Raw genomic sequence first — 72089 nt, 5'->3', positions numbered from 1 at the left:
CTATCTTAAGAGTTTGATATGGAATACATTTAGGCCCCAGGATCCAGATCCTCTACTACCGAGCTGCCAGGCAGGACCATGCTGCCTAGACACGCTGTTGCGCGCAGAGACCGCCTTACCCCCACTCGGGCAAGGCATTTGGGCAGGGGTAAGGCGGACATTGCATGCAGCACCGTGTCTGGGCAGCACGATCCTGCCAGCAGCTCGGCAGTAGAGGATCCAAATTGTTAGGCCCCATTTAGTTAAAGTAAAGTGATGTTTATATCATAAGCAAAATTTCTAAACCTACATCTATCAGTTAAAATTATTGAAATATGACCCTGCCACTAGGCTAAGTATCCAATAGTCTTGACTCTTAACCTGGTAACAGACTCTTAACCTGGTAACAGCATGCTATACAGATCTGGATTATGTCACTAGGAACCAAGAAAAGAACAAGACCAGAAAGTCAAGTATTTTCCTAATACTACCTTTCTTCATTGTTCTTGTCCTACAACAACTTCTTGAGGATTTAACTTTTTAAGAAATTTCATACTCCATTATTTAAACAAAGGAAATAGGCCATGAATCTTCTATCAAAACCAAAATAAGAACATGTTCTTCTAGATTAAAAAAAAAGGAATTCGATGAAATTGAGGAATTCAATAAGAGCTGTAAAGACAATCAAACAAGAAAGTAAAACTTTTTCCATACAGTTAGGAACTCATGATTTGGAAATAAAAGCTTTGATCGATCAAATTCCATGGTTTCTCCCATTAAAAAAAGGAGTCCTTACAATGGCCACCAATTGAACAGAAGGCGTTCCAAGTTCCAACAAAGTCACATTCAGGAAAAGGCCAAATAAAATAAAATGGAATACCTCTCACAGTTTCTGCCTCTATAATAGTCTGTTAATACGGAAAAGAAGAAGGGACAGGGCTGAACTCAACCGCCTCTGTATTGTACCTTGAAGCCCTCGTCAGATGCCGCTGAAATCAACGGGGAACGTAGATGGATACCTTTCTAATCGTGTATCACAATCTTGAAGAGCTATGGGAGCATGATTGAGAGCATGCGAGAGAGAGGTACAGGCTTGGCAATCGATAGTTAGGGTTTCGATCGAAGTAAATAGAGAAAGAGAGAGAGTGGCCGAGGGTTTAGGAGTAAAGAGGGAGAAGGAAGCACAATGTGGGAAGGAATGAAAATATGCCCGCACGGGAGAAAAAAATTTGTGGGAGTTTGCGAGAGACCAAATACTTAATACTTACCACGGTTCAAAGCACCCGCGGCCCTCGAATTAGATTTGCTTCTGCTCTGCAGCCGCGGTTTACAAGAATCACGTTTATATATTGTAGCAATATTACATCAATATTAAAATATTTACATATTTTTCATTAAAAAATCTAAGAAGAATAACAAAATATTTATTAAAGATATATTTATGAATATTTATATATTTTAAAAATTTGCATAAAACGCATTAAGTCATTACATAAATTTGTGTATATATAAAAAAATTGTAAAAAAATCCAAAAACCTCATATAGTATTAAAATTAAATTTTGAACCAAAAATTTTCACATAATATATCCTTGCTCTTTTTAGGATGCAAGATGGAAGTAGGGATGTAAATGGATATCCGAAAATTTGAATTCGATCTGCATTTGTATCCGTTTAGGGACATCCGTATTCGTTTAGAGATATCCGGAAAAAAATCGAATACTCTGACAAAAATCCATCCGAAAAAAAAATCCGAATACTTAATAATAAAAAATTAAGTAAATAATGATCTTGAGAGTTTTTGAAGATTCAATAGGTTCTAGAATACGAGGAAAAGAGAATCATGATCTAAGAGATATGGATTGAGAGTGAATTGTATCCGCTTGGGGGAGGAAGGTTCGGGTTACACAAGGCAGAGATGTAAACGGATGGTCGAAAATCCGAATTCAATACGTATCCGAATCCATTTAGAGGTAGCCATATTCGGCCAAGGAATATCTGGATCTGATCACATCCGATCCGTTTACATCCCCAGATGGAAGGTACATAACATCTTAGGCCATCATGACTAGTTGGAATCGATTAGGTATACACCTAGTGCATGAGAACTAAGCATGGGTACTATAGAGGAAGTTTTTTTTTATTTTTTTTTATTAAAGTTATCTTTTTTTTAAGGAAGGGTGGCTCGCTAGTGGAATGTGATGGAATCCCTTAAAAATTGATAGAATTTGGTTTTTTCCAAATAACGGGTCATTTTCTCCCGTGTTAGTGCTTACGTTAGTAGGACACTTATATATTAGTTAGAAAACATTTCTATAAATACCTAGATCAAGTTCACGATAACCGACGATCTAAAGCACATAGGAAGTTGTGATGACCCTTCAAGGAATGTCTTCGCCAGTATTGGGGATCAAATTCCAATGATCTTACTCATTATAGCTCTATTGTGTCTCGTATGACCCAGAGGTTAGGATTAGTGAAAATTTTCGAGGATCTTCATAATTGGCCAACAATGATGGGCCAAGTAAATTTGAGAGGACCATGAAAAACTAAAAATATTGGATCTAAACTACCCAATTTTAAAAGGGCATCTTATATCATTGAAATCAAGTTTTCAAATGAAAAGATTTTGTTTTGATGGCCCTCATTAATTGGTAACTATATAATTATATATATATATATTGTAAAGTATAGATATATCTGAGTTCCAAGGAAACACAAAATATATAAATAATATTTATTCATATATAAAATGTATATATAAATACATAAATATATAATATAAAAGTACATATATAGTTATACTATGTATATTTATATAAAATAACATTTCATATATATGTAAAAATATTTCATATAACTACTATAAAGATATATAGTTATAATATAAATACTATATTTATGATATAACTACTTTATTTATGATCACAGTTTTTAGCAAAGTGTGGTTACAAGAATGGTGCATAACCACGGTTTAAGAAAACCGTGGCTAAATGACTGTACATTACCACGGTTTATGTCAACCGCAGGTAAAGATGTAGTAAATAACTACGATTTACAACAATCGCGGCTAAATGACTAGTTAATGACCACGGTTTAGCAAAATCGCGTCTAACAACATTGTTATTGACTACGGTTCCAAATAACCGAATCTAAATATCTGTATTGTACCACGGTTTTGGAAAACCGCGGTAATAGAAAAGTATATGATCACGGTTAAGTAGAACCGCGAATGAAAAGGTATATTTTGCCAGGGTTTTCAAAAACCGCGGCTAAAATTATATCTGTTGCCGCGGTTCTTAAAAACCGCGGGTAAAATCATATCCTTTACCACGATTCTCGGCAACCGCAGCTAAAGACTTCCGCCCAAGTGTGATTTTTGGGCACTTTTTTTGTAGTGAGGCACGCTGCTGAACCACGTAAAATTACTGTGTACTATGGATATCTCTCTTGCAAAGAAGTTCTTGTGTGCAAAGTGGTTGAGTACATTCGGTAGACCCCTTTCCCTATTGTGTTTTGTTATTGGGAAGATGAGTGGATGTACTATTGATTATGCTTGTACTTGAAACTGTTGCCAAGGGAAAGTAATTGTCTGAGTAATTTAAAACAAAAGTATTTGGTACCATTGATTCACCCCTCCCCTCTCAGTGCCTGGGAACTTCAAGTGGTATCAGAGCTGAGTTACCTGAAAGAAGACATAACCATCTGGGGATCTGGCTGGGAGGTTTTGATAGTGACAGGAAAGGGCATGGTATGATTCATTATTTTGATGGCACAGATTATCTGGGATGGAATAACAGAATGGATCACTACCTGATGCCGCAAGGATATCAAGTCTGGTTGATGGCAAGAACTGAGTTCACTCCCTCTCCCACCATAATTACAGATGAGAGAGAGATAAAGAAGTATGAGTACAACTCCAAAGCATCCAACGCCTTACTGAGTGTTTTATCTTCAAATGAGTACACCAGAGTGATGAATTGCAAGACTGCAAAGGAAATCTAGGATAAACTTCAAAGTTTTCATGAAGGTGACAGCAAGATCAAGGAAGCTAAACTACAAGTTCACAGAAGTGAGTTTGAAGCTCTTAAAATGCTGAAGGGGAAAACATTGAAGTGTACATGAGCAAAGTGTTGAAGGTAATTAACTCTATCAGAGGGTTAGGTAAAGAAGTCGCAGACACAGTGGTTGTGAAGAAAATTTTGAGAACTTTATAATTTTATACAATTCTAAAGTATTTGTTATAAATGATAGGGACTTGAGCATGGTTAGTGTTGATGAGCTACAGAGTACCCTAGTTGCATATGAAATAAGGGTTGAATTGCCCACTCAACCAAGGTCTGGAAAGGAGATTACATTTAATGTAATGGAGGAATTCAAGATAACTGAGGAGAGTAGTAAATCTCATGATGGTGATAAAGACAAGATGATTACTTACCTTACAAATAAAGTTAGGAGAGGAACTGGCAAATACAAGGGGTAACTGCCTCTGAAGTATTTCAATTGTGATGGTATAGGGCACATTGCCTCCCAATGTTCAAAGAAAGGGACGCTAGCAAATTCTGATGATGATGATGAGCCTAAGTTAAAGAAGAAATATTTTAAAGGCAAGAGCAAAAGAAATTTCAATTCCAAGAGAAGAGGAAATTTCAAGAAAAAGAGTCTAATCATCAAGGAAAGCAGTGAGTCATCTGAGGATGAAGATTCTAGTGATGATGATGAGAAAAATTCTGATGAAGCCATGTTCATGGCATTTGAAACTGAAAAGAGCAATGACACTATCAAAGAAGTTCTAATAGAAAAACATGATAGTGATGATGAGGAAGAAGTGGAAGGTGTTGCAGACCTTGAACTTGAATTAAAATCAGTTTCTTCATGATCTTATGGTGGAAGAGAAGAAAATAAGAAAACTCACCAAGAAATTGAAGAAGTCTGAAGATCTTGTTCTAGAATTGAAGATAAATCATGAAGAATCTAGAAAAATCATTGAAGAAAAAGATCAAAGGCCTACTTGAGAAAGAAAAAGAGGTTGAAAAGCTTGAATGTGAAGTTGTTTTGTTGAGAACTAAAATCAAGAGGAAGATTGACTGATACTGAAAGTTCCCCCACTCCACAGGTTGTGGAAGAATGTGATCATTGTAATAAATTAATGGAAGCTCAAAAATTTTGAAAAAATATTCTAAAGTTCAAAAATCTTTTGGGGATAAAGAAGGAATTGGTTTCAAGCCTGACACTGAAAATAGAAGCGAAGGCAAAGGAACACTGAAAGACCCAATCAGATTTGTTAAACCAAATCAGAGCTCTCCTCAATCTGAGTTTGCTCAGAAGAAGTCTCAAAAATTTATTCCACAGAAGCAAAATGGCAAGTATGATTGGCAAGGACAAAACAGGTTCTATGGCTATTGTTTCTCTTACAACACTTTTGGGCACAAAGCTGAAAATGTAGAGTTATTGTAGGACCTGAGAAACTGCGCACAAGTAACAAGTTTGCAACCTTGGAGGTATATGATGTTGAGTGCTATAGATTTACTTACCTAGACATGTTGCACGGGATTACATGATAGTTTTACCTACACAATTTATAGAGATCTTCATAGAGGCAAGCACCAAGAAGAAAAGCTACAAACAGAAGGAAGCCACAGATTGAACAACAAGTTGAAAATGTAAAACAGGTTCAGCCTATAACAGTAGCTCAGAAAGCAGTTTGGAAGGTTAGAAACAAGGAGGACAACAATACTAAATCCTTTTTAGTCCAGGCAGCTTTGAACGAACAATCCAAGGAAGCTCCATAGATCTTTGGCAGTGAGAGTGCATCTCATATGATAGGAGACAAGACTAGACTTCACAACCTAAATACTATAAATGGTGGTTCTGTGGAATTTAGCAACAATGATGGAGCCAAAATAGTGGGAAAAGGTTCAGTGAGTCTGAATGAAGGAAAGCTAAATTTTGATAATGTCTTGTATGTTAATGGGTTGAATCATAATTTGTTGAGTGTCAGTCAGTTGTGTAAGGATGGAAACTGACTGATACTACAAAACGCGTAACCTAGAAACCCCCAATGGTGAATATTTTTGTTACAATTTCTTCACCATAACACTAACATCCACAATGGACTTAGTAACCATGGAATAAAATCACCGCCATATTATTAAGCCCATTGTAATTAATTATTTGAGTGTTATTAGATTACAAGTGACTTTACCCAAAACATTTGAAAACGCTTTTCAAATAAAATTTAATATAACAATAGAAATTTATTTTTACAAATTCTTTACAAAACAAAAATCTAACTAGGACTTTAACCAGTCATAGTTTGACAACTCTCTTACTTGGATGTTCTCCCTAAACGGGTAGTGAAAATCTTATTGAGTGTCACCTTCATTACCGTCTATACTGTGTACACCGAGTGATCAGTGTATAAAGGATAATTGGCCATCAATGAATACGAAAGTCATCAAATAGTTAGATCTTGAAATTGAACAATAGACTATGTAACAAAAGAAGGGGTGAAATCAACCCAAAAAAGAACAAAAAGGAAAGGCTAAAATCTACCCAAAACATCCTCACTGGAAGTCCCTTTCCTGAAGAACTTCATAACATTTTAACTAATATTTTTACCTGAAATGGTTTATTAAATTTTCCCAAATGGGGTTTATTGTGCCAAAAAAAGAAAGAATATAACTTTGATGTTAATTAGGTTACAAACAAGATAGCAAAGGGGCTATTATTTCTCATTTTGATAGGACTAGGTTCGTCTTGAAATTCAATAAGAGGTTTTCGGTCTTATTGTAGCAACAGGCTTCAATCCATAGCCTTGTGAGTGGAATGTCATTACCTCTATGCTACATGTGTTGATCAACACTGGCAGGCCTTCGCAAAGGAATAAAGCAGTTTTTACAATTCTCAAATATCTAGTTTTAACTCTCGTCTTGGGTAGGTAAGGGTGTGAATTGGTCCAGTTATGGGCTAGGTCAACGGTTTCATTGTCGACGACGATGGTAGTGCAACGATACAAAAATTAATGAAACAAGGATCTCAATGAACAATGTGATGACAAAACCAAACGTGATAACGTTACCTAGAACACACAAGTGGTACGTTCCTCGAAAGAAATGCTACACTAGATCATGAACTCCATCGACTACATCACCTCCAATGGCCAAAACCCTTGGTTGAAGAGAAAGAATATACCATTTTTCTTTCTCAAATTATTTTTTTTATTAAAAGAATAATATTCTACTAACTGCAATTAAAGCTTTAACAAAGCTTTTGTTAAATAGAAGAAACTAATTTAGGAGATTATTATATAATGGACAAGGTTGTGCTACGTTGTGTGATTCTAAAGGTTAGCTTTTAAGTTGTCCTTAATTGCATAAAAGAACGACACTACAAAAGGCGTAACCTGATAAACCCCAGTGGTAAATATTTTCATTATAATTTCTCCTCCGTAACACCAACATCCCCAATGGACCTAGTAACCACAATCCCCTGGAACATTTCACCCAGTTTTCTGGAATTAGCAGACTTAACCTCTAACTTCTCAAAACCTAATTTTAGTTTATGTCCTGATGAACTTATGTTTGAGATACTTCGAAAATTAGCTCTCAAAGCCATTGAAGACAAGTTAAACAATCTCTCAATGACAAATATTGTAAACAGTTTTTGATCTTCTAATATATTTCTTTTTTGTATAAAAAAAAAAGAAGGATAAGAAAGAGAAAGAGAACAAGGAGAATGGAGACAAATCATCTAATGCTACTATCTTGGAAGAGTCTTAAAGTAATGGAGATATCTTTCTCTGTTCTTCATTAGGTATGGAAATTTTATATTGGATTTTAGATTCCGATTGCTCTTTTTATGTGTTCAGTTAGGGATTAGTTTGCTACATATCATGCATAATATTAGTGGTACAGTCAAAATTGCAACACAATGTTGAAAGCAAGATTGTCATGATTGGGACTATACAGAATCACACATTTGATGGAATTGTGCGAACTTTAACAAGGGTGAGGCATGTGTCGGATCAAAGAAAAAATAAAATTTACTGAGAACACTGGATTCAAGAGGTTTCAGATGCCCATCTAAATGTGGAGTTCATAAGGTTTCTACAGGAACTATGATTGTGATGTACAGAAGGATGATTGGAAATCTATATAGACTTGTACGAAGTATTGAAATAAGTAGAACGATCGTTGGAACTCAAGCAAGAGGTACAGGTGGCCGATGAAGACTACAGACAATTGTGAACACATGCAAATCTGGAAAAGTCTTTATGCTTTGAATCTTGTGAGTGGTAATGATCTCTCCAATTAAGTTAGAGCGACAAGAGAGGTGGAGACACATCACATCATGCGACGATGAGTTGTGTGGGGACAAAGCCAATGGCAGAGTTTACAGGATCAACATCAACATCGATGATCTTTAGAGTGGCTTCAAGAATATGTCATGTGTTTTGTAGTGGTCCACACAATTATTATTCAACTTATTTATGTTTGGATGGTCTTTTAGGCCCACCACAAGTAAATTGGCAAAATTATAATTATGTTGGGATTTGGATTTTTTAAGGTTTTATATAATTTTTCTCTATGGGAAAAACCCTAGACACAAGCAAGGAAAATCAAATTGTTAGGTGGAGAGTGGTGTAGAGCCTTTTTTGGTTAATGAAAAATTCTGATGTTACGCACACGATAAGAGAAGAAAGAAAAAAAGTATAGAGAGAAAATAGGTGGGCAAGAGAAAAGAGATAAAATAGGGAAGAAGAGATAATGAAGGATAGTATGATAGGGTTCGCCTTACAGGTGAAGCCATGATGCCTTGGCTTTACTAAGGAAACTGGGCCTCCTTTCTCAAAGAGAACATAGGAACCAATTAGGCAATTACATTCAAAGTCTATCCATTATCCTTCTTCTTTTTTTTTTTTTTTTACTAAAGGTCAACAAAGAATATATTAAAATGAAAAGAGATACAAATGTTTAACGTCCAGGCATACCCAGACGAATACAAAAACACCAATATGGGGAGACCACCCTACTAAAACAAAAAAGAGGACCCCAACAAGAGGGACTACCTACTAACCAAACCTATACCAAGGGCGGCCTAAAGCATCATCAAGCAGAGACGAATTTACTGAAGAGGGAAAACCAGCAAACGAAGAGACTGAGACCCTAGATTTCGCAGTTGATTTAGTAAGAAAATCTGCCACAGGATTTGCCTCCCTAAAACAATGAGAAACCTTCCAACCGATAGACTGCAGATATGATTGGAGCCCAATCCAAACTTATCTAACGAACCAAGGAATGACACCTGAATTGCAAGCTCCAACCACTACCACTGAGTCACACTCAATCCATAAATTCCTCACACCCATCTCCTTAGCCTTAAGAAGTGCATAACCGCCCAAAACTCCACCACAAAATTGGTTATGGTACCAAGGAAAACACTGAAGGCCGAGAGGGGAACCGCCAACTCATCTCGAAGAATTCCACCTCCACCTGCTCGACCCTGATTGCCTAAGGAACAACCATCAACATTAAGTTTCACCCAGCCCCTAGGAGGTCTACACCACCAAACCTCCCTGATCACCTGAGCAGCCTTAGGAACCCAAGTGATATTAACTCTTCTAGCATAAACCAAGTCCTGAGTCAAAGCCATCAAAACAAAAGAAAAACTCGCAAGATCCTTAAGAGAAAGAAGGACATCCCCCAAGACCACTCCCACTATCCTAGCCTTCCCCTAGAATTTCCTAGAATTGTGCTCCTTCCAAAAACAGAAAGGAATCAGAACCACACCTAATGCCCACACACTCGGCAAAGGCACTACATTGGATTTTCTCTTCCACCAGAACACCAAAACATCTAGCGACTCCACAGCTGACCAAGTAAGTCCAAAGAAATTCAGAAATCTCGACCAAAAATCACAAGAGAAACCACATTTAAAGAATAAATGGGTTGTAGTCTCCACAGCACCAAGGCATAGATCACATCGGGACCCCATCTGCATCCCTCTACTCAACAGAGCGCCTTCCGTCGGTATTTTATTGTGCATCAGTCTCCAAGTAAAACAAGAATGCCTCGGCAAGAGCATTTTATTCCAAATAATTCCACACCAAGGAACCTTGGGGCTTTTCTTCATAATAGATCCAACCCAATCGAGAAGTAAACACCCCCGAAGGGGTAAGACCCCAAAGACAAGAATCCGAGCAAGGCTGGGTCGACAGCAAAATATTTTTAATAGAAGAAAAAATATCTACAAGAAAAACTGAGTTTACCTAAGGGGGAGCCTAAGAACTATCCACAATAAAATCTGCCACCTTCAAATTTTGTATTCAAAATGCTCCATCTCAACCCCCGAAGCCGTTGCAATTGACTCACTACCCAACCAACAATCCTTCTGAAAATTCACAGAAGACCCATCACCAATAACCCAACGCTTGAACTATTTCACCACGTGCCAAACCTTTTTAAGAACTGGCCAAATCGAAGAGGAAAGGTACTAATTATTCAAAGAGCCATCACCATTAATGAATCTCACCCTGAGAAAGTTACTAACCAATGAGTCTTCATGCATAATTGACCAAGCTAACTTCCCAAGAAGAGCCATATTAACATCGCGAAGGTGTCTCAAGCCCAAACTCCCTTCAGCTTTAGGACTGCACATCGGATCCCATTTAATGGTCATCAACTTCCTAGATTCAATATCCCCAGACCAAATAAAGTTGCGCATCCATCGCTCCATCAGTTTCACCAAGGAAGCAGGCTACTAGTAAACCAAAAAATCATGTACAGGGAGACTCAGCACAACTGACCTCACCAGCTCCACCCCTCCAGCAAAGGAGAGAAGTTTTTCTTTCCACCCTAAAAGCCGGTTCTTGAACTTATCAACCAACAGCAGCATCCTTTCCTTAGTAACCCTTCCCTTAAAAATCTCCACATCAAGGTACTTGGTAGGAAGATTACATAGAGGGATATTAAGCAAATCTGAAATTCTTCGTCTTCTAGAGGGGATAATGGAACCACAAAACAATTTTCTTTTTTCCAAATTGATTTTTTGGCTGGAAAAACACTGGTAGTTTTCCAAAAAGATCTTCAAAGCCCGAACATACCTGAAAGCACCATTAATGAAAATAAAAATATCATTAGCAAAAAGAAGGTGACTAGGAGTAGGAACACCCCTTGGACCCCTCAAAGGAAGAATCTGCTGCTCTGCCACCATCCTTTTTAGCCCTCTACATAAAACTTCCTCCTCAATAATAAAGAGCATCGGGTAGAGAGGGTCCCCTTGGCGTAGCCCCCTTTCCACCCCAAAGAATCCCACCGAACCCCCATTAACCAGAACTGATATTCGAGAAGCCACAAAATCCATTTCTTACTAAAGCCAAATCTGCCCAACACCAAAAATAAGAAATCCCAAGAAAGCAAATCATAAGCCTTGGAACATCAAGCTTAAGCCCGATACCTCCACCCCTCACCACCTTATGCATCAAGTTACTCAATTCTGAGGCTAGACTGATATTAGAAAAAATCACCTTCCCCTTCTAAAATGCCCCTTGTTCCTCAGAGATCAATCGGGGTAAGAAATCACAGAGCCTATTAGCCATGATTTTTTTAATGATTTTGCAAACAAAACTCCCCATACACAGTGGACATGATTTTGCAAACAAAACTCCCCATACACAGTGGACGAAATTTATCAAGCGAGATAGGCCCATCAACCTTGGGAATCAAAGCTGAAAGCAATTATTAGTTCCTTTAGAAATAATGCCTTCCATAAAAAAAATTAGATACTGCCCTACACACATCCACAACCACCACCTCCCAACACCGCCTAAAGAAAGCACCCTGGAACCCATCAGGGCTAGGGGAGCTGCTAGGGTCAAGATCCCAAACCGCCTTCTTAATCTCCTCCTTGCCTGGAATAGCATCCAACTTTGAATTATCATCATCACCAAGCACAGTCGGAATCACATCAAGAATATCCAAATGCTCCTCAAGAGGGACAGCCTTATGGAAATTTTGGAAATAATCACTGATATAATCTACCACACCCTTCTTATCTGAAATCAATAGCCCATCCCCATTTTTTATACACCAAGTCCAATTTTTTGCTCTTCGAATCATCACAGAGAGGTGGAAAATTTTTTAGTTACTGTCCCCTTCTTTCAACCATTTAATTCTTGATTTTTCACGTCAAAGTCTCTCACAATCCTTCAAAGCTGATAAATACTTTGTCTTAGCATCCGCCTCCACCTCAAACAAAGACTCATTAACCGCCACAGTCTCCATTTTCTCTTGAACATCAGCTAATTCCACTTTCGCCTCCTTCAGCTTCAAATCAAAATGAGGGAACTCCACCCGAGCCCAGTCCCTTAATACTTTCTTAAGGCGTTTGAGTTTTTGGCATAAAATAAAGAGAGGGGTCCCTACCAAAGGCTGAGACCAAGACTGCTTCACCCCTTCCACAAAACCAGGGCTATCCATCCAGAAGTTGTGAAAATGAAAGAGAACATTTTTTGGCTTACCAAAAGAATCAGAGGCAACCACCAAAGGAGAGTGATTCGAAGCAACTCTCGGCAAAACCTTTTGGGAACAAGACTGAAAAAATTCTAGCCACTTATCATTACAAAAGCTTCGATCCAAGTTCACATCCACCTGACCACGAGTCCGATTATTAGACCAAGTAAATTTGTTTCCAGTAGACGGAATAACTATGAGATTATAAGAATCCACCAATGCCCCAAACTCCATAGCCAACCCTAAAGAAAAAGCCCCCGATCCTTTCTTTTCATTTGCTAACAGAGTAGCATTAAAATCCCCAATCACAAGCCAAGGAGCCGAAGCCACATTCAGCATCACCAAATCAAGCCACAGATTCCTCCGAACAGCTCTAAAATTACTAGCATGGATAACAGAGATGACCACCACCTTTTCTTTCCACCGAAGTGAAAAGGAAATCTGCTGATCTGAAAAAGAAATCATAGCCAGCCGATCCATACCCAACCTCCAAATCACCCATAAATTTGGGACTGAACCCGGCCGAAAATTATGTATAAAATCAACTGCATACCCCTTTTTTATTAAAATATAAAGCAAGGAAATGACTCACCTCCACTTTAGGTTCCGTGATGCAAACCACATCAGGGCCATCTTCAGAAAGAATAGCCGACGATGCCATCTGAGCAACACTCTTCTTGATCCCGCGAATGTTCCAAAAGAGGACCTTCATTGGGCACTAGTAGATTTAGCAGCCAAGTGGTCAGACCGCTTGCAACTCGGTTGCTCACCCTTAATAACCTTCTTCCCTTTCCGCTGCCTAGGAACCATAGGAGGATCCTCCTTCTCCATGGCCGCAACAGCCCTATCAATATCTACAACCTCCGCAACATGCACTACCACCATACCATCACGCAAGGTAGTGGGAGCTATCACATCCACCACATGAGGCTCCCCCACCTGGAGCACCACCTCCAATTCACCATCATGCCTTGCCAGATCCCCATCCACAAGAGGAGAGAGGGGAAGATCCCCCCCCCCGGAATTCTGCCCCCTCACGTAGAGCCCACCCAGGAACCCACTGGAGCACCATTCCTTTGCAACATGACCAGCCCATGCCCCTGGACATTAGATCCCCCACGGCCCAACCCACGACCCATAGAAGGCAGCCCAAGAGCATTCAAATTTAAATTAGCCGAGCAAAAATTTTGAGGGATAAAAGAAGCATTATCCACCATGTCTTTCCCCACTAAACTAGCATCCAAAATGGAAAGGGAATTATCTCCTCCCAAATTCTCGCCTCCAGAATGGATTTGAATATCCAAATCCCCCCCTCTCCAAGAGACCTTTCCAAAAATGGCTCCCCCTCTCTATCGCCCCTCCTCTCATATGAGCGACGAGAATCCGGCACCCTTGAGCACTCCGGCATCCTCCCACAGCCTACACCACCTGCAGAACGAGAAGACTGTGGTCTTGAAGAAGAACCCTCACTACCAGCAACCGATTTCTCCACCCCACCCTTAATGGCAACCTTGTTCTTCAAAGCCTTCTTCGCCTCCACCTCAAGCTTCTCTTTACAGTTTCAAAAAACATGTCCCACCCTCCTACAAAAGCCACAATGATCCATATTATCTTCGTACAAGACCACGTGACGAACCAAAAACATTCCGCTAACCCATAGTGTTGATGCTCCACCATAATCTCATCAAGCCTCTCTGCAGAGATCTCCAAATCCACCAAAACATGGGCGAAGAGGCCAGCCGATCCCTCTCTAATTCTTCTATCCAGAGCCACCGGAGTGCCCAAAGCCTTTGCCAAAGAGAGCAAGATATCAGGATGCCAACACTCATATGGCAAATTAGGAAAATGAACCCAGACCAGTTTACGCCACTGGTGATTATCATTCACATTAAAATCAGGCTGCCATCTTTGAAAACAAATCAATTGATTCCCCACCCTTATTGGGCTACGCCTCCAAATCATACTCATGTCCGCCTCCGAGGAGAATCGAAAGATAATATGATAATAAACCCCTTGCCAAGCGGAATAGTATCAACAGATTCCTTAAGCTTCCAAGAAGATTTAATGGCCTCCCTCAATTGAGTTAATGTAACTTGCTGCAGATTCAGTCTGCCAATCAAGGCAAACCTGAATCTTTAAATCTGAGATTCATATGTCCCTTGAGGGATCTTAACTCTGGTAATACCTCCTTTATGAACAGGAGAGGGAAGATCTGCTACATCTGGAAAAACAGACTTACCCACCACATCTACAAAAGACTTGTTCCCCACCACCCCACCACGGACAGTTGGCCTTTAAGAGCCTGCTCTAGAAACCCATCCCCTTCCTTGCGAGTCCCACCACCCTCACCAGGAGGATCATCTTTATCATCTGCATCGTCGAAAAGAGTCTGCTCCACCTGAAAAACCCTTGCAATCCTTCCACTCGCCATCCCTCTCTCCTTCAATTTGTTTAATTAACCTCTAATTATGCTATATAAATAAGAATTACAAGTACTTGCTCAACCAACTACTAGAATAATTTTCCACTAAGACTCAATAACTACTTCTATTAAGACTCATCTCACCTACAATGCTCAATAAATAACTATAAAATAATAATAAATAACCATATAATATTCTACTCTACTACATTCTTTATGCACGTAATATTTGATACTCTCGGGTAGATGTATACATGCTTGTCGAAACATATTAAATTGAGAAAATTACTTGGACACCTCCTGTACTATGGCCTAATTACTTATTCTCCCCAACTTTTCAAACAATTACTTGAACACCCCCTACAATTTACCATTTCTTTCAAGTAGCCCTGTCCGTTAGTCAATCACCGTTACCATGGGTTAAACATTTTGTAAATACCTAAACTACCCTTAAGGTGTAGTGAATGACATATTTACCCCCCCCCTTCTTCTTCTTCCTTCTACAACCAAAAAAAAACCAACAGCCATGGCTACTGTTTCAAAAACCATTAGAGCATCCTCGAAGATTAAGCCCAAAAGGTCGAATCAGAATCAAAGAGAACAAGAGCATATTCCTACAACCAAAAAAAAAAACCAGCAGCCATGGCTACTGTTTCAAAAACCATTAGGGCATCCTCGAAGATTAAGCCCGAAAGGTCAAATCGGAATCAAAGAGAACAAGAGCATAATCATAAACGACAATAGATTTACCAGCAGCCGTGGCTGTGCGTGAAGACCTCCCAAAGCGCAAGGGAAACACGAATTCAGTCCCCGGCCCAATTTCAACCAAGTCTTCCGCATTCAAATAATCTCTCACGGGCTTAAAGATCACCTTCCTCTTATTGCAATTCTCTCTGTCAATTTCACCGCCATTGTTGTTTCTGGGTATCTCCATGATCTGTTTAAACATAACCACCTTATCAAAGTCAGGATCATATACATGATCACAGCATACACAATAAAAAAGCACTGCTCTTTCCATGTCCACAGCAATCTCATGACCAATCTCAGTTTGGGAATGTAAGAGGGTGTGATTTGAATCGGGTAACTGACAACATGAAACAGAGGAACAAATCAAACAGAAATACAGTCTCCCTTGATACCCAGAACAAAAACTGCATCTGGGCATCTTTGTTTGGCTTCTGTCCATGGTTCTTCCATTTGGGTTCGTATTGAGGCTCTTCTGGAGGGAATTGTAACCACTCAATCCATGTTTTAGCTTGTAATCTGCTAGATGTTTGCATGGTTTTGGGTTGGTATATGTGGAGTTTCAGCCTGACACATTCATACGGATCGAAAGACACCTTGATTTGGCCAGAAGATGATTACGTTTGAGAACAGGAGATTACAAAGAAACGATCTTAAAAACGGATTTATGGGTTTCGGTGCACAGAATTCTGGGTTCAGATTGAATCGACAATCAGGGAATCGCAGAGTTCAGGTCTCAATCTCTCGTAGTTTCTTCACGCACAGCCATGGCTGCTGGTTTTGTTTTTTTTTTATTGCAGGGAAGAAGGAAGGTAAGGGGGGTAAATCTATCAATTTCACCATTTTTCTATTGAATATGTGATAAGGGTAAAATGGACTTTTCCATTCAACCACTAACAGCAAACTAACACCATCAGGTTTCAGGGGATGTTACGTAATTGTTTGAAACATTGGTGATCGTAAGCAAAATGACCATAGCACATGGGGTGTCCAAATAATTTTCTCTATTAAATTCATCATGTTGTGTGTAATTATTTGCTTAATTTCTTATGTTTGCACATTCATCCCCAACAAAACACACCGAAAATAACCTCAATATTTACTAGGGAAGGGATTTGTGCACGGAAGATCCCATGCATCGATTCTTCAAACAGGGGGCGCTCGTACGTATAAACTTTTTCCATATTTACTTTGTCTTTACAAGTTTTTAAGTTATTTTGATACGACTCAGCATTAGCAAAGCCAACAGGCCATCAGGTAACCTATATGCATCATCGTTACCATCTATACTTGCTGGCAAGTTCTACTAGCATAGTAACTAATTCAGAGACCGCTAATTAAGTCCCAAACTTCAATGACGTTCGTGGTTTTTTTGGGAACACGTTCTCTGTCCAGAAACGTGGCCCCTGTACGAGCACGCATGAAGTGACGGGATTTCGGCCTTTAATTGGGAGGGGGGGGGGGTCGTTCATTTTGCCCCAGCTTGTGTCTGAGCGCAGGAGCAAAACTCTCAGCAGAGTTCTTTTTTCCCTATCTTTCATTCTACTTGGCAATGACTAGCACAATTAGTTGGTAGAACCCATCAAGGTCCACCAATGAAGCAGTTCAACACAAGAATACAGGTCCAAGGCTTTAAGAGGACAAATGCAACAACTATAGCAGTAGAGAATCCCAAGCAATTGAGACAAAAAACATATTTTGAATGACACCAACTCATCAAGGGTTTGGTTTGAAATTGACGCATAAATTTTATAGAGTATATACATTATAAAAACTAACTTAAAAAGTATTTCCAAAGACATGCATGTGTCAACAAGAGAAGACTTCATAAATTCTACTTTGTTGCATCCCCTCCCGTAATCATATAACAGGCTAATACTACGACAGGCCGACACTACTACAACTACAAGTGAAAAATCAAGATGGTTAGTACCTGGTGTGACACTCTTCTGATGTTAGCTAGGGTTTGTGGGACTAAAAACAAGATGCACGGATAAGGTCTAGCAACCCTTTTCCCTGCTAGACCCACTGAAAATCAAAAACAAACACTAAACATTAGACCTGCCAAGACCTACAAATTCACAAGCAGCAGCAGTTTACGCATTAAGTTACGGCATCGAGCAGAAATCACTTCCAGAGCTTGACAAACTTGTCATGACTAGCAGAAGCCACCAAACCAGTCATATTCGACACTGCAAGGGCAGCAATCAGACCTTCATGAGCAGACAGAGTCATTGTCTTGTTCTCGGCCATGTTCCAAAGTTCAAGAGACTGTAGAAAAGACCCAAAATTTCCCATAATGTCAGTCAATTAATGAATGGCCAGACTTAACTGTATTTTGCTTCTATTCAGAGTCCTGCTGAGCTATTGAAGCAAGGGATTCAAACAATTATTTTGTAATCAAGAAGATCAACGTAATTTACTTGTTTTTATATGTAGGGAGAGGGTTCTCTGAGCAAGCAGGGTATTCTACACCCTCTCACATGCATCTTTTTAATAGTTTTCACTTAAAAAAAATAATATAATAAGACATGTGAGGAGGTATGGTGTACGTGTTAGGCTCAAAGAGTCTTTTCCCTTATATTTATCAGAAAAGGTAATTTACCTGTTTTCTCCTTTTTTTCTCTCTGTTTTCTTTTTTCAAAAGGAATTGGTTAAGCATTGTAGTTAAAAGGAATAATGATCAGAGACAAGGATATAAGACTACAATTATACCCACAGTCAAAGTTTTCCTTCCATATAGTATCAAGGATTCAAGATAACCCTTTAAAAAAACAAATTTCCTTGGGTGTGAAGATCAGAATCAAGATTATAGGCTAAAAGCATTACCCAAACGCTACAATCTACAGATGGCATGTCAACTCTTGGTTGGACTGCAGCCCAAAATTCTGTGTGAATTTTGACTTCCAAATTTTAATGTGGACCTAAAACTTGGATTGAGTTTTTCTGAACCAAACCTGACAAGGGTCAATTATGGACAGTGGACAGACCATGTCTGTCCTTAATAATACAGGGGAGAGGAAAAAAAAAAGGAAGAGGAAGAAAAACACATTAATGGGACATTGGTATGTCCCAGCATGGGACAACTGGAATCTTGATCCTGCCATGTCTACACCATAAATATTCCAGCTCCACCATAGCAACCTTGATTCCAATCTCACAGGTTTCATGTCATACTAGTACACTATGAAATACTGCAGCATGAAAGTAGTACCATTTTTTTTGGCTAATGAGAGTGTCTAGACCTTTGGCCCGACTAATCCCCTGGGCATGCCCATATGCCCCTACACACGTGCACCACGTCTAGCACCGGATCCTATGAGAACTATAGAAGCCGTGAAGCTGGCCCCAAGGGGGTAAGGAGAGTCGAACTCAGGACACATGTCAATTTAGGCACGCTCCCTTGCCAACTGAGCTACACCACCCTTGGGGTTGCATGAAAGTAGTACCAAATGAATGCATAACTCAGTAACAACATTTTTCTTTTATTTATTTATTTATATATAGATATATATATATATATATATATATATATATATATATATATATATTCTTTTTTTTTAATCAGAGCCAGAAATTTAAAGTGGTAAATTTGCATGACTGATAATAAAACTGCTTAAAATAGGACAGTGGGAATAACTTGCCTGGTAACAGCCAATCACCAACAGAGAAGGATAAGTGGGATGGAAAACACAGGAATGGAATTTGTTGCCGTTACAGCTCAACTCGTGAACACACTCCCCTTCGTTCCAGACTCTGACCGAGTCCTCACTCACAGATGCCACAAACTCACCAGAAGGATTCCAGCACACAGAATGAACAGGTTTTGTATGTCCCTATAGTTAAAAAAATCAAAGCAAGGAAACAGAAAATGTCAGTTTATCAACGAAGCAACCAAAACCAGTAGCAAGGTGAGATCTACTTAATGTAACAAATCTTTTTATATAGTGACAATTTTCAGTCAAACCTTACAAGCAAATATGAAATAACGCTACATCTGGTAACACTCCATGGAAGCGTTTCCAGCATTGTTTTGCTCCACGGGAACACAAAATGAGCAGAAACTAGTTTGGTAAATCCATGTTTTTTTTTCCTTTTCTGTTCTTTCAGAGCAAACCAGGCATCTAGAATATAAAAGAACAGAAAAAGAGAAACAAAATGGAAGTGTCCTTTTGTTCTGGGAACACTTTGAAAAAAAAAAAAAAAAAACCAAAAAACAAAAAAGCAAGTTGATAGCCTAATCTCTGCTTCTCTCTCTCTCTGATCTCTCTGCAACTCCCACACCCTCATTCCCCACCCTCTGCAACTCCAACCCCACGCCCAATCCCAGCCCTCACAATCTCTCTATGAATCTCCATGACTTTATCTCAGGTGAGTTTCTGGGCTGAACCAGATGCAGAGGCATCTGCAGCAGGGAGGGACAACCTCTAGTGGCATTGACAACGGGAGCTGCAATGGGTTCATGTGGTCCATATAAGACCACTTAATCTCACATCAATGGCATTTTGGATGAAATCAAGATGCTGCAACCCATCCCAACAGAACATAGAGTGGAGCAAAGACCACACAGCTCATCCATGATCCACCTTTATGAGAAGAGGAAGCTCCCTTCTTTCGACAAGGAATCATGCAACTGTGGTTGCTATTGGATCTCCTTCCTGTTTTCCACATGCTGCTGAATCTGACAACATTGATGCCTTGGGGGCTTTCATTCATTCTCCACCTTAACGGATAAGGTGGCTAAAGCTTGCATTGGAATAGGCTCTCAGCTCTCTTTCCTCTTTAAGTGGAACAGAGAACGATGATGGGAGAGCAACAGAGGGAGGGTTTCCATGAGGGAGAGGGAGACAGAGATGGAGATAGAGGTCGGTAAGGCACCTGGTAAGAAATACTTCATGTTACCAAACAGGTTTCTACCCAGCAAAAGTGTTCCCTGAGATAAAGAATAGAGAAAAGAAATTTCCAACTTAGAAACACTCCCACGGAACAAAGTGTTTTCAAATAGCACTAAGTACCCCAAGATAGGGTTCATATTAGACATGGTCCATGGCCAGTGGATAATGGATCAGTGGATACATGACTAATTATTAGTCAACTAGGAAATCCACAGATACACCTTCCCACACAGAAAATTTAAGGAATAATACACCTTTTTCATATAAAAACATCATAGTCCTGTGTAACTTATATTTAAAATACCATCTCCGAAAAACCTACCATGGAAGCTCCTACATACTTTATTTTTCCGAGTCCATGACCTCCCAAACAAAATCCTAGTTAAAAAAATAATAAAATGGTGTGAACCAAAGACAACCTTACTTGCAAAATATGCAAAGCTGTAAGGACATCTAGAGAGTCATGAACGCTGACTCAGAGGACCATTGGTAGGCTGAACAGGGCTGCACAGGCCAGGACAATTACAAACTTCTGAATCTTAGGCTTCAGCATCCCAGTCAATTTTCACACAAGTGCTAGCTAACTTGCTTTCTCTTGGAATAAAAACCCTTGTCTCCTCTTCTTTTCACTCAATGGAAAGGGTTAGCCTCCTCAAGAATGAGGATGGACCTGAGATTAGCAATTAGGACCAAGGCAAGGAAACAACCTGAAATAATGGACAATTTCTATGGATGGGAGAATTACTTTGATTAAGTCCACATCTCTTCACCCATTACTTTCCAGTGTTCAGGAATCTCAAGAAGATAGCAAATACCATCAAACAAGTTTTTCATAATTTTCTTTGGGAACAAGGAGATAGGAAGATGGATTGTCTCATTAGAGACCGCGTCCATGCCATTTGAGGGAGGTTTGGAGATAGCCAATCTAAACCTCAAAAATCTATCCATAGGAAACCCAAGAGGGGGATGAACTAGTTCAATGCGGAATCTTAGCCCAAAGTGCTTTGTATTTCGTTATCTCAAAACTCCAACAATTCATTAGTTAAAACAAATATGAAATAACATAAATGGAAGAGATAGGGAAAGAAGAGAGTGCACACAAAGATTTATAATGGTTCAGCACGGCCTCAATACCGTCTGCATCCGCTCCTAAAGCCCTCCCCAACTTGGAAATCCACTAACACAATCTCCTTGTAGGGTAGGGGAAACACCTACACACAATGATCTCCCCGAGATCAACACTCTCCTTGTAAGGTAGGAGAAACTCCTCACACACAAGAATCAAGGCCTCAATACCCTTCGCCACACAATCACTAAAAAGCGATACACAATGGCTCAAAGTCCAAAACACAAGTTACCTCTTTTACAGGCATATACGCAAGTTGAAGCTCATATTAATCTCTTTTGCTCAGTGGCTCATGCTCAATGGCTGATTTGATTTGCAAGTTTTTGCTCTCAGCATCTTTGCTCGATAGCTCATTAGATTTGCAAGTTGAAGCACATAGGCAATGGATTTTTTATATTTTCACTGAGCAAAGTTTCGACACAATTTTCACAAAAATCTTTTTTGAAACTCAGGCTATTCCTCTATTTATAGACCAAATTCCAACAGTAAAAAAACTAGCCATTATGTTCTCCAACGGATCTAATTTTTTGAACTCCAGTCGACTGCTATACAAAGCCGGTCAGTCGCCGCCTTGTAGACTATGAAGAGCACCTCCTTGAATTCCATCGGTCGATCAGATCCTCGTCCGTCTGCTTAAAGATGCTTTCAATAATAAGCGGATCATGACCCGATTGACCGCTATGATGCTCACAGGTGGACCACTCCACTCAAAGCCGGTCGGCTGCTCAATCGACAACCAATGCTATAAATGGCCTTTATCACGTTTGAATCATATCACTTGGACATATTTTTCAGTTGGTGCATATACCATGCCAACTAAGCCAATATAAGGTCCATTAAAGTTGCCAAAAGGGCTAAAAGTCAATGTTCATGATGAATGTCAACCATCTAGGTCCAATTTGACTTGGTCAATCTACACTATAAACCACCTATCTTATGTACTCCATTTTAAGTCCATAGGTGATAAGCTAAGCCTGAGCACATGGGGATCATTACATCCTAAGATCATCTAGATAAATACAAGATGAAAACCATAGCATACAATTACATTCAACCAAACAACAATAATTCTCCCAATTTTGTCTCGAGTTGCTTGAATTAATTTAAGACTAGAACCAGAATAGGTCTAATCCCAAGCAGGATAAAATAGAAAACCTTCCGATAAATAAAAAATCATATGAAGAAACCAAGAGAACAATGGGAACTCAAATGAGGGAACAATCTCATTGGTTGAAGTAACAAATAAAACCCACAAATTTGTAACATGTTGAAGCAGTAATGATCTTGATGTGGTAATCTTCAAGAAATCGATGTGACAATCAGTTGAAAAAAATCCCAGCAGCTTATAGCACTCTTGACATCGATTTGAACAAAATTAGGTTCGGATCAAGAACCGGTGGAAGGGAATGGGGGAATGGGGGAATGGAATGGGCATCTCACTCTAGGCCTCTCACCTATCCTATCTCAGGATTTCAACATTGCATAAGCAACTTTTCTATTCATTCAAATATGTGTACAATGCTAGCCGCCCTTACAAACTTATATAGAAGACTCAGAAATAAGCTTAGACACTAAAAAGAAAAGGCCTAACCTAATCCTTAACTAATAAAGTAACCTAAATTGACTAGGAAAGTCAAATAATAAAGAAAGCATACTCAAAATAGGACTCTAACTAAACTAATGAAGCAAATCCCATTTTCCTACTTTCTAACCATAATTTAGGCTCATTAAATTGGCAAATTACAAAGTAAACGCATGAGATTAAAATCCCAACACCTACATAACCCAACCCAAAGCTTTTTTTCAATAAAATAAGCTCTCCAAGTGGTGACTTATCTACATCATGAATCCTCATGGATGGCTTGACTTGATCTTCAAGTTTGTGCTCTACCACTCCACGACAAAGTCTCTTGAGCAGCTTGATATCTTCCAATTTGATGCTTGGGCTCAAGGACATACTTAACACTACTTGGAACCTGTATACTCATTAAAGCACTTGAACAACTAGATTGTAATCACCAAAACATAAAAGCCATTAAAAATCACATATTGTACTCATGGCATTTTTTGCCTTAACACTATCTTTGGCTTTGGAGGTTCCCAGGGGAACAAGAGGTGCTTTGGCACATAATGATTTGATCTATTTGTGGTTTGACCAGGGAGAAGTGTGATTCTGTTTTCCCTCCAACAATGATCTTTAGAGTGACTTGATTCAGATTGAAGGAACTAAAAGAGCCAAGGGCATACCTAAAATGACCTTAGAAGTGGTGAGCAAAGACATGCATAGATTAGCCCTTGTATCACGTACGACCTCGAATAGAGCTGATTGGAGGGCAAGGATCCATGTACCCGACGCCATTTAGTTGGGATAAGTCTTCTTCTTCTTCTTCTTGTTGTTGTCTTTAGGGTGTTGAGGAAGAGTATTCATAATTTGCTCCCCTTGTTTCTTCCTTGGTTAATGGTGATAAGATTCAGTATTGTGGAGAAGTGTGGTGGGTAGAGACTAACCTCAAAGGCAGGTTTCCTAGACCTGATTTACTTCATGATCCAGGAATAAGTTTCTGGCCCAAGTTTGTGTACTGGTGCTTTACTGGCAGTGTGGTAGTGATGCAGTTCAGAATAATAGAAGAGGAAGAATAGCAGAGAAACAAACCAAGTCTGTCAACTGGGTCAGCCTGAACCAAGATTGAACCAGAACAGGACCAAAAAAACCTGGTCTGATCGAATGGACTACTTTGTGCCATGGTTCATTGAATCAGGTCAGTTTGTCCAGATCGTGGAGGCTTTCTTAGCAGCTCTATTTCTCCCCTTTTTGTTTCATTCACATTGCAATCATTAGTTAGGCTGGAACTAGGTTCTTAAATTTCAGTCAAGATGGGCCATCTTTTCTTAGTTATGTGATCAGATAAGGACGCTTTAAAACAGCCTGCAATTGGGGGAGGCTTTTAGAGTCAGATTTTGATTTGTTTTCCTGATGCATAGTTTAGGCCTTGTATTAAGTATGACCTCGAATAGAGCTGATTTGAGGGGAAGCATCCATGTAGCTGACCCCATGTAGTTGGGATAAGGCTGAGTTGTAGTTGTTGCAATAGTTACAAGTTTGGCAGCTCAGAATAACACCTTTATTTTTGTAAATCGGGACCACAATGCTTCTCCTCCATTCATCTAGCATTTTCTTTGTACTCAAAATCTTGTTAAACAGCATGGTTAGCCAGGCTAAACCACACATTCCTAGGATCTTCACACTTTGATTGGGACTACGTCTGGGCCTGGTGTCTTGCACTCTTGCCTACTTTCATCCTTCATAAAGCTTCTTTCAGACCATAGTTGTCTGGGCCTGGTGTCTTGCCTACTTTCATCCTTCTCATCCTTTCTCTTGCCTTTGCTATTCTATAGATAGCTTTCTCCCCTTCCGTTGTGTTCAAATTGTTATAAAGATCATCATATTTCCCCGCCCTTGTCTTCCCTACAATCTTCTTCGCTTCCTTTCTGGCTGATTTATAACTCTTTAGATTTTCTACCTCCTTAGTCCTTTGCCATGTCTTACAACTAGACTTATTAATCTTAATGGTTGCTTGGACCTCATCATCCCACCACCAAGACTCCCTAGGGGCAAGACATTTACCATTCGATTCCCCTAGTACCTCTTTAGCAACCTTCTTAATACAAGCCGCCATCTCATTCCACATTGAACTAGTGTCGCCTTCGGGGTTCCACTTTCCTTGTTTGACCATGTTGTAATATGGGTACAAGGGTATAATAGTTTAGTAGGGTTTAGTCTATGTTGCCCTAAGGATATTATCGTAACTTGTACTTTCATCATAATATTATAAATTGAGAGGACCTGTGTCTCATTGACACAAGTTCAATTCCCCAAATATTCCATCATGGTATCAAAGCTAAAGAGAAGAATCGTCCTTGGGAATTGCGCCTCTTCATGAAACCCTAAACATTCAGGCGTTGCCACCTCACTCACTCTCTCTCCTCTTTCTCGCCTAACACCACAACCGCCCTGCACTTCCGCCTCTCTCTCGCGGAAGCACCACAACACCTCCACCTCGCTTCCGCCTCTCTCCCACTCGCGGCAGTCCCTCCACCACTGCCACTTTCCTCCGCCTTCTCTTACAACTAAACTTATTAGTCTTAATGGTTGCTTAGACCTCATCATCCCATCACAAAGACTCCCTAGGGGCATGACATTTACCTTCGATTCCCCTAGTACCTCTTTAACAACCTTCTTAATACAAGCCACCATCTCATTCCACATTGAACTAGTGTCGCCTTCAGGGTTCCACTTTCCTAGTTTGACCATGTTGTAATATGGGTACAAGGGTATAATAGTCCAGTAGGGTTTAATCTGTGTTGCCCTAAGGATATTATCGTAACTTGTACTTTCATCATAATATTATAAATTGAGAGGACCTGGGTCTCATTGACACAAGTTCAATTCCCCAAATATTTCATCATGGAATCAAAGCTAAGGAGAAGAATTGTCCTTGGAATTGCACCTCTTCATGAAACCCTAAACATTCAGGCGTTGCCACCTCTCACTCTCTCTCCTCTTTCTCGATTAACACCACAATCGTCGTTGCACTTCCGCCTCTCTCTCTCGCAGAAGCACCACAACACCTCCACCTTACTTCCACCTCTCTCCCTCTTGCGGCAATCCTCCACCACCGCCACTTTCCTCAGCCTTCTCTTCTCGGCTCCCTTTACCGCCGACTTGCTCTACCTTCTTCTTCTTCCTTGGTGGTGAGGTGTTTCTCCCACCAAGGGTTCTTCTTTGCTCCATCAATGATCTAGGCGTTCCTTTAATATTTTGAAGACTACATGTGGTGATTTTTGTTCCCTATTTTTGAACAATCAACAATTATGTCGGACCAAGACAAGTCTACCATATCTACCGGACACGGAGGTGTAGTCCCGCAGCATGATCGCGACTATCCTTCGTTCCATTCCAATTCTATCAAACTTGATGGCAATAATTACCTGATGTGGTCACGGTCTTGCTCCTTGGTTGTAGGTTCTCGTGGTCTTAAGGGGCATCTCACCGGAACCACTGTGAAGCCATTTGCTGATGGTCCTGCTCTCACCAATGGGATATCGATGAGTGCTTGGTAATGTCTTATCTCCTTCAATCTATTGATCTCAACAATGCCCAAGCTTATCTTCTTCTTAATTCTATTGCAGCTATATGGAGAGTTGCCAAGGCTACTTATTCTCAGGTGGGCAATGATGCCCAATGTTATGATATCCGGTGCAAAATCCATAACCTGCAACAAAAAGATCTATCCCCTTCCAAAAATTACAACACCATGTGTGGTTATTGGCAAACCTTGGATTTTTATGGGAAATTTACTGCAACATGAGAGACGGATAATATTGCCTTTCGCCAGTGGGAAGATAAGCTACGAGTCTGTGATTTTTTGGCTGGGCTTAACATGGATTTTGATCATATTCGGGCTCATGTGCTCAATCATGATCCCTTTCCCTCTCTTGAGCAGGCATATGCTATTGTCGTTTCTGAAGATAGCCGTCGTAGTGCTATGGTTCGCACCATTCCCATGGAAATATATGCCCTTTACACCTCTGACAATTCTTCCCGTGGGATTGTTACTCCGGGATCCTTTGCCTGTGGGACCGATGGATCATCTTCTATGAAGCCCCCTTTGAAATGTGACTACTATGGGAAGGAGCGGCATACTCAAGATCGTTGCTGGAAATTACATGGTAAGCCTCCTCCTACTCGTGGTCGTGGTCATGGACAGACTACAATTGCAACCCATCATACGGCATCTGATGAGTCACCCGATGATGCCCCTCTTTCTTCTGATGAGCTTCTTCACTTCCGTCGCTTAATGACGAGGTTGGAGACGACTTCTTCTGGAGCTTCTCTCGGTGCCAGTGCTGCCTCTACTACTGTTCTCCCTGTGCCACTGTCCCATGACTCAGGGTTTTTTTTTCAAATGGCCAATGTTCCTCGGATGGTTTTCCTACCTCTTGAATAATTGATTCCGGAGCCACTGATCACATGACCGGCTCACCCTCACACTTTTTTCAGTACTCACCATTGTCAGGTACTAATCGGGTTCGTGTAGCTGATGGATCCTTATCCTCTGTTTCAGGAAAAGGGTCCATTAAATGTTCTCCTAGTATTTCTCTTTCTTCCATTCTCCATGTCCCTAAATTTGCTACTGATCTCTTATCTATTAGTGGTCTACTAAAGATTTAAACTGCAAAGTGACTTTCTATCCTTCTTATTGTGTATTTCAGGACCTGAACACTGGTAGTACAATTGGCAATGGTAGGATGATTGGTGGTCTTTATCTGTTGGATAGTCCATCTGCATTATCTACTGTGGCTTCTCTCTCTCTAAAGCTTCTTCCCGTGCTTTATCTAAGCTTCACATGTGGCATCGCCCATCCACCCTTCGAGTTTTATCTAAGCTTTTTCCTTCTTTATTGAAACAGAGTAATCCTGACAGTTTTATTTGTGATGCTTGCACTTTGGCAAAGCAAACTAGACATTCATTTCCTATTTCTGATAATAGAAGCTTAATTCCTTTTGGTGTTATTCATTCTGATGTTTCAGGCGGAGACATTTATTGATTGCTTTAGTCGTACTACTTGGGTGTATGTGCTTCATCAAAAGTGTGATGTCTCTCATTGCTTCAAGACCTTCCATAGGATGGTGCAAACCTAGTTTGATGTCAAGATTAAAATTCTGAGAACGGATAATGGACGGGAATACATGGTTGGTGATCTTCAATCCTATCTTTCTGATGAGGGGATTATACACCAGACCAGTTGTGTTGACACCCCAGTCTAGAATGGCCTTGCAGAAAGAAAAAATTGACAACTGTTGAAAATTGCTCGATCTTTGATGTTTGCTATGCATGTTCCCCCATATTTTTGGGCCGATGCGGTGTTAATGGGTGCTTATTTGATAAATCAGTTACCATCTTGTATGTTGGATGGTCGCTGTCCTCTTAATCTTATTATGGGTTCTTCCTCATTTTTGTTCCTCATAAAGTGTTTGGGTGTGTTGCCTTTGCTCGCAATCACCACATGCATGGCAAGCTTAATCCACGAGGCATTAAATGCATCTTCTTGGGATACTCTACTACACAGAAGGGTTACAAGTGCTACCATCCTCCATCCCACCGGTTGTTTGTTACCATGGATGTGATTTTTCAAGAAGCTATACCATACTACTCTGCACCTCTTCAAGGGGAGTTTGGGTCTTCAAGTGAAGAGGTGCCATTTATGATTGCCCCCATGGAGCTGCCTATGTTGGAAGAGGACATTGAAATGTCTGATGGTATTACTAGTTAAGAGCAGCAACCAAGAGTAGAAGAAGAACCTGCTCCTTTCCATCCCACGGTTTAGGGGGAGCCACCACCATAGCCCACAGTTCTGGGGGAGCCACCATAGCCCACGGTTCAGGGAAAGCTTCTTTCTCCTTTGAAGGTGTTTGTTCGTACTCGAAAGAAGAAAAATAAAGTGCAAAATACTAAGACAACCATCATCTCTCCTCGCCAATCGGACATCCCAAATTCAGGTCAACCACGTGTTCCAAATGTGTATGGTGAGTCTATTTCTTCTAATGATTCATCCCTTAATTTACCCATTGCTGTTAGAAAACCAAAAAGGTTTTGTACTCAACATCCTATCTCTAATGTTGTGTCCTATGACTCTCTGTCTCCCTCCTTTCATGCCTTTGTTTCTTCTCTATCGTCTGTTTCTATTCCTAACACATGGCAGGAAGCACTGGCTCATTCTCAATGGAAAGAAGCTATGAATGAAGAAATGCAAGCACTTGGGAAAAATAATACATGGAATCTGGTTCCTCTTCCTTCAGGGAAGAAAGTTGTAGGCCATAGTTGTCAAGGTGGCGCCGCCTAGGCGTCCAGGCGGTTTTGTTGGGGCCTAGGTGACCTCCGCCTTATTGCAAGGCGCCTTGCACTGGTTTTATTTCGGTACTGAACCGGGTATTGGCCCTTATTTATGCCAAATATTATTTAAGTAAATGTTTTTATATTTGGTATTTCATTTACTTAAGATATTATTCATAAATAAGCAAATACCCCCCTATTTGAATCCAATAAAAATAGTTTTAAAAAAATCAATTTCCAAAAGGATAAAAAAGTCAACCCCCCCCCCCCCCAATTCAAGAACAAAAACTGGATTTTCTACGATAGTTAAAATTTTCAACTTTCTAATGCTGAGGTTTTTCTCAAATCTAAAAATTCTATAAATCTTAATATGGTAAAAAATTGCTAAAAACCAAAAGTGCAGTAAAATATTCATTTGTTTTGATATCTAAACAAATATTTTCATTCTAAGCAATTTTGATAACATTCGCGCAAACCAAATAAGGTTTGACCGGAACATAACTTCTTCAATATAAATCATATTTAAGCAATTTTGGATTTGGTGGAAAGCTGGTTGTGTGCTCAACCTAATACTAAAAGTCTCGTTTAAAAATAAAATTATCTGACTAGTCAAACTTCTTAGAGAACAAGAACATTTCTCTAAATCGAGAACAATTTAATTACTTATAGATAAGATTATATTTTCTAAGAATAGTATAAACCAAATGTGAGACTAGCATACACCAAATGTATGTTTGATTGTTTCAAACTTCCAATAGCTTGCTTCTTCAATTCTGTTGTCTTCTAGTTCTATGTTGATTTTTTATGACTTGATGTGGCTTAATATTTATTTTTGATGACTTAATGTCACTTAATGTGGCTTAATGTTGATTTCTTATGACTTGAGGAGGCTTAATGTTGATTTTTTATGATATAAGATATATATTGTAGCATACTAAAAATAATGTTAGAAAAGGGGGGAAATAAAAAATAACACTTGGGGGCACGGGCACATTGGTCGCCTAGGCTAGGTAGGCGCCTTGTCATCTAAGCGCTTAGACACCCCTCCAACACCTTGGGTCGTTTTGCCGCCTCGACAACTATGTTGTAGGGTGCAAATGGGTATTTGTTGTGAAGCACAAAACCAATGGGTCTGTGGATAGATATAAAGCCCGATTGGTTGCTAGAGGATTTACCCAGACTTATGGAATCGACTACCAGGAGACTTTTGCACCAGTGGCCAAGATGAACATTGTAAAAGTGATTTTGTCATATGTTGTAAACCAAGTATGGGACCTTCAACAACTTGATGTAAAAAATGCATTCTTACATGGTGAATTGGAAGAAGAGGTCTACATGGTTCCTCCAGGTTTTGCTTCTCAAGAGACTCAGAGGAAGGTATGTAAACTTAATCGTGCCTTGTATGGCTTGAAGGAATCTCCCAGGGCATGGATTGGGAGGTTCCATAAGGCAATGGTGTCAATCGGATTCAAGCAAAGCAATGCCCATCACACTCTCTTCATCAAGAGAACTCCTACACATGTCACTATTTTGAGAGTTTATGTAGATGATATTGTTATCACTGGGAGTAGTATTGAAGAGATCTCTTCGTTAAAGCAGTTCTTGGACAAGGAGTTTGAAATCAAAGACTTAGGGAAATTGAGATATTTTTTGGGTATAAAAGTAGCACATTCAGCAAAGGGTATTTCGCTCTCTCAAAGGAAATACACCATTGACCTATTGACTGATACAAGAATGTTGGGCTGCAAGCCGGTTGACACCCCTTTAGAGCCTAATTCTCATCTTCGAAGTAAGGAAGGAGAACCTGTTGACAAGACCAGCTATCAGCGGCTAGTTGGGAGACTCATTTATTTGTCTCATACACGTCCAGACATTGCATTTGCTGTGAGTATGGTGAGTCAGTATATGCATGATCCCCATTCAACTCATTTTGATGCAGTGTATCGGATATTGCACTATTTGAAGGCTGCCCCTGGAAAAGGTGTTCTTATCTCACCTCACAATCACCTTCGCATTGTACGTAGATGCTGATTGGGCAGGCTGTCCTAATGATAGGAGGTCTACCTCTGGCTACTGCACTTATGTTGGTGACAACCTTGTCAATTGGAGGAGATTGTGGCTCGTTCTAGTGCAGAAGCAAAATTTAGAGCCATGGCCCATGGCATCTGTGAGTTACATTGGTTGAAGGGTTTACTTTAGGATCTTGAAGTTTCACCTGAGTTGCCCATGCGTCTCTACTCAGATAGTAAATCTACGATCAGCATTGCCCACAACCCGGTTCAACATGACTGCACCAAACATGTGGAGATTGATCGTCACTTCATCAAGGAGAAACTCGAACAAGGTCTTGTGTGTATTTCATTTGTTCCTTCAGGAGACCTGGCTGATCTACTTACTAAGGGTTTACCTAGTAAAAACTTTGTTTTAGTTGTTAGCAAGTTGGGCATGGTTGATATTTATGCACCAACTTGAGGGGGAGTGTTGTCATATGGGTACAAGGGTATAATAGTCCAGTAGGGTTTAGTCTATGTTGCCCTAAGGGTATTATTGAACTTGTACTTTCATTATAATATTATAAATTTAGAGGACCTGTGTCTCACTGACACAAGTTCAATTCCCCAAATATTCCATCAGACCACTTTAACCATAAAAGAAATCAAGAAATCTCCTTTTAATCTCAACCACTTTATCTTAGGGAACATAGGTTCCCCTATCTAACAAATCTGCAAGGGGAGGCAATATCCAGGACCACCAATCTATGTTGAGTGGTTAGACTCTCCTCAGGTATAACCTTACAGTCCTTACAGAACAATCTGTCGGACCTTCTTGTTAAGAAGAAATCTATTTGGCTGGTATGATGTCCATTTTGGTAGGTAAACGAATGCTCGTTTCTTTTCAAAGGTGTTCACAGTGGATAAATTGTAAGCTACCGCAAAGTCTAAAATTGAGGTCCCCTCCTCATTCCTCTCCGCAACTCCACAGCCTCCATGAATGCCTCCATAGCCTCTACAATCTCTCCCAACATGACCAATCAGATCACCCCCTATAATAATCTCATCTCTTTGACTAAAACCTAGCACTAATCCATCCATGTGTTCCCAAAATTGTATCTTACTACATTCATCCAATCCTACTCGAGGTGTGTAACCACTGATTATATTAACAACCTCTTTCTCCAATACCAGCTTGATGGATATAATCATATCTCCAAATCAGTCGACATCCACCACAACATTCTTAAGGTCTGTATCCACGGGACCATGACAATCCCCACTCCACTTCTATTACTTTGGTCTCCCATATACCAAATTTTAAAGCTGTCCAACACCTTAGCTTTGTTTACCCTTCCATTTAATCTCTTGAATACAGGTATTATTAATCTTTCTTCTCCTCATAACATCTATCAGCTCCATACTCTTATCCGTTAAGGAACTAATGTTTCAAGAAGCTAATCTAATCCTACGCTTTTTGACTATATTCTTTACTAGCACTTGTCCATTGTACAAGAACCCTTATGGTCGATAGGACATGAAACTCAAAATAAAAGTACATAAGTACTCAAAAGAATATATAAAAGGTACTTAAAAGAATAATAAAAGCACTCAAAAGAAAATAGGATCCAAGCAAGAGATTGACTGAATATAATACGGTGCCAGCTGCCTACCTGACGCACCAATAAAAATCATACAAAACAAAATTTTTTGAACGTCCAAAATAGACCCAGAAGAGAATGAAATAACTGATTTCCTGTAATGTGATGCCTGCCAAACAACAAAACTGATCCAACGGTTCATTAAACTATAGGAATTCTTCTCTAGGATGCTCTGGCAGCAGAGATCAGGTAGAATCTTTGGCAAACTGTGCCAAAAGATAAGGTGCCCCAGGAGTATAAATTGTATTTCCTTCATGCAAGTTCTCACATGTGTTCCCTTTGTTTTGGTCTCAAGTAGGCTAGGAAACTAATAACAAACCTGTAGATACCTATTAAAAAAATACAAACCTGTAGTGAATGCCGGCAAGTTTGAGTCTCAACATCCAGTATGGATACAACATTCTCAGCAGCAGCTGCAAGATACCTTCCAACACGGGGTTGAAACCTCATCTGGGTTGTGCCACCCTGCATAAAACACACAAAGCTTAAAACCTAATAACCACAGAAATCATTGACATTTTAAATAAAACCACCAAACAAACTAACATGATGTTCCAGAATTAACCTCATAACCAGTCGCTGTTTCATACCTTGAACACTCTAGCACAGTTACCATTTTTGATACTCCAATATCGTATCTCACTGTCACCGTCGCACGAGCAGATAAGATCCTCTTTATTTGGGTGGAAGTCCAATGACATGACAGAAGCAGAATGTCCCATGAAGGTCCGGAGTGAATATCCTGGCTGCACAATGAAATTATACATCACATCAAGAGTTTATTCAACATGTTACCTATCACAAAGACAGACAGAAAGAAACCAAAATCCATGTGATTTCACAACTACTGCACCGATAGGTATTAATGCAGGACCGATCTAAAAATTGATCCTATTTTAATATCTAATGGGTATGGGTTTTATTTGTAATGGGCTGAATCATAAGGCCCAAAAGTGGAGGAGCAAAGAGGTGTACGAAAATTAACTAATGGTGGGATCCATTAGAGATTAGTTTAGGACTTACTTAATAGTAATTGTTATAGGGTTCTTGTGAGGCTCGTTCATCAGTTGTTAGTTTTGTCTTAAGTAGTAAGTCCTATTTCATTAGGTTTATGTTTTGGGGGTTTTAGTAGTATAGTAAGTTAAGCATCCTAATAGTATTGTCTAAGTTTATTTATTTTAGGATAGCAAACATTAGGAGGATTCTATTTTCTTTTTCTTACTAATGGATATTTAAATACATGTAATTACCCCTCCCTCACATATGAATGGAATATAGAATATGGATTGTCTAGATCAGAAGGCTTCCTCTTTTCTCCCTCAAAGTCTCTTTTCCTCTACCCCTCTTCTTCACTTTTTACGGTACTTCACTTTTCACGGTACTATTTACTCTCCCTCTTAACTGCAAATCACACCTCTATTCTCCCTACTATTAATCTGCTTTTTCCCTATGCAACACATCAAAGCCTACCTAGCCTACCCATATCTGGCTGTTATACCATGAATGATGAATCCATATGACATGTTTGATTTTTGTCAAGAACTTAAAGTTGTGCAAGAGTACTTGCGAAAGGTTGGAGAGAATCTTGACAAGTCTCGGCAAAAACTTGACCAACTAAGAATTCAGCCACTACAAGCTCGAAGGAGATGTTTTGGTATTTAGCCGGAGCAGGGCTGCTGGGATAGATAGTCAATTTTTCCATAAATAGTAGTCACAGTAACAGAAGCAAGAGCTTCAAAGAGAAACAGGTCCCAATCCCAAACATACAAAAGCTTCTTTTGACAAGCTGACATCATTCGTTGAACAGTGGGTGGAAAAGCAAGAACAAGAGCTACAGATGTTCGAGGAAGGAGTGACACATGGGGATGTGCAAGAGCAACCTGTGAAAGTTTGTGTCAACAAGGAATGAACTGGTTGATCTCCCAATTATTGATAAAGTTGAGTTCATGTTTTCAACTTATGTCTACAACAACGAACCTTAAATCACTGATTTTCTTTCATCTGAATGTGTGTTGATTGTCAACTTTAGGGTCAAGGAGTATGGTTGCTGCTGATCATGGTTGAAGATCTTCAACTGCTTAAAAACTTGAGGACGAGGTTTTGGAACCAAGGGGGAATAATGCAGGACCGTCCAATAATTGGTCCTATTTTATTATCTATTGGGTAATGGGTTTTTAATTCTTTGGGTTTAATTTGTAATGGACTAAATTACAAGGCACAAAATGGGTGTCTAAAAGGGTATGCGAAAATAAAAATTTTAATAAGTGGTAGGGCTCATTAGAGGTTAATTTAGGATTTATCTAATAATAGCTGTAATAGGAATGTTATGAGGCTCATTTTTTAGATGTTCTCTTTGTCTCAAGTAGCAGAATCCCTTTAGATTTAGTTTCAGTTTTAGAGGTTTAAATTGTTAGCAAGTTAAGAGTCCTAATAGTAATTTCTAAGTGATTTTGCTTATTTTAGGATACTAGATATTAGGAGGGTTCTATTTTTATTATTGATTGATCATACATGTAATCACCCCTCTCTTATGAATGAACATGTAATCAACTCTCCTTCACTGTTCATGGTACTGTTTACTCCCCCCCCTTCTCTGCAAATCACACCTCTGTTCTCCCTGCTATCGATCTACTTTCTTCCCTAGGCAGCAGCCCCTAATTTTCTGCATCACAACCTGCTGGAACATACAAACCAGCAAGCTTCTCAGCCCCTGGTTTGTCAGGAAAATAGCCTATATCTTGGCTTGTGGAGCAGCCAATCTGACCTTTGAATCCTAATATGGTATCTCAGTTGGCCAGCTGCATTAGGTTGCTTAACAAGATCATGTGTTAGCTAATGAGATCACGTGTTTATCATGTTTAGAGAACAGAAAGAATTTTAATATACACCTCTTAATGCAAAGATAGCAACATAAATCTTCAATGTGGAACACTGTTACGTACTCCATGTGTATCTTATTTAATAGTTAATTAATATTAAGTAGTTAATTAGTAGTAATAAGTTTATTTAATATTAAGTAGTTAATTAGTAGTAAGTGTGTAATTAGTCATTAGCAACCGGAAGAATTGAAGAGAAAATGTAGGAGAAGTTGTAGGAGTGGGAAGTGAGTAGTTATGATAACCAACTATTCTACGTGCATTTATTTGTGAATGATGAAATAGAAAGGAGACTTTGGAAAATTAAAACTTCTCTTGAGAAAGGCCGGCTACCTCCAAACAAGCCAGACTCCCGGCTTCGTTTGTAAAGCCCCAAATTTATCTCTCTTCCTCTCTTCCTATCCCTATTATTTCTTTTTTATTTTATTTTATTTTATATTCAGATTATCTTGCATGTAACAAATGGAATCAGAGCCAGGCATGGCAGAGGAAATCGACCGTCCCAAATCTATACCGGTGTATCCTCCTCTGTTTAACGGCTGGATGGAAGCGATTTGTTCAACAGAGATTGACCGTCTCGGGTATGTACGAGATTTTCATCAGGTTCTCCAAGTATTGTTGAACCGACGAGTTCGTGGGTGTAACATTGGCAATCGACGGAAGCAACTTGGGAATTTCGCCAACAAGATTTGGGATCCGGGTGGAATTATTTTAAATTTTTATTTGTAATTTAATGGTCTAAAGGACAAGACCAATTTTAGGGGGAAGGATTGTTACGTACTTCATGTGTATCTTATTTAATAGTTAATTAATATTAAGTAGTAAATTAGTAGTAATAAGTTTATTTAATATTAAATAGCAAATTAGTAGTAAGTGTGTAATTAGTTATTAGCAACTTGATGAATTGAAGAAAAAATGTAGAAGTTGTAGGAGTGGGTAGTTGTGATAACCAATTATTCTACGTGTATTTATTTGCGAATGATGAAATAGCATAGTTGTCACGGCGTCATGGCGATCCAAGTCGGTGGAGGGGTATCTAATCGATACATCGACACGTCGCCCGCCATGGCATTGCCATGGCGATCATGTTGACTATGACAGAATTGTAATTAAATCCAAAGTTGAATGGCAAAGTTGAATGGCAAACTAATAGATAAATCAAGATTTATAAGAGCAATGGCAGAATTGTAATTAAATCCAAAGTTGAATGGCAAAGTTGATTGGCAAACTAGTAGATAAATCAAGATTTATAAGAGCAATGGCAGAATTGTAATTAATCTAAAGTTGTAAAGGAGTGGCAGAACTGTAATTTAATGGAGTTAAAGAGAAAACTGAATGGGTTAAACAGAATAGCAATAGAGAATATAAGGGGTTTTATATAAATAATATAAGTTGTCCTTACTTGCAATTTTAAAGACTTAATGTCTTCTTCAACCTTGCAATAACACGATAGAAAGAGAGGCAGAGAGGCGGTGAACTGGAGTAGTTCCAGCAGAGGAAACTCCTTATTAAGACGATTCTCCCTGCAATTTCTGGAACAAAATCGCAGCACCAAGGTCTGCCGATCCCAACGAAAAATAGCCCCAAAATTCTACTGGCAACCGACTGGTGAGATCTAAAATCAGATCTGGCGGATGTCTTAGTTGCAGGTTACTAAACCAAGGCTAAAATAGGAGATTTTGGGAAGCAAGGAGTGGGTCTAAGGTTGGGGAAGAAACAAAAAATTAAAGAAGAAGAAATCGAAGAGGGAAAGAGAGGCAGGAAGAAGAAATCGAAGAGGGAAAGAGAGACAGGACGCCATGGCGTAGGTCGATATGCACAGACCTCCAGCGCCAGGATGCCATGGCGACGATATGGCGATGCCATGACAAGAAATAGAAAGTAGACTTTGGAAAATTGAAACTTATCTTGAGTTTATCTTGAGAGAAGCCGGCTACCTCCCAACAAGCCAGACGCCCGGCTTCGTCTGTAAAGCCCCAAATTTATCTCTCTCTTCCTCTCTTTCAATCCCTATTATTTCTTTTTTATTTTATTTTATTTTCAGATCATCTTGCATGTAACAGACACAAACAATAGTCCTCAAGCATGGAAGTATCTTGGTCGAAAGAATGCATAGGAGTAAAACAGGTACTTAAGGTCTTCCCATGTAGTAGTTTTAAAAAATGTAGACTTGTTCAGGACCCACTAAGTATTGGATTTTAGTCCTTCAGAAACTAACAAAGTGTCCAATAGCACCTATATATTTTGTGCTCGTAGCAGTTTTACCACAAACAGGCACCTATTTCCACTGTAAACAAAGATGAGAACAAGAAACCCACAATCTCACTTATCAAAACAGTTAAAAAAGAAAAGAGAAGCATCCCCCAATCTCAAAGGCTGCAGCATGCATATGAATAATGAAATCAGTAACAAAATAAATTCATAACTTTTCCGGTATCAGGCCATATTTGTCGGTGGGGGTGGACGAGCAAGAAATTCTAACTATCAAAGCCAGATCTCATTCTGTTAGAAAGAACCAAGCAGAATGTTTTAAACAAGGTATGATGGAAAACTAGCAGACTTAATTACATAAAATCTATCCAACCATACTTTTTTCCTCGGGATAAAAAAAGGGAAAAGAAAAAGCTTTAAGCCTAAGATTCCAGGATCCTGTGACACCCTTTTATTTTATTAATTTCAGGAAAAAATGAATGACAACCTACAATGGATGGACACTGCCTGACCCCGTCGGAAAATTCTCTATGTATGGAATAGAAAGGATCTTCCCCCAACTCTCTAACTGCTCTATACCTAAATTATCTTCACAATCCGAATCTTACATCTAAAGGGATACCAATAAAACTAAAACACACACACACACAAAACTAAAATATGCCTTATTCATTCCTAAAAATCAATAGGTTGACCATGGAGTTTGGTCTTCACACAATCACACATCCTCACACAAGTAAAAGATATAAAGGTCTCGGTTTGTTTGAGATGAACCATGGCATTGCATCATTTACAAAGAATGCATGTCAATCACATTTATTTCTCATAGATGTAACACATCTGAATGAAATTAACTGTGACTGTCAATGGAACAGACAAATGGGATAATATAATAAAATATATATACTGTTGAAGTATCTGTAGGAGAAGGTTTTGGTCATACAAGTGTAACAGGGATACAAGGAGTATATATTTGTATTTATAGGGCCAGTCTTCAAAACACTATTAGAAGCATATTGGACTGAAGGAGCGTGAATTGATCAACACACCTCAGCTTCCCACTGCTCTTTTTCCTCTTTTCTCTTATCTTCTATCTCTTCTCCTTACTGTGATACTATATTTCAAACAACTCATGAAGTATTACGCCACCAAACTCTGTTGAACAAGTGTCCTCTATAATTGATAATTCTCACAAAACTAAAGGCTAATAAATAGCGAGTCTAATACCTGTGTCCGCTTATCCAGTAACGGAGCAAAAGCCATTATGGAACTGATAATGCTTTCAGCCCATCTGATCAATAACTTTAAGAACTTAGGGGGCACATTATCTAGGAAAATCATTGTCAAAATATGACTGCAAGATGATGTCCTAAATACTAAAACTTGATGATTTATATTAGATTCTAAAGCGAGAATATACAGGAAGAGTACTACAAATACCAACAGTACTTCAGGAAGAAACAAATAATTAATCAATGGATAATCAGGATGAGTAACGATAAAGAAAACTTTCCACTAACATTGTCAACATCCCAAACCCTGACAGTTTTGTCAAAAGAAGATGTAGCAAGACGTGGCATGCTTGGACTGAAACGAACATCAGTTATCAGCAAAGAATGTTCTTCCAGTGTTGTCTTTTGCTTTAAAGAATCCGTGTACCACAATATAGCCTGCATTACAAAATCATCAGGACCAATTGACATTATCCTTCTAGAAATAGTAATGTTCAATTTTAACCGGCAGTAATTTCCCCCCAGCAACATGAGGAGATACTCTTAACCACTTCCTTTAACTTTTAGCCAACTGTCACTTACTGTGTCTCATACTGGCTACTTAAAATTAATATAATTAAATTGAAGGAAAACAGTATACCCACTTTGCACATATACCTTCTTATCATGCCCACCACTAGCAAGCAGTTTTCCATCAGATGAAAAGTGGCAACATACGACCTTACTTGTACTTGCTCGAATGTGGCGAACTTCTGTAAATGTGAACCCTGGTTTTTAAACACAGATCCAATAGCCTCAGGGCAAATTCATGTGATTACAAACAGAATACAGTAACAAAAGATAAATTAAATTACAAGACTCAGGTTAATATCATAGACTCCGACTTGGAATCACAGGCACTGTAAAAAAGGGATCATCGCACCTTTACTGACATCCATACCACGTCCAACTGTGTCCCTGGGGTCCGTATCGTCATGAGAAAGGAACGACTCAACATTGTCATCTAAAGAACCATCCTCCACAAATCGATCCATATCAGCCTGCAATTGAAGATCTTTATCATCCCACTGTCAAAATGGAGTGCTAATGAGAATTGTGAACAAGTAATATTTTTTCTTTTTGAAGACGCACATGAATCCGACAAAAATAAAATCTGCTCACCAGTTGAGTTGATGGAGATGTTAGAGTTCCAGTTCCATCAGAGCCAAACATGATCAAAGGCTTGGTGGAACTTCCACTGTGTGGCAAAGTAGACATTGAGATCACGTCCCCTGGGGTATGAGTCGATGGTGTTGAGGGTGCAGAACTTGGGGAAGGTCCTGCCGTGTTTGCAGTTCCTGTACTGTTGGCAGGCCCAGAAGATGATACAGGTTGCTTTCTCTTTCGCCCGCTCTGATTTTTTGAAGCCTTAAAATTAATTAAGAACAACTGTGTTAGAAATCTAACCTTACAGAAATGATCAAAGGAACGCCAAAGGCGTAGAAACGATATATTTATGTAGCCATCTAATTGACAGACCTGATCTCCACGAAATGAATTTGACAAGCTGCCATCCACAGTGACACTGCCAGCACCACCCATTTTGTCTTGCTGGTGGAGATGATGGTTTGAACTTTGAGATTGCTGACTTGAAAGTGCATGCTGCTGAAGCTGTTGCTGCTGTTGACTGCTACTCTGCTGTTGTTGCTGTTGTATCTGAGCTATTTTCTACAAAATAGAACAAAATAATGCAAGGAAGCTGTGGCCTTCAGATGGGAGAACTAGCACAAAACTAAAAGATTAAAAATTACAACTTCAAAGAGAGAACGGCAGAGGAAAAAATACCTTCATAAGAATCTCTGTCTCAGCACGTGGCAGAACTGGGCATGCAGTTTGCATTGGTGATCCAACATTTGGAACTATTTCACCAACAGAATTGGAATGGCCATCCTTCCCAAGAACTATATTCCGACTGTTGTTAAGGAGCATTCTAAGTCTTCTGCTATCAACATCGCTGGCAGATGGTGATGCCAAATTTTGCTGTGCCTGAAGCAAAAGCTGTTGTTGCTGCTGTGGTGTCAATAACTGAAGTTGATGAAAGGGTTGGGGGGATTGTATAAAAGATTTCTGCTGCTGAAGAAGCCCAGAACGAAGCGGCTCAAGCCCCTATAGAAAGGAAGGGAAGGTAAAGCAGAAAAATAAGCAACACTGGATTTTGATAATGTATTCGGTTGTAGTAAAACAGAGGCTAGTGAGACCAATCGGTGAAACATATATCGAAAAAACCAAATAACAGATCCCTAAATGTCATAACAAATTGCATATTTGCCACAACATTATGAAATGTTATGTGAAGTACTATGTATGGTTATAACAAGCATTAATCACTGTTCACTGGGCTATAAATAACACAAACAATTAAATGTCAACATTTTTCCTCACTGGGGTTTCCCACAGTGACGCAAACCTTAGTAACATAGGCCCAATCAATGAACAAATACAATTAGAGCCAATAATAGGATAGATCAATACAAGCCAATCACCTTTTACATGGATCCTACATTATGAGGTGGATGTTCAAAGATTTGGAGATAGGATTATATCCATCAAGCTTGTACTGGAGAAAGAGGTTGTCAATATAATTAGTGCATATACACCCCAAGTAGGATTGGATGAAAGGACTAAGTTACAATTCTGGGAAAACATGGTTGATTTGGTGCAAGGTTTTGGCCAAAGAGAAAAGATTAGTATAGGGAGTGATCAGAATGGACATATTGAGAGCATAGTACTAAAACTCGCGAAATTTTGGTCAAGATATCGAATATTTCGAGTATCTCGACCTGTCCGAATCGAAACGCAAGTCCAATATGAAAAAATGCAATATTTCGAATATTTCGGAAATTTCGGTCATCTCGTTTCGGAAATTTTTGAAATCTCGGTAATTTCGATAATCTCGTTTCGAAAATTTCGGAAATCTCGGTCATTTTTGGCATTTTACACCCACAAAAAAATACCATATTTCGACGCGGTATCTCAGAAATTTCGGTCAGACCAAAACACCGAAACGAAACGAGATTTAGTACCATGATTGAGAGAGACCGTAGAGGCTATAAAGGTGTTCATGGAGGTTATGGTTTTGGCAAGAGGAATGAAGAGGGGATCTCAATTTTAAATTTTGTTGTTGTTATCCATGTGTTGAGCACATCACATGTTGGAATTGATGTCAACACTAGTGCCAAGGTGATACTAACTTAATAGTTCGATTGTGATTCAGTCGAGGATATAATTCATTTGATGGCTGGTTCAATTGATGAGCCAAGGCAATAATTAGTTGAGTTGGCTCACTGAGTTCAGTTGATGAGTCAAGGTAATAATTGGTTGAGTTGACTCACTGGTTTATGACTCGGTCTATTTTTTGGTTAAATGATTGGCTCATGTTGGATCAGCCAATTATATTGGTTTCCCTTAAATGTTTTAAGCCCATAAGGTTTCGGCCCAGCTCTGTTACAACTGTTGAGTATGGAGATTAAATAATAAGTTTATTTGCTGCTGCCACATGTTTATTGGAGTTGTTTGATTTTGATTCAGTACATTACATCAGCCCCTATATTGGTTAAAATGAAGTTGAGTTCTATTAGAACTCTTAAGGTCTCAAACGTGGACAGCATTACAGCTTCCCTTGCATGGATCTTGAAAGAGATTTTGATAGGAAGATGGACTCAAAGCTGATGTTAAAGATTGAAGACTGTGAGCTATTTTGCTGTCAAATTTGGTTCAGAAATTCAGCATATAATGGACCACATAAAAATAAAAAGTTCAGCAAGAATCCAAGTTGGAGATGAATTTTAAAATAAATTGGACAACTAAGATTCAGTAGTTCAAAGTGGAGAAAGAGTCAACCTCATACAATATAAAACTCCTTTACAGAAAAATCGTGAGAAGAAGATTTAAAAAGGAGTTCTCTTTAGTACGTGGACAGCAAGGACTCCTTTCATGTAGGTGAGCAGCAGCCAATAAAAAAACGGAGTTTATCCATTGTAAACACTCGAATTGAAAAGAGAGAGGAGCATATGGATACCTATAAAAGTGAGCATCATAATAGCCAAATAGATTTCTTCCTAACTAGAAGGACCAATAGATTACTACGTAAGGACTATACGGTGATACCAGGGGAAAGCATATCCACTCAACATAGATATTGGTAATTGATATATGCCTCACTCCCCAGGATCGTAAGGAAGGGGAGCCAATTTGCCCTAGGTGATGTAGATAAGTCACTTAGGGCTTATTTTAGTGGAAATAAGTTTTGGGTTGGGTTATAGATGTGTTTGGCTTTTGATCCTATGGGTTTATTTTGTAATTGACCAATTTAATGGGCCTAAAATATGGGTAGAAAATAGGAAAACGGGAATTACTTCCTTAGTTTAGTTAGAATCCTATTTTGAGTTAATTTTCTTTATTATTTCACTTTCTTAGTAAATTTAGGTTACCTTATTAGTTAAGGATAGGGCTAGGCCTTTCCTTTTTAGTGTCTAAGTATATTTTTAAGTCTTCTATATAAGTTTGTAAGGGAGGGCAGCATGGTACACGAATTTGATTAATAAAATTTTGGCTTTAGCCTTTGTTAAAATCCTGAGATAGGTAGGGTGAGATGCCCATTCCCTTCCCCATCCCCTTCCATTGGTTATTGAATCCAAACCCTAATTTGTTCAAATCGAGTTCAAGAGTGCTACAAGCTGCTGGGATGTCTGTCAATTGATTGTCACATTGGTTTGAAGATTATTACATCAAGATTAATGTTGCTTCAACAAGTTACAAATTTGTGGTTTTTTTATTTATTACTTCAGCCAAGGAAATTGTTCCCTCATTTGAGTTTCCATTGTTCTCTTGCTTCCCTTATTCTTACTTCCCATTGTTCTCTTGTCTCCCTTACTCTTACTTCCCATTGTTCTCTTCGTTCCCTCGTATGATTTTTGTTTCCATTGCTCTCTTTCTTGTTCTTTGGAGATTTTCTTTTTCATCCTGCCTGGGATTAGACCTATGCTGATCTAGTCCTACATTACTAGGAAAAGGTGGTGGAGCTTAAAAGGGGGGGGGGGGTTAACTAGAATCCATTCATTGAATAAGTGGACAAAAAAGGAAAGTGGGACTTTAAGGGGGACACTAACACGATATGGAACGAGATGACAACTTGAATTAAGAAGGTTGCCAAAGATGTTCTAGGGGAATGAAAACGTCATCCCACTAGGAAGACTTGGTAGTGGGATGGTGAGCCGTGAGGTTCAAGCAGCCATTAAGACTAAGAAAGCTAGCTTTAAAACTTTGTAAAGGACTAAAGATGTAGAGGATTTGAAAAGGTATAAGTCTAACAGAAATGAAGCTAAGAAGATTGTGGGAAAGCAAGGGCAAAGAAGTATGAAGATCTCTATAACCATCTGAACCAGAAGAAAAGAAAAAGCTATCTATCTATTACATAACTAAAATGAGGGAAAAGAAGAGTAGAGATTTCGACCATGTTAGAAGAATTAACAGTGACGATGGTAGAGTGCTTGTAAGGGATGAGGACATTACAAAGAAATGGGAAGAGTATTTTTACAGCCTACTAAATGGAGCCATTTCGAGTAAGAGTGGCCCAGAAGACTGCATTACTCATCAAGATACCACACGCTATAGATAAATACAGAAGCTTAGGGTGTCTGAAGTTAAAGAAGCCTTAAGAAAGATGAAAGTATGCAAAGCACCAGGCCCAGATGGGGTCCTAATAGAAGTGTGGAAGAGCTTAGGAGTATGTCGTTTATCTTGGTTAACCAAACTATTAAACAAGATTATAAACACAAGGAAAATGCCGGTGAATGGAGGAGAAGCATTGTGGTTTCAATCTACAAAAACAAAGGTAATATTCAGAGCAGCAATAACTATAGAGGCATAAAACTAATGAGTCATACAATGAAATTATGGGAGAGAGTTATTGTAGCCCACCTAAGAAGACAAACTACTATCTTGGAGAACTAATTTGGTTTTATGCCAGGTAGATCAACAACAGAAGCTATTTACTTACGGTCGAGTTAGGTCTCGAACCCAAGATTCCCTTGTTGTTATCTCATCGCTGACGTGGCACATATCTAGGGAGAGATGATGGTCGGAGTACAGCTTCCTCTGCAAGAACGATCTCCATATGGTCTTTATTGACCTAGAACAAGCCTAATGCCAGAGTCCTTAGAGAGTTAATATGGCATGTACAAGAGAAGAGAAGGGTTGTGAGTAAGTAGACATAACTAAAGATATATATGAGGGTGTGGAGACTAGTGTGAGAACCGTGGGAGGTCAAGGCATGGTTCAAGGTCTCAATTTCAGACCTGGTATCAGCCTTGCAGAAAACCGAGTTGAGCCAAGATCTCAGCGAGTTGATGTATTTTTTTTTTGTTGAACTCGTTGCTTGGTTTCAGTGGGTTTTTGACTTAGTTAGGTCATGAAACTTGGTATACAGCCTATTTTGGGCCATTTAAACACAATGACACTATTAGATTTTGAAAAATCAAAGTCCAAATAGGAGTTTGACTTCAGACCCTAAGTTGGTAGGCTACGACGTACATGGTCTCTAATAGGCCCTATTCTACACATAATTTAGTAGTAGAAAGCATACAATTAATGTAAAACAACTTAAATAAGTATTAGGAATGTAAAAATGAACATCAATCTTATCTCACTTCTATCATGCAAACGAGTGTCATGTTGGATCAAAACCTTGAGACCTCGCTTGACTCTGTCGAAGCAAGTTAGTCTCTGTCTGTGACACATAGGCTTCCCATGTCAAAGTGTTGCTGAAGAATCGAATGTACTCATCCCCACAATACAAAAAAGTGGAGTCATCAAAAAACTGAAATTACCCTATCTTAGGGTATGGATCTCTAAAACGCAATTGCGATGAACTCGATCCACTATTAATGGATGGTGGCTGTCAAACTATCATTGGCGATTTTCCGTCAAAAAATGGGAAAAAATCTCAATTTTTGGAAGTCCACAGAGAAACCACCAAGATGAATGAGACCTCATTCCATGGGTCAAGGTAGTGATTCCTAGTTACAATTGGATTACATCAAGGATCAGCTCTAAGCCCTCATATGTTTGCGCTTATTATGGATGATTTAACCAAGAACATTCAAGATGAGGCTCTGTGGTATATGCTTTTTACTGATGATATCGTCTTGTTGGATGAGACAAAAGCAAGAATTAATGCTAAGTCAGAGTTATGGAGATCAACCTTTGAATCAAGAGGTTTAAGATAAGTAGAATGAAGACGAAGTATATGGTGAGCAACTTTAGATCCACTAACACGGATAATGAAATGGTGAATATTAAGGAAACAGAGATACCGCAAAGTGATTATTTTAGATATCTGGGGTCAACCATAAATAAAGGTGATATAGAGGATGATGTTTCACAAAGAATTAAAGTGGGATGGATGAAGTAGAGAGGTGTGTCCAAAGGGTTGTGTGATCATCGTATTCCTTTAAAACTTAAAGGAAAATTCTATAGGACAGTCGTATGACCAGCTATGACGCAGATGTTGATGTAGATCCAAGCCTCCTCGAGTTGAAGAAACCACCCTAGGCATAGGGTCATAGTAGAAGGCTTAGATTAAATCTATACTTAGTTTTATTTTTAAGGTTTTAATTGAATCGGTTCAAATTGGTTGCATCCAATTGGTTTAATTTAAGTTGGTCTAATTTAAGTGTCTTTTATTTTAAGTTATTAGGGGTAGATAGGTCTTTTAACCCTTTTAAACTTTTAAGTTGTTTTAATTAGGTCCACCCCTCCACGATTTAGTGAGGGAGTATTTTGTTTAGATTAAGATTTGGCATATGGTCTTCTATTATTAATAATGAAATCGTGGGAGGCTCCCCGATAGTTTAGATTTAAAAAAATATTTCGTTTGAGGCTGCCATTGTTGCTGCTGGTGATCTCCTTCCCCTTTGAGATTGAGTCTTGTGAGTCATATCAAGGTAAAGGGTAGGTGGATCTCCTGTGACTCCTTGCATCTGTTCATGATTGGGAGGTCTTCTTCAATCAACTTTCAAGCTACTGCTGCTACTGATCTTCATCCCAGTAAGTTATTTACTGTTTCAGTATTCTCCCATCTTCTTCTTAATCCTCCCACCTAACCCTAATCGATATCCATAAACCCTAATTCTTCAAATATCTGTCCAGCACCATCCCCTCATTAGAACACCACCAGAATTGGACCACAGCACCCTCTCATCTCCTCCTCCACTCGACCTAGCTTGCAGCCCCATCCTAATTCCCCCTCATCTCTATAAAACCCCAAAACCCTAAAATACAGATCCTATACTTCCAGCCATCAAAACCCAACCAAACTTCAGTCGAATCACCCTCTCACTGCCTAGAACACTTGATCCAAAGCCCCTCTCCAAATTGTCATCCCAAACCCTAAATTCTCTACTTTTCCTAATTTCCAAAACCCGAAACCCTAACCCTAATTTCTGAAATTTGAATTTTTTATTCAAACCTTGTTCAACCTACACCATTAGCTTCTCCTAGACCTGCCTATTAAACCCATAAAAGATTTAACCCCATTCTCATAAACCTAACCCTAGATTTGACCTAAAATACTCCAATCTGTCCCAATCGGCCAGCACCTTTGTGAGGGTCTGATCTACGTGGCTCCTAGTAGGTCTTCTACCTATCTAGGACTACATTAGATGTACAGAGCGGAATGTTGGGCAATTAAGAAGTGTAATATAGATAAACTAAGTGTAGCAGAGATGTGGATGTTGAGATGGATATGCAACAAAACGCGGAAGGATTAAGTAAGGAATGACCATATTAGAGCTTTGGGAGTTGCCCTGAGACATCATTTGAGGTGGCATGGCCATGTCCAAAGGAGGCATTGGGATGTACCAATACGGAGGAGTGATCTGATTCAAATCGAAGGAACTAAAAGAGCTAGGGGCAGGCCTAAAATGACCCTAGGAGAAGTGAGCAAAGACATGCATAGGTTAGGTCTTGTCTCAAGTATGACCTCGAATACAGATAATCGGGGGGCAAGGAACCATGTAGTCAACCCCAGTTAGGTGGGATATTGCTGAGTTGTTGTTGATGCTGCTGTGTTCCTTTCTTTTTATTATTATTATCTATACGTTGTCTTTGCACGGATCCATGTAGCCGAGCCCATTTTGTAGGGATAAGGTTTAGTAGTAGTATCAATACTAGTCAATCTTTTAGCAGTATAAAATCAAAGACATCACATACTAATTTTCAACTGAAACCTCACAATATCAATGAAAGTCTCCATGCAAAGGTGGGAAAACTAAAGGGGCATTCCTTCGAATCACAAAAACAAAGCCACTCAAGTTTCCCATGACCAAAATTTCTGAATTCCTTTCACTACTCCCAACATTGAACATAGCAAATAGCTAAATGGCAGAATAGGTAAACATATTTGTAATGAAACTGAAGACTGCAAGTTTTGAACATGGGAAATACTATAAAAATGAGTTAAGAACATAACATAAAAGACTCACAGTGAGTGGCCATCCTTTCAAAGTCAAATTGTTACCACCTTGATTTGATCCTGAAATAACAAACAAAACATCAGCAACAAATTTTCCCACACAGTCCTCAGGCAGTTAAAGTAACCTACAAATTAGAAATAAGCAACAAAACTTCCCAAATCGATGCAGGACAAGTTTCAGTTTTGGTTTGGGTTGGCCTTAGTTTTCGGTTCTATTATTATAATGGACTGAAATGTAAACCCCAAAAGTGTTGGGGGGGTTAAAAGGGTACATGAAATTAATATTTTACTTTAGTAAGTTCCATTTTGGTGTCGTCAATTGGATAGGAGACTAGTTGTTAGTCTATGAGTTAGTAATTCTGATTACTTAACTATCCAAGAGTCCTAGTTAGGTAAGTCTAGATACCATATACTATTAGTAGTTGATATGATCTAGAAGATTCTCTTATTTCTACAAATAAGCATTGTACCATGCCTGCAGTTTTAGTTAATGATGAATATATATGTTTTTGAAATTGAATGCCTTCTTGGTTTTATCCTCTCCCTCATAATAACTTGGTAAAAGATTTCACTCCCTCCTATCACAACTTATCTCTCCATTTTTTCTCATTTGTGAGCTTGTCTTCTTCCCTACTTTATTTCAAAAACAAAGTTACTGTTCACATGGACAGTGTTGTGGATCCCACCTTAGATTATGTGTGCTTCTATTCTAGAAGCCTTGAACAGCAAGACACTCCAGGATCGATGGGACAGCTTCTAGAAGATTTTGTTTCCTTTTTGTTATTTCAGTCTTATTAGTCTTAGCTAAATTAGAGTTTCTATTTTAGTTTCTTAGCTGAGTTAGAGTTTCTATTTTTAGATACCTTCTAATTTGTCCAATTACTTGTAACCCAAGTCTCAACTCTCAACTCTACAAGGGACTTTCTATTTTGGTTGTTTCTATTTTAGGCTCAACCCTTGAGTCTATATAATGTAATTCCCGTAGAGGTCTCCCAACGATTATGTTGATGAATGAAATTGCTTTATGCAACTTTGTGTTCTGGTGAGAGGATGAGGGGCTGAGAGAGCCAACCCTATCCCCCTTTTCTATCCTGTCCTCTATTTTTTTCTTCTTCTTCCTTTCAATCTCTAGTACTGCTGCTGCCTTGAGACAGCAACAAACAGCTGCTGGAGAACTCTTTGAAGACTTGAATCGATCCACAATCATCCCAAAGTACTGCTGCTGCTGCACTCAATCATAGAAGGCCTGAAACACCTCTGCGATTCAGAATTCCAGTCCTAATCCTGCTGCAACTTCAAGACTTGATATCTATGCAACTGCAGATAAGATTCAACTGAGAATTGGAGGGCTGAATCCTGTCACCCAGACCTACCTTCAATCCCAGTTTGGAGCCCTCACTTTTGCTGGTTTGCCAGATATAACTTACCTTCCATTTTCAGTCGTAACCTTCAAATCCTGTCCTCAGCCCTCATCTCCATATCGGGCCATCAGAATTAGTTCTACTTTGGAGGGATATTCTGCCTTGTTTAGACCCACGCTCGACCTGCGTTCAAGGTCCATCACTTGGCTGAACATCGAAGTTCTGCTACACCTTCTAATTCTAAGTTTAGCCTTGATTGGGTCTGCTGTTTGGGAATTAGTTGTTCATTGCTATTGTGGGTATTATTGGGGTTAGGTTATCTCTAATTTAGCCTTACATTATTACAGTACCCCTGTTCTAGCAGTAACATTGTTTTCCCCAAATCAAGTTCGAAGCCTCCCATCCCTCTCCTGTTTTCCCTCATCTCTTGGTGAGTGATTTAACCTACCCCAGGAAACACTAATCCCTGGTTTCAGTTCCAAAATTCTGTTCTGATTGAGGGATATTTCCAGCAATCATACCTGAGCCTGCAACTTTCGGTGGTTTTGCTTTCAGAAGAGTTATTTCATCTCCTTGGTTGCTGGTTCTACTTGATACAGGAGTAAATACGAGGAGCCCTCCTACGATACCACAGCTGGGAGATACAAGGCCATCTAAGGCCATACCAGAGAGTTCCAGTTAAGCTTTCCTCTCTGGTTGGCGCTGATTCAAAGGCTGGAGGTAGAAGATGATCGATTTCTTTTGTTTTTAAAAGCCTTCATCAAGTGTTTCCATAAGTACCCTTCCTTTTGTTTCACTAGTCCTTCCAATCCTTATTTTGTTTTCTCTTCCAAGATTATCCCTCCCACTAATACGTCACACTCCACTCACTTGTGTCCCATTTCGTATATTTTGAACTTCTATTAAATTATGTGTTGAATAATGTACACCAGAATACCGTGGGTGTATTCTGGTCCTTTTAGGTTGTTTACTTATTATATCATTATGTACTGCCTACTCTTCTAATAGAGTTGGCTAGACTAGATTAGGGGCAATTCTGTCCTATTTTATCTTTCTCAGTTATTATAAATAGAGGGCTTGTCCGATCAATAAGATCACTCAAGCATTACAACCTATTCTTCTTCCATCTTCTCTTCTCTTCTCTTTTTTCTCCTCTCTAAAGTTACTGGTTACAGGTCCTAAGTTTTCTACATGTTATCAAAGCTAGGCAACCAGTGACTGATTCTCTCCAAGATTGCCATTTTGAGAGTCGTTTAGGGTTTCTTGTTTTTAGAAAGAAACCCTAGTTCATCGAAGAAGAAGAACTAGGGTTTCATACATTGAGTTGCTGATTCGATTTGCTACAAGTGCTCCCTGTTTTTAAGATCGATTCTTCCCTTTTGAGGAGATTAAAAGCCTGCATCGATTCTTTCTTTTTTTCCAGATTCAATCTGGATTTTTTTTATTGAAGACACAGGATCTGTTTATTGCAGATCTGTTTCTGATTTGTAGACCTATTTATCTGCTGGCCAGCCAATGAATATCGATGAACGCAAGTTTTTTGAAGATTATTCTGCCTTATCAAGAATCAATTCTTCCCTCTTGAAGATCGACTTCTGCAGATCATCTCAAGTTGCTGATCACGGTTGTTCAGATTCGAAGTTTTTTTCTTCAGTTTGTGGAGATCGATTCTGGTCATCATTCTACTGATCAGATTTAAACTTCTACCCTACCGCCAGATTCACTTGTAGGGAGTCGATTTTTTATGGTTTCTTGGTTACCGCCAGGTCTGTTTCGAATATGGCTGAGAAGAAATCGTGAGGAAGAAGCAGTCCTCTCCTACACGAGCCCTGCCTTGGTCCACGATTCTATAAAATCCTTCCCTGGTATCGTTGCTACAATCAACCTCAAGGAGGAGATGCTGTTTCCGCCTCTGGTTCTACATCTCTGGCTGCCGCTGCTATGGTTCTGGTATTTCCTGGTTTGAAGAATTGGTTGATGGCTACTACTGCTGATCTGGTTTCAAGGGTTGATTCTTGCTGTGGGAAGATTTATTTGGATAGATTTTTCCACCCTACTGTTGGCTTCGATTCCTCACTGCCGTGGTGTTCACGCCTCTGTTCCAGCAAAGGGTTTGGGTTGCCTTGGTGTTATGTCGTGGAGAAGAAGAGGGGTACTTCAGCACAATGATAAGTATGCCCCTCCAGTTTATAATTGTTATTTCAATTTTATTCCTTTTTCTATTTCCACTTCCAGCTTTGCCCTTACCTTTTGAACTTATTTAATCCTTGACCCTACGGCCCTCTTTGTTTCTTTCAAAGGACTTCTATACTGTTCACCATATTTACCAGAATGCCATCCCTTTTCAACTTTGTGTTATTTGCAATTCTGCCATTCCCCTATTTGACTACCTAATTGACACTTGAAAATTCTGGTTTATTACCAGTTTGCCTTTTGGCTTGGATTGTATTTAAAAATGGATTTCAACCAAATTACAGCCATGTCATCCTTTTTCCAACTCCGTTCCCTTTCAATAATTCTAATTCCCTTCATATCCCATACCTTTGGTATTTACCCATAACACCTTTGGAAATTTCTAGTAACTTATAATTTTGCCATTCCTTCCTTTTTAATTATCCATAGCACCTTTGGAAAATTCTGGAAAATTACACTTTTTGACATTATCCCTTACATCATCTCCATTATTTGTCCACGTGTATTACACCACGTGAGGGAGAGATTGTGTACAATTCCATTGCAGAACTTGCAAAAACTTGCAGACATTGCAGAACTTGCAAAACTTGCAGAACCTTGCAGACATTACAGATTCTTGCAGACAGTGCAAAACATTGAAGACCAGTTTTTTCCACCATTGCCATTGGGTATCTCTTGTTACTGGGTTGAATTTTCCGTGAGGGGTAGATTGAAGTATTGTCTATTTGAGGATTTACAGTTGAGTTGATTCAGGTTTTTCCGATGTTTGCTGCCCTATTTATTTATCTCCAAGATTATATGTTACTATGAAGATCCGAGATTCATCACTGAACAGTTATTGAAGATCGATGAAAGCTGCCTTTTTTGGAAGATTGTGTCTGTCCTTTTTCTGCCTTTATTAAGAAAAGTGTTTCTCTCTATTTTGAAGATCGACCCTTCCCAGGTTTTGCAAAACAATCCTATCCCGGTTTGCTGATCAAGTCTGTCCAGGTTTTGATGATCAATTATCTCCAGTTCTTGAAGATTTATTATGTCCAAGATTATTTGGGAGCTTCATCCATCTGCCAGTGTGTCAAGCTAGACACTATTACGACTCTGTTTGTTCCTATTTTGTTTAAGTTGGGCATTTGTGCTTTATATGCGCCAACTTGAGGGGGAGCGTTAGAATGTTGGAATGTGTGCTTTATAGTGGTTGATTGGAGTTCTCTTTGTGCTCACTGGAGTCTACGACTACTATTCAAGACTAGTGTAGCATTTATATTTTTCTTATAGTACAAGCTGGAGCTTCCTTTTGATATATGTATACTCCAACTTGAGTGGGAGTGTTGAACAATGTACACCAAAAAACCGTGGGGGTATTCTGGTCCTTTTGGGTTGTTTACTTATTATATCATTATGTACTGCCTACTCTTCTAATAGAGTTAGCTAGACTAGATTAGGGGCAATTCTGTCCTATTTTATCTTTCTCAGTTATTATAAATAGAGGGCTTGTCTGATCAATAAGATCACTCAAGCATTACAATCTATTCTTCTTCCATCTTCTCTTCTCTCTTTCTTCTCTTCTCTCTTTTCTCCTCTCTAAAGTTACTGGTTACAGGTCCTAGGTTTTCTACATTATGGTACTGCCACCATTTGTTACCATAGTTGTCATGGCATCTAGGGGACCCAAGGCATTGGAGAGGGTTCAAAATCAAGGCGACACCAACAAGGCATCCAAGGCATCCACCTAGGCACCCAAGGCGACCAAGGCGTCTGGATGCCTAGGCGTCGCCTAGGCAATGCCTTGACAACTATGTTTGTTACTTTAGTGCTAGACAGTGATACAATTTACAAATTTGTCATTATCCATAATACTTGGTTTGTTTAGTGTTTGGGTGGCCCCAGAAGACCACAACCGAGATTGAAGCTGAAAAGTTAATTGATGGTCCGATTGAAGTTGTTGAGCCCCAAGAACGGATTTCAATTGAGGAAACACAATTCGAAGAGATCGAGAACGTTGATTCCCTTCTTCCTCCACAACTATTGGACGAGATGAAGCCGCATGTTGCTGAGTTTGTGCAAAGGATCAACATTCTATCAAAGTGAATGATCAAAGATGCCAATGGAGTCTGGTGGTGCTACAACACCCTAAGACTCGAGGACAAGTCTTTTCTAACAAGGAGAGAATAATGTAGGCCCAGTTTAAATTTGGGTCAGGTTTTAATTTGGGTTAGGCCTTAGTTTTTTGGGTTATATTGTTGTAATGGGCTGAAATATAAAACCCAAAGGGGGTCTTTTAAGGGATACACAAAATTAATATTGCATTGTATAGGGTCCCATGTTGATTAGGAGAGTAATTGTTAGTCTATGAGTTAGTTTAGGAAATCTAGAAATTCTATATTCCTTAGTTGTCCAAGAGTCCTAGTAAGTAAAGTCTGGATATTAGGCAAAAGTTTTCATGCACGGTCATGCATGTGTACGATTATTGAAATGAAAAAATACAATATTTCGTAAATTTCAGTCATCTCGTTTCGGAAATTTCGGTAATTTCGATCTAAAAAATGCACCGTTTTGTCGAAATTTCGGTCATTTTGTTTCGGTATTTTGGTCATTTCCGGAATTTGCACCAAGAAATGGCCAAGCAAAACTCATAGAAAAAAGACAATATTTTGGCGAATTTTCGGTATCTCGGAAATTTTGGTCTAGCCGAAATGGCCTTCCAAAACGAGATTTAATACTATGTGTATGACTGGCATTAAATGCAGTTAAATTGGTATAAATATCCATCCCAAATGACATAAACACTCCTATCTCTTTATTTGAATGGAGAATCTTCTGTGTATGAATACATTTCTTATATTTTATTAGTAGTTGATCTAATCTAGAAGATTTCTCTTGTTTCTATTAAAAAAAAAACATTGCAATTTTTACCCCCTACGATTTTGGTTAATGATGAATCCATATGTTTATGAAATTAAGTGCCATATTAGTTTTATTATCTCTTCTCTTAACTTCGCAAGAAATTTCCCTCTTCCTACTATTTCTTCTGTCCTCTCTTGATATTTTCCCCTCTCATGTTATATCTCTCTCGCTCCCATCGCAACTTATTTCTCCCAATTTTCTCTCACTTGCATGCTGTCTTCTCTTTCTCCCTTCTTTCTTAATTGATTCCTAATTTCAGTCCCTACGTTTCTCTCATTTTCTCTCTCATGAGCAGCACAGCTTGTCTTCTTCCCTACTCTCTTATTACCAGCACAGCTTATCTTCTTCTCTACTTTATCTCCTCCATAACAACCTTCACTTACCCCTCTCTCCTCCCAATTGCCCCCTTTGATTTCTATTATTTGGATTGTCTAATTACTGATTTTATTATGGGAAAATACTTATCGAGATCGGGTAATTTTCCTTTTCTATCTGAACCATTATATCTTGATTCAGATCTGGCCATATCAACCACCAGATTGGGATCTTCTTCCTCCCATCACTAACTAAGCCCACCTACCACCTTCAGATCCATCAATCAGTCTGATCACAAGTCCTCATGGAGCTAAAGTAAGACACTAAATTAAAACATCAAATCCCTGATTTATATTTCAAAGCACCCCTTCCCCCACCACCACCACCCCCAAAAACAAAAAAAAAAACTTTAAATAACAAGAGTTGAAATTAAATACCAGGAACTCCAAGTAATGAACCGTCAGGACCTGCAGCTCTGGGATTCAATACTGGATTCATCTCACTCTTTATCTCCTGTTTCACTATTCCAAGTTACACCAGTACATGATAATGATGATAAGAGAAAGAACGACTAATGGATCACTTCTAGGAAACCGAACCTGTGTAGATCCAGGCAGCTGCTGGTTGCGAGCTTGAACTTGTTGCAGGGTCCCTGACATTCCACCAGCTGTACCATGCAACACTTGCCTATAAAAGGTGGAGGAGCTTAAGAAATTACACATCTAAAACAGTAGAAGGTCCCAAGATAACAACAATCAATCAAATATTCTGACTGCAACAGAGTTTAAAACAAGGTTCCAACTTCCAAAAGTAAATAAAATGGTTACCCAGATGGCTGGCTAGCAGCTGCAGCAGACTTCAACATTGAGGAATGATTTGAATCCAGAAGCTGGCCCACATTGTCACCAAACCTTTGCTGTAACAGAAGTTTCTGATGACATCAAAATTGTATTAAGAGGGACATGATAAGGAGAAACAATTTGCTAAGAGCAATTATAGGAGTATGGACCTTCATAGCTGCATCATCCAAAGGATCCCTCTGAATTGGCAGCTTCAACCTTTCTTCGTACATTTTTGTGGCTAAGGCATTTGCAGTTCCAGGGTTCTGTCGCATAAGAGTGTCATTACCAACGAGCCCATTGGGAGTGCCATTTAGAAGGTGGGGGCTCTCTCTCCGCTGCTGCTGCTGCTGCTGCTGCTGCTGTTGCTGTTGCTGTTGCTGTTGCTGTTGCTGTTGTTGTTGCTGTTGCGCGTGTCTCTGCAATAAGAGCTGCTGCATCTGTAATTGTTGATGTTGCTGTTGCTGTTGCTGTTGCTGTTGTTGTTGCTGCTGTTGATTGGGTTGCTGCTGCTGCTGTTGTTGCTGTTGCTGCTCCCGTGCTTTGATTAATTGAGTCTGCAAATCCAAAATCCTAAACCTAAATGGTGGCTGAAAACAAGGAAGCATTCCTAATCCTAGGCCCCATCAATTAAATAGCATGCAAGATCACAGTTCTACAATATGGTGATCAAGCCATTAGATCTGCATCATCATCATCATCAAAGAATGGAAGGTCCATCTTATTCTAAAAGCCAATAAAAATAGTTGAATCACACTCAAAGGTCCAGTTATACCAACACATGAGCCAAAGCATCCTCACTATATAACAATTCACCCACAAAAATAAACAAATAAATGTCTCCTCTGTTACTAGATCAAAATAATATTCAACAGTAATTAGGACCAAAAGAAGGATGAAAGAAAAGACTCAGATCAATAGCGTTTAGAATGCCTCAATCAACTACTAACCACATATTTGTAAGATATAAAAAAAACCAGTAATTACAACTAATACCATATACTTGTGACTATTAGCACATAAACCCCAATTAATAAATTATAACTACAATAACCCCCTGCGATATATACTTCTTAACTCTTCCCCTCATGCTAACGCGTAAATATAACCGATGCCCAACATGGAACATCCTTGAGCTGTTGTTCACCACGACCACAAATGTCATGCCCTTGACTTCACCCTGAACCACGGCCTCTACCAGGAAATTCAGCACCTCTGTCACAACCTCCACTATAAACCACTGAGGCAGAACTTCCTTTGCAGAGAGAGGTGATTCAGATGTAATTAGGAAAGGAGAAACAATATGCTTAATGCGGCAAAAAAGCTTCATTAACAAACAGAACAGTTTCTCCAACAAGTACCTAACTCTTAACTAGCTGTAACTCAGAGTTAAGACTAGATAAAAACTTTCCTACTTAGAAATTCAGCACATTGTTTCTTTAATTGATCCAAAACAGTGGTAATAGCTTGACATATTTTAAGCTCCTCCCACATACCCTTAAGTGCACTACAATAATCATTCAAAGACTTATCACCCCATTTAAAATTGAAAGATCATAAACAAGCAACAGACTCTTAGCTTCAGAGTAACTTTCCCTCAAATCATCCTAAAAACCTTTAGCAATATTGTGAAACATGACATTAGCAGCAAAAGAAGTCTCCATACCGTTCCACAACCAAACAGGTATAGTATCATTCTCTCTCTTCCAGTCATCATATTCGTGGAGGGTCTGAAGTTAAATATTTCAGTTTTCAATTTGCATTGATATAAACCTTCAACGATTGTACCCATAATAGATAATTAGAGACGTAACTTAACTAATTTATTGTAAATTGTAACTTAGTTGCATCCACCAAGGTTTACAGTAATCCATTGTGTATATATATTAATAACAGAATTATAATGCCCTCAAACGTAAAATCATCCTCAGAAAACATAACCAGAATTAGGAAAATTTCAATAATTTCAGCAAACCAGATCAGATGGGTCTGAAACTACAGTCGATAAACCTGTCATGCTGGTAGAACAAGTCACAAAGTGAATCTGACAACAGAAAAGTGATTTTCTGAAGAGTCCTATAGCCCTACACTCCTACCACAAAGATTGCTAAAAAGAAGTTCAAATTTAAAGAAACTAACAAGAATTCAGAGGTCAACAACAAAATCATATAGAGGATATATCTGAGACATCGACCTTCATAAGTCAACATCACTATTAAAAATCTTCACAGCCACAAGTACAGGCACTGTTCAGAGTACTGTTCCCAGCACTGGTCAGTTTTCACGGGATCAGATCACACACCAAATCTTATCTATACACTACTGAACCATCAATCCCTTGCTTCTGATTGTAATTAACAAGAGAACACACCAACCACAGTAGCAGCAATAACCATTTCTGAACACACCACAAGTCTTGAACTAAAGATAACCTCAAGCTAGAATCAGTAGATTAAAAGGAGAAGGAAAAAAATACTGATTAATAGTGCTCTGATACCAGGTTATTAGATCAGAACATACCAATAGCAAATATGACTCAAAGAATGGAAAGAAAGAAAAGAAGAAAATAGGGAGGAAAAGACTACAGAGTGATAGGGTTCAGAATGGCTTAATCGACAACTAATTAAATATATTTATAAGATATAAAACTTGAATAATTACAAGTAGCATCCCTGACTTATGACTATTAACACATAAGCCCCTATTAACATGGTTTGAAATTTTGACCAAAATATCAAAATTTCGGCAACTTATATCAGTTTTGACATTGCTTGAAACAATATGGCATATGAATTGAGGGATCTTCAATGTTTCGGTTTTTCACCAAAATGGACCAAATTTCAGTGTCATTTTGGCCATTTCGGTTTCAACCACAGTCGAAATCCTAATCAAACCGAAATCTTGGACCTTGCCTATTAATAAATTTTAGTTACAAGTAACCCCCTGTAATATATACTTCTTAACATTCTGTTTTCTTTTTGAGTTCCATCAGAATTCTTCTACAAAAGTGTATTATTTCCATTGAAAGGTTAATTCCCTAGAAAACAAACTGTAGAAAGTCCAACAAGTATACACAAAAAAAATAACTAAGCATTAATGTAGACCAGTCACTAGAGATAACCAACCCACAAGAGGATCACAAACTTCAGGTCCAGCAACAGTAAATACTTCAGTCCATTCTCAGAGTTGCAGGAAATTTCAGAACAATAAAATAAAAACAAGAAATCGAAGAAGGGAAGAAGACGATAGGGTAGTCTCTCTCAGACTCGAGCTTTTCACCCACGGCTTCTTACCATGTTTTGGTATCTCACCATACTCTGTCACAGAGCAAAGCACAAAGCTTTTTTTTTTTTTCTGAGTCTCATTAATCAAATTCGTGTACAAGGCTGTAGCCCCTTACAAATTTATATAGAAGATTCAAACACTAAAAAAGAAAGGCCTACCACATTCATCAATAATAAGGTAACATAAACTTACTAGGAAACTAAAATAATGAAAGAAACTGGCTCAACATATGACTCTAACTAAACTAATGAAGTAAATCTCGTTTTCCTATTTTCTACCCATATTTTAGGCCCATTAAAGTACCCCCCAAAAAAAAACCCTATGGGATCAAAGCCCAACATATACATTAACCCAACAAAAGGCTTATTTTCAATAAAATAAGCCCATTAGGTGACTTATCTGCATGACTGCATCAATTCTCGTCTGCTCGGAAAAAACAAAAAAAAAAAAAACCTCATCCACGAGTTTGGTAGAGATGCCGAATCAAACTTGCATGATCATCCTTCAATGGGAAGTAGAATTCAGCAACCTTTGACTCCATCTGCCATCCATCCATTGCTCTGATATCAAATAATGTAGACCGGTCACAAGTGATAACCAATCCAAAAGAAGATCAACTTCAAGTCCACAAACAGTAAATACTTTGATCGATTCTTTGCAGGAAATTTCAGAATAATAAAATATAAACAAGAAATCGAAGAAAGGAAGAAGAAGATAAGGTAGTCTCTCTCAGACTCAGGCCTCTCACCGTATTTTGGTCTCTCACCATACTCTCTCACAATGCTTTAAAGCTTATGAGGTGGTCCATTCCAGTCCTCTTACATTCCACTATAGTTTTGTTTAGTTATCTTCTTTGTCTGAAGATGGGGTGGGTCCCCTATTGGATTAACCTCTTAACTAGGGTGGGGGCCTACTTTCCCTATCGGGCCCTCACTTTTTTACTCATTAAAGTAGGGTTCTCGGGGGACCTTGCCTTGGCAATGGGGTTCGCCCTGAAGACGATTCTCACTACGGAAGCAGCCATTTTCTCAATCTCATTAATCAAATTCGTATAAAGGTTTTAGCCCCATACAAACTTATATAGAAAACTCAAAAACAAACTCAAACACTAAAAAGGAAAGGCCTAACTCAATCTTTAACTAATAAGGTAACATAAACTGACTAGGAAACTAAAATACTGAAAGAAACTAACTCAAAACATGACTTTAACTAAACTAATGAAGTAAATCCCGTTTTCCTTCTTTCTACCCATATTTTAGGGCCCATTAAAGTGGTCCATTACGAAGAAAATCTATGGGCACAAAGGCCTAACATATACAAAACCCAACCCACGGCTTATTTCCAATAAAATAAACCATTAGGTGACTTATCTGCATCAAGAATAATGAACTACAGAATACAATACTATACATATACTAAATCCAAAGCAAACAGGAGCCGCAAATTTAGAGTTCACTACCAATACTTTCTACAAATTTAGGGCTGAATATGGGTTTTTGGATTTATTGCGAATAGCCACTTGCAAATGTCTATGCAATCAAAAAAACCAAAAGTGAAGAATTTAAAGAAATAAAATATTTGCCTCTTTAGAATAAGCCATTGGTAAAACACCTAACACGCCCAGTGGTCTATGGAGAGCACATCAGGATTCAACATGGTGCACGATGAGGCTAAAGGAAATAGGATTTGAAATCTAAAAAATAAAAAGGATGATGCAATGAAATGACAATTCCATGAGCTGAAGTCAATGGATAGACCCCCTAAATTATTATCTAAAGAGACTGAATTAACCACGTTCACTTGCATACTACCCATAATCTATATCATCCACTGTACATCCCAACTATTTTCTTCAAAAATTCTCATGTTCATTGACACCCAAAGGCCTCAAACAGAAGCCCAAATTTTCCTAATATATTGATTGCAACCTTTGTCCCTTCCTGAAGGGAGCAAAAGCCTAAATTTTCCCATATATCAATCATAAGGACTAACCAGAATTTTCAAGGGTTGCTTAGGAAAGTGGTTGAGGGTTAGGACATAAAGGTCATTATATTTTTTTATATGGGGACAGATTGGAAGTAACAAAACAAAATAAAAGGATATGAAGGAATAAGGAATAAAGGGCTGGGTTATTAAAGGAAACTAAGAAAATAAAATAAAGGACTCAAAGTAATAGTGGGAAAGGGGGCTGGAGAGGTCGTCTCCTACTTCTGGAAACAGAATGGCGGCAAGGGAAAGAGGAGTGATGGTGGGAGAGCTCCCTCGGTAAGGCTTCGATGGACTGAAGGAAGATGTTGGTGATGATGATCCCTTCTGAATGCTAATCTTCAACAGTCCAATCGGAGAGAAAGGAAGACGACCCACACTCAGTAAGTAATTCCCAGCGGAAGGGTTTCAGACCAGATCTGATTTTTGGTTAGTGCTCACAATAGGGAAGTCGAATGAGGCAGGGAAACCTGTGATCTGAATCGCCCAGGGAAAAGGTTCTCACATCCCAAGTTTGAAATCAAACCAATGTGGGTTTCAAATCGATGGACTCCTCTGTCGGTTATGGTTTACCATTAATAGAAACAAAGTAATGAAGTTGCAGGAAATAAACAGGGAAAGTGAGAGGAGAAAAAGAAGAAGAGAGAGAAAGAGAGACCGCACAAAGTAGGGGTGGGGGGAAAGAGATGGTCACACAACCATTATTTGTACCAATCTGGTAACGAAACTCAAAACTTTTTCATTCAAATCTGCTTCCATCGTTGGGTTACATCTCTATTTATAAAACCCAGAAAATAAACTCCTAATTGCTTACTAAAACTGAAAATTATATTCCTAAATCAACTCTACTATTAATTAGCCTATTAAAACTTAAGTATGGAAAGGACTCTACCACTAAGTAGTCTATTTAAAATAAAAGATTACAAGATAAAATCCCAACTAATAAAAACCCTAATAAATAAATAAATTAAATATCCTACTGAACTAAAGAAAGCAATGGACCCGGTTCATCTTCACATGGATAACCAAATGGGTTCGGGTCGGTCTAAGGCAGTGCACCTGCACCACTAACCGGTGAAAGTTCCCCCCCCCCCAAAAAAAATAACACCAATTGATCCCCTTCACCTAAGTGACTTTGCAATGGATGAATGACTCCCCATTCTCCTCACCATAATGTAAATGCGGGGTGAAAGCTTCCATCCATTACTCTTCTTTAAAGCAGGTAAGAAATCTGAACATCTTTTGTGGAAGTAAGTTTTCTGGTTGGCCCAACTAGGAAGGAACTCTGGATAATGTAAATGCAGGGTGAAGAAAGCTTCCATCCTTTACTCTTCTTTAAAGCAAGTAAGAAATCTGAACATCTTTTGTGGGAGCAGGTTTTCTGGTTGGCCTACCTATTTCTGCCATGTGGCAAGTCATATGGGGCTGAAATTTGATGGACACATAGCAGTTCCCTACTCACATGTCAAGTTTCAGCCTAAGCAGAGTTCGCCACAGAGAATAATGAAGCATTGAAAAATTATGGACTACCAAGAGGGTGTATGGATTAATGAAGGGATGCATGGAAAGACATGAGAGGGCTTGCCATTATACAAGAGGGTAAATATTAATTTTGGTCCAAATTTGACAAGTAGCCAATCCATATAATAATTCCCTAAACATCCAATGGTCAGAGTTGCCACATCATCATTCCATGTGGAACAAATAAGCACTCCAACTAGGAAGGAATCATAGTTGGCCCAACCGGGGATCTTTTTGCCAAAGATAAGCCTCTCTCCACCCCGAAAGCTTAAACATTTTGAGTAGAGACTCCCATACCATCTTGAAGATTTTGTGAATTCAAAATCAAAGCAACAAAAAATTAGCTAATCTTTCTCATAGGGGAGAACAAAAATATTTTTCAGAAACTGAATATGTAGATCACATTCAGAATTTCTAATTTTTCAAGATCCTAGAAGAAACCCTATCATCAGCATTTACAAAAACTTACCAAAACAATCATAGAGTCAACCAGTCCTAGCCACATATCATGCGTACTGCCTATTAAACCAAGGCTTTGATTTCATTTATGGGTTATTACTTAGAAACATACATTGGAACCCTCAGCTTTGATGCACCATCGTAAATCAATTTAGTAGCTAATTATCTGTTCTCACAGAAGAGGACTTGTGCAGCCCCCATACAGCTATGAAAAGGCATAGTATGTTTCATTTATGGGTTATTACTTAGAAACATACATTGGAACCCTCAGCTTTGATGCACCATCGTAAATCAATTTAGTAGCTAATTATCTGTTCTCACAGAAGAGGACTTGTGCAGCCCCCATATAGCTATGACAAGGCATAGTTAAGTTGAGTACCTCTTCCTGCAAAACAATAGGACTAATTTTTCTTTTGAGTAAATAACTAATGGGGTAACTTATTAAAGAAATACATAATCAGAAGAACACCTCAAAACAAGCAAATACAGAACAAAGATAACACCATAATACCTGAAAATATCTCAAAGCAAGAACATACACAATTATCAAATATTTCAATGTTTATAATCCACATTTTAATAAGAAGAAATCCTTCCAGACGAAATACAAATAATACTGAATCCCAGAAGATAATAATCTAATGCATTACATTCCAATTATGTATGGTAATACAACATTAACTAATAGAACTGATAAGGGTGAAATATGTAGTTCTGGACCTTTTTCTTATCTTTATTTTATTTTTTTTCTTTTTTGTTGGGGGGGGGGTAGGGACAAGTAGTTCTAGACCATCTTTTAGCGAACTGAAAAAGAAAAACAGCATACCACTATTCAAGGAGGACAAACTAACGTTCAAACACAACAGCAAACAATGAGACCTAACTAGAACATTGAGCAAGCTATGCAATCTAAAAGTTGAAATTAATAAAATCAAGACTCGCAAAAGACAAGAAACTTTAAGATCAATTAAATGCAGGAGGATGAAAACATGCTCACACCCACCTCAATGTAAGACGCCGCAACCTCTGAGTGCTTCTCATTAGTCCTTGCAATAAAGATATCCCAGAAAACCGACCACCATTCAAAGAGAAACCCACCAGGAGCATCAATAGCTGCAAACCCACACAAGTGAAAAAAGTAGAAACAAAATCTCAGTTTGGAAGGAAAAATCCCATAACACAATAGCTATCCACATTCTCTACTCCCACTCAAAAGTCTGTTAATAGTCATTATTTAATGAGGACTTCATAATAATCTTACCCACAGGGTCCGAAGATACTTTCCCTTCTGCTTGAAAGGCCTTTGCTGAAGCCTGCAAATTCCTTTTCACTAGATAATCATAAATGTATACATCCAACCTGTTATCCAACAGTAAAAAGACGAGAACAATGGTTAGGGGAAAAAAGATTGAAAATTCACAAATGAAAGCTAACAAAAACAGAAGACGACTCTAAGAATGCAGACAGTAGCCTCATATTATTTAGAAACAGAAGAGACAGATTAAAACATTACAGGATGATTTACGCCAGAAGAAACCAAAACCCAGCTTATACATGCACAAAACCTAAACTTCAAGACAGATCATAAAACCTGGAACTCAACCAGAAAAACAATACTGCAACAAACAGCAAGCAAAAGCTGCAAAATAAAAAACCCTAGAAGAAAAGAAGAGAGACCAAATGAGAAAAACTTAACTAAGGGACACTACCCATAAAGGAGAAGACCCAGTAGAAGTCACCAACACGATCATAACCCTCAAAACTCAAGGACTATACAGAAAAGCACCACAAACCCACTACAAATATACAGATATTCCAAGCTGATAAACCGAAATCAATGGAAGACAATCAAAAACAAATAATAAAACGAATACTTACATTTTGTCGGCTTCCCAGTTTGTCTGAGACATGATTCTAAATACAGAGCCAGAATAGTAGTGTTGGATATGTCAGAGAACTCCTTTCCCTCAGTCAGATTTTAACAAAATGGTTTGAGTTTTCTCAGGTGAAATCGATCTCCCTCTCTCCCTGTATGAAGCTTATAAACCTATACAAAAGCCGATTTTATGTTCACAGTACTTCCTTATACATAACCCAAGAACTCAAAGAAGAGGGAAAAGAAAATGCAGTGAGAGAAGAGAGTCTGAAAGGAAAAGGAAAAAAAAGAAAAAGAAATAAAAGAAAAATCTACTCAGCTCCGGAGCGAGGAGCGAACGTCCTCTATATTTCTGGCAGCCCAAAGGCATAAAAAAAATATTAAAATGTATATTTTTGTAAATAAAATAAAAAATAAATGATATTATATGGAGAAATATAATTACCTGCAAAACCAATGTGTAAGCCTTTAATCTGTTTTTCTCTTTTCTTATTGGGTCTGAAAATTTTTGGGTAACTATGGTTAATTGAGTTGCCGCGGATCCCATTTTGATATCTCATGTGAATGACCAGACTACCCTGAAGGTTCAAGCCAAATTTCTAACCGAAAGGACCTTTGAAATCCAAACTACCTATCAACACAAATTAAGTGCCATTGAAGTCTCGACCTAAGTCACCAACGTATTAAAATCCTCTATAATGCGGACATCTGGCGGAGCACAACAATGCAACCTTGAGAGTCGACTCGTGGAAGAGGCTTCATCCAACTATGCAAGTTCGATGCAAGGCAGTTATTTTTTCTTCTTTCTTCTCGAGCTCAGCATCGTTGGATGTCGCATCTTCCACGTGTCCACCTCTCAGGCCCGCATTGCAATAGTGCACCACAAGATTTAGGCACTGCAGAGGATTTTTTTTCCGATCACCAACATGGTTTTAGTAATTGGCATCAGTATCAGTATCGATATCAGTGTCTATATTGGTCTTTGTCGATATTGATTTAAATCGGTTGGATTTATTCTTGTTTTCTTAAAAAGAAATCGATTTTTTCATATTTTTATCCTTTTCGATACTGATTCACTAATACGAGATCGATCAAGAATCAATTACAAATCGATTGATCTGATACCGATTCGTCAAACCATGGTCACCAAGGATGGACTCTTCTTCCTCTGTGTCTTCTTGGGATGTTGTAGAGTTGCATGTGCAGACCCAGGTGTAGTGTAGGTACCATTTGTGCTAGAGAAGGGAAAATTACATAGCAACCCCCTGAGGTTTGTCCTAAATACAAAGTGACCTCTATGTTTCTTCATTATACAGTCGCACCCCTTGAGTTTAGGTTGTTACAATCAGCCCTAGTCCGATAGATAGGTGTTACAGTGTTGGTTAAGTTTACCTTCAAATGACTAATATACCCCTAATGGGTTGTGAGTTTACCATTTTGCCCATAGGGCATCCCTAACTTCCCACCCTCTTCTCTGGTTGCTTCTCCATCTGAGGAAGAAAAAGACGAAATAGAGAGTGCAGGAAGGGATTCTTTGAACTCCCCAACGATTGCAAGCGGGGAATTGATGACCATACTCTCCTTCTCTTATCTTCTCCGGGTAACAAAAGAAAAGGTTTTGCAGGGATATACAAAAGAAAAGGTTTTGCAGGGATATACAAACAAAAAGGGTAGGGTTGGAAAATTGACAGAAGCTTCATCGCCAGCGGTAGTAGGGCCGATGGTGGATCTGTATCTGTCTACTCTTTGATCATCGCGCCTCCCCCCCCCCCCCCAATGTGATCCAGTTTAGAGTATTCTCTTTGTGTTCTTTACTTTACCTAATTAACGGAGACAGTAATCAAGAAGACATAACCAAAGCCACGTGGTGAAGTGTTACACAGACAGGTGCAAGAGAGAGAGAGAATTTATAGAAAAGAGAGAGAGTGAAGAAGGTTTAGTGAACGGAAGGAAGGAATAAGTAGGAAAAAAAATAAGAGGAAGAAAAAGAATGAAATAGAGAGAGTTTTGTCCTCCCAGACCCTCATTGCACCGCACTGCTAGTCCTTAATTTTTTGCCACTCCCCATTTCTTCATTCTTCCTCATCATCTTTCGGCATTCTTCCAAAAAAGAAAAGGGGTTTAAACTTTGAAGAGAGGGAAAAAAAAAAGGGTTTGTCGTTTGTGGTTTTTGGGTTTAAGCTAGAGAAAAACCGGAGGAGAGAGGAGGAGAAAAAGATAGAGAGGGAAAAGGGGGTTTTCTGGGTCTGCGAGTAGAGAGTTTGAATTGGAGGAAATCGGTAGAAGATCAAGGAAGGCGATTTAGATTTCTCTGTGTATAAAAGACTGTATCTCTCCGTCTGATAGGGGATTATTAAGAAAGATAAGAGGAGTGATTCTTCTTCTTCATCCTGTGCTCATCTCAGATGTGCTCTTGGGTTCAAGCCACTCCACTCTTTATACTTGGATGAAGCCTGGAGCTGTTGGGTTGGCTGGAATGGCGGCGATGAAAGCAACGATGGCAACGAAGGAGGAGAAGAAGCCAGAAAAAAAGAAAATCAAGAAGAAGAAAAAAAAAAAAAAGGGTCAAAGAGGAAAGAGGATTTGAAGAGGGCAAAGTTGGCATTTTAAATTATATATTTAACAGTTTTTGGTTAAGGATATTAGAAGAGGGCAAAGTTGGCATTTTACATTGTATTATTTAACACCGTCCACTCAGGGGGTACAACTGTATAATTTTGAAACACAAGGGGTCGCTCTGTATTTAGGACAAACCTCAGACGGTCGCAGTGTAATTTTCCCCAAAAAAAAATACTACCATCGGATTGGTACAAGTGTTGGATCCTTATTCTTTTCCTATTAAAGGATTAAGCAACAACACTTAGTTTGGATGACTCCATCGGATAATCATGATCATTAAAGTAGGTTTTCTATTGACCTTGTTAGATGAAACCCCTTCTCTCCCATTCGGAAATTGACCAAAAAAAAGTCAAAGGATTCAATGGTTGGATTTTTTAGACTTGTCAACGCAGAGACCGAATGGAATTAGAAAATGTCGGTTAAGCTCACTCAATCAAAACTCATTGGCCTTTGATTACTCTATTTGGTAGGGATGCTTTAGTCTTTTGAGAAAAGTAAAGTTGGGTCCCATCCAGAAAACTTTTTAATGTCTTGCCTGAGGATATTCATTTTCGAGCCAATGATGAGAACTTGCCGTCGTGGCATTAGATGATTAAAGAGTATATCATTTGAAATGACTAAATTACCCTGATTTGGAATGAACGCAAATATTACTTGTTGCAATGTGTTATCCCCTTGGGCTCTTTTATTTTTCCTGGACGATGCGAGCAATTAAAGTGCCGACTGCAGAGTCCTATTATGCAAACTTGGTCCACTGTTGGGCTAATACAGTAAATTCAAAATCCGAAGGAATTTGCAAATGCTCCTCTATCAACCAAATCTAAGAAGTTGTTAACCAAACATCGAAATTACCAAGGGTTAAGCCGTTAAGCAAAGGATGAATCATGATCTCTCCGGGTCGTTTAGAATTTAACTTTTAGGAAAGAGATCTTGCGCCTTTAGAGTTTGCACACAAATGTTGGTCAATGGGAGCACATGCAAAAGCATTGCCTTGGATGGGATTTTCACCTTTTCATGGGGCTAATATGGTACTTTTTGCGCCCGTCTATGTCTACGCACAGGAGCCACGTGACTATTTAGCATTCTTTTCCCCTTATTCTTTTTATGGGAGAAAGAATGATATCTAGTCGTGTACGGCGTGTGACCCCTACACCCAAACACAGAGTCACGCAAAATGATCATCGCGCCTCATGGAAAGGTAGAAATCTCTAAGAGCGTGGGTAAGGGTGTCAAAACCTAGCCTGAACCGGTAAGACGACCAAAAAAACCTGCATCGAACTGAGCAATCCTTATTGGACTGGTTTTGGACTTGGGTATGATGGGATCGGCTAAAAACTAGGCCACTCCGAACCAACCAATTTCCAAACTGGGCCGAATGAAACCGATAAAAATCATTGAGTATCATAAGGTTATTAATAGTTGGGTTCTTTTTTTTTTTTTTGGGTAAAGAATAGGTGAATTGATTATCCATTGATTTCAATATTATTAAGAAATTTTCTGGTTATGAGGGGAATTGTTACAAAGCAATGAATATGAAGTTATGAATAGGGAAATTTATTTGTAACAATACTTCCATTGATCTCTTTGTTCACTATACAAATTAGTTGGATAGTATAATGAATGATTTGCTAGTAGGGTTCATTTTGCGATTTCAATATTAGTTATTTTTCCCTTACAATTAATGATAAACAATGATATGATTAGTAAATATGATTTCGTTACAAACTATATTTATCTTTTGATTTCAATATTAGTTATCTTCCCCTTACAATGTATTCCTCTTTGTTTGGATTACAACATGAACACATCAAATCAATTTTCCTATTCATGGTTGTTTACTTGTTTGACTTGGGGAAGGGTGGATTAAAGTGACTTTATCGAATCTTTCATCACTTTAAGTTATGAATGTAATACTTCATTGTGGTTCAAACCCAAAAGCAAACCGATCTAAACCGGTAATAACCAAATATTAAAATCGAATTGCACTAGACCAAAACTGGAACCGCCCAAAAACCAAAGTTTCTTAACGATTTGGTTTTGGTCCCACTTATTCCGAGATCGAAACCGGGGTAGTGAGACCAAAACCGGGCCGATCGACCGTTTGACACCCTAGGCATGGCGGTCATTCCGCATAGCCCTGTGTCTGGGCACAGAGCTGCGCACCGCACGCGACTAGGTAGCGTTCTCTTTTCCTTTCTATATTCGAGTTTTGTTTAGCTCATGGTGAATAAAGAATTTCTTGACCAACTTCCTTTTTGGTTGTCAGAATGAGAGGCATTTTCGACCTCTATCTAGTTGATATTTTTTTTGATGAACTAGGAAAATATTATATTAAAACATAATAGAAATGTTATTAGCCATACATTTGGATGATATCTGAGAAGTTTCCTAGCATGTTATGCTAATTTATGCGTAGGTAGAATTAAAAGTCTAGGTTGCTTAATTATTATTACAGGTCGGAAAAAATTGAAAATAGTTTTGATATCCAGAAGTAGATGATAAAGTTCCCAAGGCCATGGATTGGTGTCTGCATTTGTCAGCCAATTCTTAAGCTCTTCAGAGTCCGTCTAAATTGTTAATTCTCTGAATTCCAATAGAAGTGCCGCTTTAAGCCCTTTTGTGAGTCCTCTGAGCTCTGTTTCTTGTGTTATCCCTGCAAATCCAAAATTCATTGAAGATGTATAGAATTGATTTTTGAAAATTAGAGCAGATCCACACCCCCTTGTTTAGAAGTGTGGTTAAAACTCCCATCTGTGATCAGAATGTCGAAATCCATGGTCTCCAGATCCAAGTAAAATTCCATAGGATACGAAACTTGTTGTTGTGAAAGATTCTGAGAGGATTGGATATTCTTTGCACTTGTGTTGACCAGATGATTATCATTCACCCATCTGTTTATTTGTTGGAGAATAATAGAGGGATGGAGTTTGTTGTCCTGAGGGGGCACAATGATATTAATCCTCTATACATGAGCAAAAAGTAGAGTCCAGTGAATCTTCACGTAAGTGAAGTGGGAGACCTTTTCACTTAAGTTGAATAATTGACGCGTGTAAGGACAAAAACAGGGTAGCTACTTCAACTATCCAGCCTTTTTCTCTCTCATCTTCTTCTTCTTTCCTTATTTCATTTATCTCCTCTTTTTTTAAAAAAAATTAAGCCACCAAATTTTGCACATCAAAGTCTGACCTATTTTACACAAGTAAAAGTAGTCCCCAGTGGAGTTGCCACTGTGAGGACAATGACCGCATGGCGGAGGATCACCACGTGTCCTTCACCTCATCCCTCTTTGGGGCGTGTGAGAGGTGAATTGAATGTTTAGGAGTCGCAACCTAGAGGAGGGTCTAGGACCCATGATGTAAATATAATGACTCTCATAAAATGCCCTTTGTGGGAACAACTGGTCCGTTGGTCTAGGTACGGATCAAGTTACGGTCTGGGGAAGATATTAGGTACCCCAGTCCGCTTGGACTTGTCGGTCTTCTATTGCTAGGCATAATGGAATGAAATATATGCTTTGATAGTCTATAAAATGCATGTAAAAATATAAGAAAGTAAAATACAAAGGGAGTGAAAGGAACACATACCCAGAGGTTCGGCTATAAGGCAAGGGTAACGTATACTGGAATGTAAAATTAAGGGTCCATAAACTTAAATAACCTAAACATGGTTGACTCTAGG

At 38.9% G+C, this 72089-nt stretch overlaps 1 protein-coding gene across 10 annotated transcripts; it reads right to left on the bottom strand.

Annotated features, from left to right (window-relative positions):
• Positions 1–17382: 17382 nt before the first annotated feature.
• Positions 17383–66052, bottom strand: LOC122671143 (transcriptional corepressor LEUNIG-like). 10 transcript variants are annotated; one of them, XM_043868246.1, is made up of 19 exons: positions 65795–66052; positions 65178–65275; positions 64920–65029; positions 57120–57222; positions 56836–57071; positions 56654–56757; positions 56426–56513; positions 56264–56339; positions 49067–49116; positions 41370–41690; positions 41064–41252; positions 40707–40952; positions 40468–40612; positions 40203–40312; positions 39834–39983; positions 33817–33972; positions 33575–33691; positions 19304–19495; positions 17383–17930 (listed from the first exon to the last, which is right to left on the bottom strand). In XM_043868246.1, the coding sequence occupies exons 1-19, from the start codon at positions 65824–65826 to the stop codon at positions 17787–17789; spliced, it is 2667 nt and encodes an 888-aa protein (XP_043724181.1). In that variant the 5' UTR covers positions 65827–66052; the 3' UTR covers positions 17383–17786. The 10 variants fall into 10 exon arrangements, with proteins under 10 accessions (XP_043724181.1, XP_043724182.1, XP_043724183.1 ...); XM_043868247.1 differs by having other exon boundaries at positions 56836–57059; XM_043868248.1 differs by having other exon boundaries at positions 56836–57047.
• Between the last annotated feature and the right edge of the window lie 6037 nt (positions 66053–72089).

This window comes from Telopea speciosissima, chromosome 8 (genome assembly GCF_018873765.1).
Source record: "Telopea speciosissima isolate NSW1024214 ecotype Mountain lineage chromosome 8, Tspe_v1, whole genome shotgun sequence".
NCBI classification, from domain to species: domain Eukaryota; kingdom Viridiplantae; phylum Streptophyta; class Magnoliopsida; order Proteales; family Proteaceae; genus Telopea; species Telopea speciosissima.
The sequence above is the reverse complement of the archived record's forward strand: the minus strand, read 5'-3'. Positions and strand labels throughout refer to the sequence as shown.

Bases quoted from the DNA above. Each gene is read 5' to 3' on its own strand.
- LOC122671143 (XM_043868240.1), bottom strand. From the start codon at position 65,826: ATGTCTCAGACAAACTGGGAAGCCGACAAAAT. The intron at 65,030-65,177 runs GTAAGATTATTA...GTGGGTTTGCAG, and splicing joins AGTATCTTCGGACCCTGTGG to CTATTGATGCTCCTGGTGGG. The intron at 41,253-41,369 runs GTATTTTTTCCT...TCTATTTTGTAG, and splicing joins AGACAGAGATTCTTATGAAG to AAAATAGCTCAGATACAACA.